Source organism: Equus quagga, chromosome 13, assembly GCF_021613505.1.
Source record: "Equus quagga isolate Etosha38 chromosome 13, UCLA_HA_Equagga_1.0, whole genome shotgun sequence".
Lineage (NCBI taxonomy): Eukaryota > Metazoa > Chordata > Mammalia > Perissodactyla > Equidae > Equus > Equus quagga.
Genome location: NC_060279.1, coordinates 89068666 through 89133176, shown reverse-complemented (window position 1 = coordinate 89133176; position 64511 = coordinate 89068666). Strand labels below are relative to the sequence as shown.

Genomic DNA, 64511 nt, shown 5'->3' with positions numbered 1-64511 from the left:
ATGGAATGTGAGTCTGGTTTTAGAATTTTGGGATTGAATGTTAGCCTGGCACTGGGGAATCTGCATTTTAGGCTGACGCTTAGAATTTTGAGTAGGATGTTAGGGTGGCTCTGAGAATTCTGGGTAGAATATTAGGTGTCTCTGAGAATCCTGGGCTGGGCCACAAAGCACATCATGAGGGTCACCAGACAGGCCTAGGCTCCTCTGTCCTTTGTGGAGACCTAGACTCCTGAGTGTCTCTCCTGAGCTGCAGCCTGGGGGACACTGAGGCATCTGATGACTCAGGATATCTGAGACCTGGGTGGTGGGTTGGAGGTGTGTGGGTCCAGGGAGGTGTCTTACTGACCGGTCGGCTCCCCACAGGACGCCCTGCACACCTTCCCCCAGCTGCAGGTGGAGCAGAGTGGGGAGGGCTCCCCGGAGGAGGGGGCCGTGCGGCTGCGGCCAGCTGGGGAGCCCTACAACCGCAAGACGCTCAGCAAGCTCAAGAGGAGCGTGGTCCGAGCCCAGGTGGGGCCGGGGCTGGGAGGGGCGGTGGTGTTGGGGGGTGCAGAGAGGGGCTCCCCGGTGCCGGGCAGCAGGGCTGAGGCTTCTCCACTCCGGCTGCCCAGGAGTTCAAGGTTGAGCTGGACAAGTCGGGATACTACACGCTCTACCACTCGCTCCACCACTATAAGTACCACACCTTCCTGCGCTGCCGGGACCAGGTGAGCACCCCACCACAGCGTCCGCCTGGGATTCCGCCCTCAGGAGTGCTTCCCTGGACCCAGGAGGCCAGCCCCCAGCCCTCCTCCCTCAGACCCCGGAGTCCACCCCCAGCCCTCCTCCCTCAGACCCCGGAGTCCACCCCCAGCCCCTCCTCCCTCAGACCCGGGAGTCCATCCCCCAGCCCCTCCTCCCTCGGACCCAGGAGTCCAGGCCCCAGTCCCCTCCCACCCCAGCCCTGGTAGCCGCCTGGCCCAGCTCCACGTTTAACCCCCTGCAGACCCTGGCCATTGAGGGCGGTGCTGAGGACCTGGGCCAGGAGGAGGTGGTCCAGCAGTGCATGCGGAACCAACCATGGCTGGAACAGCTCTTCGACTCCTTCAGCGACCTGCTGGCCCAAGCACAGGCCCACAGCCGCTGCGGGTGACCCCACCCCAGCCTGGGGGGGTGTGGGGCACCTCCTCCATGAACCGAGAAATGGGACAGAACTGTGTCCTCAGGAGCTAACCCCTGGGTCCCATCACCGGGGAAGGGGGGGTGGTCATTGGTCAGGGTGTGTCCATGCTGCCCCCCCTCCCAGGGCAGGGTTCAAAGTTCGACTCCCCCCCGTCCCAAGCCCTCTCCACTCCTTCCCTGTTTCCCCCACTGTCCGGTGTACAGAGAAATTATTTATATATATGTATAAATGTCTATTTAGTAACGGTTTCCCTCCCCCCCTTGCCCCAATCCCCCCTCCACGGCCATGGCCCCCGCCCCCTCCACCTTGTACATAATGTATAGGAAAAGTCTATGTATGGTTGAGGGGGTGGGGCGGCTTCAGAGAGCTGGGGGACCCCCTCCCCCCCAAACCCCCCCTTATAGGCCAAGATCTTTGCTAAAGGCCATTTCCTCCCCAAAGCATTCGGCGTGGGGTGGGAGGGGAAACGCATCTTGTTAATTATTTTTAATCTTATTTATTGTACATACCTGGGGCGGGGGGCCGGGGAGGTGGAGGGGGAGAAGGGTCCCCTCCTTTGGCCCCTCCCATTCCTTTTCTACTGCGATTTGTCTGTGTCTGCCCCCCCCACCCACTCCCCCACTGCACCCATCCCATTGTCGTCTGGATGTGGTTCTATTTTTTATGGGTTTCCTCTCCCCTCCTCCCTCTCTTTAACCCCTCTGCTCCCACCTCCCCGCCACCCTTCGTCTCTTGCTCTTTCTTGGGCTTCTGTACAACTCAACTTGTATACACTGTGTACACACAACCAGCCAAACGAAAACCCAACGGCAAACACTTTATCAGCCGGCTGGAGTGCCTCTGTCCTGCGGCGTTCAGGTGGGTCTGGGTGGGGGCGCAGGCAGAGGGTCTGGAAGTGAATGTGGCTTTTCTGGAGCCCTGGGAGGTGGTTGGGCTGGGGTCATTGTATCCGTGATGTGTCGCGGTGTAACAAATTGGTCTACCCCAAAATGGAGTGACTTAAGACAGGAGACATCATCATGGGGTCTGAGGATCCTGGGAGCAGCTTAGCTGGGTGATACTGGCCTGGGGGCTGCCGTGAGGGTACAGTCAAGTCAAGTCGTCAGCCAGAGTGGCGATCATCAAGGGATAGATGTGGGTTACAGAACCTCCTTTTAAGGTCGTGCACTCATGTTGCTGGAGGCTGGAGGCCTCGGTTCCTTGCCACGTGGACCTTGCCATTGGGCGACTGGCAGCTGGCTTCCCCCAGAGCGAGTGATCCAGGGGACAGAGCAAGGAGGAAGCCGCGAGATTTTTATGTCCTAATCTCAGACATCATACAGCATTGCCTCTGCCATGCTGTTCTTAGAGGAGCGTCATTAAGGCCACACACTCAAGGAGAGGGGAATTAAGCTCTGCTTCGTCGAGGGAAGAGTATGTGAGTTTGGGGATGTACTTTCAAACCAGTACAGGCAGTGATGGGTGTCGGAAGTTGACCCACTTTCTCCTGGCTCCCTGTGTAGACTTGAGGGTGGCTCTCTCTTCTGGAACCCTGAAACTACAAGGTCGCCATGTGGATGGGCAGCACACAGGCCGGCTGCAGAGTTGATGAATTTCTCATGCCTGTTGCTGGTCAAGGTGTCGTCTGGGACCGCCTCCCTTGGGAGTCCCCCAAGAGCTTGTGGAAATATAGACTCGGGCTGTTTCTCAGAGCTACTGGATCAGAACCCACTTCTTAATAAAACCCTGGGAGGATTCCAAATACATTCAAGTTTGAGGAGCATGTTCTAGAAACAAGAGTGTTAAAAATGGAGGTCAGCTGGCAGTATTCTAGAACCAGCCTTTGAAGTAGTGAGTAAGCCGTTGTCATTCTAGAACCTGGACACTTATGATCAAAGGTGGACTATTGGTATCCAGAAGCTGGAGTCAGCACTGAGAATGGCTGGTCAGTGGGTAGAGATGCAGTGTGAGATTGAACGGTGGATCATCAGTGTTCTAGATTCCTTTCCAGGGGAAATTGAAGAGCCCACATTGTTCTAGAACCTTCGATATCGTCTAGACCACCACCACTGTTACTGATTCTAGAGCCCTGTTTGTACAGAACACAGGTTGGATTGTACCATTTGAGAACCATATGGGAGAGTCAGTGATGGACCATGGACCCTCCAGAATCATGGGGTTAAGTGAGTGTCCATTAGTGTCCTTGAACCACGCATGGCCTGTAGTATGTTGGGGGCGCAGCCTCTGAGAGGTGGTAGCACATTCAAGGTTCTAGACTGGGATGTCAAGTTAGGGCCAAAGGTTCCAGGATCAGCATTGTCCCAGCTCAGAGCTCCAGGATAGAAAGTGGGTGGAGTGTTTGGAAGGTGGACGATGGGGGCAGTAGTGTCTCTAGGGTCAGAATAACTTTGTGGTTGGTCTTTGGAATTCAACTGTCCAGACTTGAATCCCAGCGCCACCACCAACCAGGCGAGTTGGATAATAGCTCCCGTCCTCAGCTTTCTCATCTGTAAAATGGGGTTTTTTTCAAGATGAAGGAAAACAATTCATTTGAATCACTCAGCCCTGTCCGGCCCTTAGCTCCTGTCACCCAGACCAGGAGACCCCAAGAGGCTTGATGGAAGTCCAAGAGATAGTGAGAAGGAAAGAGAAACAGGACAACAAGGTGGGTAAAGAGGAACATCAAAACCAGAGTGACTTGGGGCTGGCCCAGTGGTGCAGTGGTTAAGTTCGCACATTCCGCTTCTCGGCGGCCCGGGGTTCACTGGTTCGGATCCCGGGTGCGGACATGGCACTGCTTGGCAGCCATGCTGTGGTAGGCGTCCCACGTATAAACTAGAGGAAGATGGGCACGGATGTTAGCTCAGAGCCAGGCTTCCTCAGCAAAAAGAGGAGGACTGGCAGTAGTTAGCTGAGGGCTAATCTTCCTCAAAAAAAAAAAAAGAAAGAAACACCAGAGTGACTTTGGGGCTGGCCTGGTGGCGCAGCGGTTAAGTGTGCACGTTCCGCTTCGTCGGCCCGGGTTTGCTGGTTCGGATCCCGGGTGTGGACATGGCACTGCTTGGCAAGCCATGCTGTGGTAGGTGTCCCACATATAAAGTAGAGGAAGATGGGCACGGATGTTAGCTCAGGGTCAGTCTTCCTCAGCAAAAAGGAGGATTGGCAGCAGATGTTAGCTCAGGGCTAACCTTCCTCAAACAAAAAAACAAAACCAGAGTGACTTAGAATCATTGACAGGGCCCGCCACGCCCAGGGGAGGACAGGAACCAGAGAGGCTCAGGGACACCCACGGGCCTTGGGAGAGGCCAAGTAGGCCGTCCCAGCCTCTTCGCTCTTGCCTGGTGAGCTTTGGAATGGTGGTGGCTGCAAACCTTCCAAAAATGGCCTGCCAGTTGTCACGGGAGTTTGTACATGTGCCTTTTTCTGGGGGCAGGCAGTAGCTTTCGTCTCCTCAAAGTGAATCTTGGGCCTCCAAGAAGCAGGGTGTCCCAGCCAAGAACTTGGCCCTGTTAGACAATGCAGAGAAGACTGAGAGCCGCTGGGCAGGGTTGGCGGCGGGCCCCGGGGAGAGAAGTTGGCACATGACTCCCCGGGTTCCTCTTGGGGGCTCCTCAGCCCTGGCTGGGGCTTAGGTGGTGTCAGATCTGGTCTGGAAAGTCCCCCCACCCCCCCATCCCACAGGGGTGGGCCCCCGAGCAGAGGTTCTGGGAGCACGGGGAGTGGACTCGTGGCACAATACATCTGAGGCCACGCTTATTCCCAGAGCGGAAGGTTGAACGCAGGCCAAGGATTCTGTGATAATGAAACCCGGAAAGGGATATTTAGCTAATCATTGTTCTAATCTGGAGTACAGAGGGACATTCATAGTTCTGGGGCAGGACAACCGCAGGGCCCCGGTACTGACACTGAGACTTAATCTGTCCCCTGCACTCTTCTCATTCTTCGTGTGCACGTTGGCTCCTAAAGGGCTCGGGCCCTAGGTGGGAGCTCTGTGAGTGCCCCTATTTTACAGCTGAGAAGCAGTGGCCCAGAGGCACTCAACTGAGAGGTGGCAGCGCTGAATGGGGACCCGGGCAGCCTACTGCCAAGGGCCATGCAGGGCCATAACCTACCCTGGAACCAGGAGGCAGGTTCTGGGGCAGGAGGGAAAGGAGCATTTCAGGATCAGGGGCTCAGAGAGATTCTGTTGGAACTTAGCAGATGTGGGGGTGATGGAGCAGATGGAGACCCAAGTTCCAGAGCATGGGGCCATCTTGGCTGAGGTTGAGCAGATGTTGCAGTTCACAGACCCCCTATCTGATGGGCTTGGGAGATGGGTGAGTGGTGGTCTCCACTTCTGGTTCCCGCCTTGCAGGTTAGCAAATAGCTTGGAGGATTGGGGCTCCTGGGTTGAATGTAGGGGGTGGGTCTAATGTTTCCCTGAAGTATGTGGTCAGCTCATCTGCGGTGGCCTTAAGATGCCAGCTGCTCGGACACCATTCTACCCACCTGTCCGTTCTCCGTCCTCCAGTCAAAAGGACTTTCTCAATATACATTGCAAGTGAGAGGGGGGCGGGCAGGGTTTGTAGCGGTTGCTGCCCATCTCCAAGGTCACGGAACCTTCTAGAGCACTACTGTCCAGTAGACCGGTTTGCAATGATGGGGATGTTGTGTATTTGTCCTGTCCATTAGGGTAGCCCCTGGCTCCATGTGAATATTGAGCTCTTGAAATGTGGCTCGTGTGACTGAGGAACCAAATTTTTAGTTTTATTTAAATTAAATAGCTACATGTAGTTTCTGGCTACCATACGAAACAGTGTAGTTCTAGAACTTTCCAGAATTTTTTTTTCCAGACATTGAGATCCCAACAAAATGTCCACTGAAACAGAAAAGAGTAGAATCGCCCTGTTGAAGGGGAAGTGGGGGGTCCAGACGCCTGGCTGGGCTTGTTCTCTGTGGCTCCTGCCCCCCCAACAAGCAAAGGGTTCTAGATCCGACGGTTCTAGGTGGGGTGAGGCTTTAGCATGTGTGTGTGTGTGTGTGTGCGCGTGTGTGCGCGTGTGTGCGCGTGCGAGTGCCCTGAGTTCACCCCCCTCCCCTGAGCCCTTCTCCCTTTTGAAAAAGCACCTCTTGACATTGGCAGTGACGTTTATTTCTCTGGGGGAGGGGAGTTATATACAGCAGTGACCCGGATGTCCGGGAGCCCCTCACCCCCACCAGGGTTTTGGGTGGGGAAGGAGGCATTGGCAGAAGGCACACAGTGACGATGGCCCGGAGGAGGCCAGGAATTATGAGTGGGGGAGTAGTGTATCCTGGGAGACCCAGATGGGGAAACTGAGGCTCGGCGAGGGCAGCTGGTCCCGAGAGCTCGCGTTGGTTCTCCTTTATGCCCCGGCTACAGGAGGACGCAGGGGCAGCCCCCGTCCTTCTTCCTGGGGGCACTGGGTGGGCTGGGTGGGAGCTCTTGCTCCTGATACTTCCTGTGGGGAGAGGCTGGTGAGTTTGGGCTGGGCGGGTGGGGTGGGGACAAGGACGACGGGAAGGGGGCTGCACTCACCGGACCGCGCGCACCAGCTGCTCGAAAGCTTCGTCCACGTTGAGACGCAATTTGGCGGAGGCCTCGAAGTAGGCCACGTGGTGGGAGGCGCTGAAGGCGGAGGCTTCAGATCGGGGGACCTTGGGGTGGGAGGGGACATGGGCAGGAGTCAGGTCTCTGCATTCAGGGTGGGTCCCAGCCCGGGCAGAGGCAGAAAGACACACTGCCACACGCCTTTGGTGGGGGTTACATACTGCTGGGGCTCAAGTGAAGAGGAAAAGCTCCAGGGAGATTCGGGGTGCGGGGGGGAGGGGGGGCGGGCGGGAGATGCCGAAGGGGCTCGGTGCCATCTAAGTAAGGAGTGAGGGAAAGTTCCATAGCTAACTGTGACTTCGTGTGGCAGAGAAGGCAGGGTGTTCCCAGCAGAAGCCTGAGCAAAGCTCCCAGGGCTGGAAATCCCCAAAGGCTTAATCTAAAAGATGAGTTCTGGGTGGAAATCAGGCAGTGTGTGTATATAGGGAAGCGGTGAGAGGAGAGAAAGGAAGGGACAAGACCACAGTGGGCATCAAGCGCCTGGTGGGGGAGCTGGAGTTGTCTCCCTGGGGTGCTAGGGAGCCATGGGAGGGCAGTGAGCTGGGGAGGAGCAGGGGGGCAGGGGGGCGAGTGGGAGGTAGACTGGAGAGAAGGAATGGGAGGCAGAGGCTAGGGTCCAGGTGGGAACAAGAGGTGGGGACAGGGCAGAGAGTTGGGGCTCGTCGACCTGGGGAGGTGGGGAAGTGCCTTTCCTTCCATCCAGCCACCTCTCCTGGGAACTCCCGTGTACCATGCTGGGGACCGAGAAGGTCCCACTTGGGGGCAACACATCTAGTGAGGTGCATGACAATGGAGGGAGCAGGACCGGGGAGCCCCAATCAAGATGGGGTCCCGGGGAGTTCCCAGACCTGGCGCTGTGTCTCCAGATCTGCCTTGTTCCCGACCAACACGATGGGGAAGTCATCGCGGTCCTTGACTCGGAGGATCTGCGTAAAGAGCTTGCTCACCTCGTTAAAGCTGTGGATGAAGCGGGAGGCGTGAGGTCCAGCCGGCCTCTCGGACCCAGTCCCCACCCCGCCCCCCCACCCCGACCCCCTCGCTCCGCCACGGCAACCCCTCTCACCTCTGCCGGTCATTAATAGCAAACACCAGCAGGAAGCCGTGGCCGGCACGCATGTACTGTTCCCGCATGGCACCGAACTCCTCCTGGCCCGCGGTGTCCAGGACTGCAGAGAGGGGGAGAGGGGCCGTCGTGGGGACGAGGCTCCCCCTAACCACCTCGGAGAGAGCCCTCAGCCCCGCCACCATCCCCCCATCCACTCCCTGCCGCCCTCACTGTCCAGCCGAGCTGGGATGCCATCCACCGTGCAGATCTTCGTGTAGGAGTCTTCAATGGTGGGGTCGTAGTCAGACACGAAGTAGGACTGGTGGGGTGGGGAGAGGACACTGTTACTGCAGCACCTCAGCAGAGACATGTAGCCCTGTCGCTGGGCCCCACCTTTCTCTGCCCTCATCTTTCTGGATCTCTGTGCCCCCCTATCTAGGTCTCTGTCCCTCCCCAGTCTCCTTTCTCTGAGTCCCTCCTGGTCCTCTCTCTCTTTCTGGTACAAAGGACATCTCCCACATTGTGATTACGTCCTGGCTGAGTGGCACTGAACAAATCACTTTCCCTCTCTGAACCTCAATTTCCTCATTTGGAAAATGAGGACAAAAATAGCACTACGCTTAATTCAGGGTTTGTGAGATTCAGGGGAAATCCCTCTTAAGCATTTAACTATCATCTGGACATAATAGATGCTTAGTTATTGGGAGCAGTTGTTGTCCAGAATATCTGCCTGTCTTTCTCTCTCTCCCTTCTCCTCTCTCCCTCCCCTTTTTTTCTTCTTCTTCTTCCTCCTCTTCCTCCCTCTCCCCCTCCTTTTCCTCCGGCAGCTTTTCCAGTGTCTCCTCCCAGGGGAAGGTCTCGGTGCCAATCGGGCTGCGGAGAAGCTGCCCCGCCCGCAGGCCGGGCCCCTCCCTTCCTGCCTGGGTCCCGCCTGCCTCCTGCAAGGCGTTTGGCCAGCTTTGGGGCTGCCCCTGGGTGCAAAGGGCTGCGGCCTTTCTCTCCACATGCAGAGACTCCCATGCAGGCTCTGGCTGGGGTCTCTGGGGGGTGTTGGGCCCAGGGGCCTCTCCGGTAGCATCTTGGGAGCAGACGCCTATCCAGGGTTTCTCCGAGGTGGGAGGGTTTTCTTTGGGAATGGGGCAGAGGTTTCCTGGGTAGGGGTGGACTTTCAGGAGAGAAGGGGTGATCTGGCAGCTGAGGCTCCGAGGGCTGCATCCTGTCTCTTAGGCGGGTGTGTGGTGAGGGCTTGTCCCCGAGAGAGGGTGTAGGGACCAGGCCCTGGGGGGGTTAGGGGTGTGTCTTCAGAGCACATGGGGACAAACTCAGGGATGAGAACTGGGGGAGAGCCCCAAGGCAGCTTGGGTGCGTTTGGGCCGTTTGTCCTAGAATATAGGTGCATGTTTGGAGAGTCAGAGACCCTGAGATGCTATCGGGTCAGAGAAACTCCCAAGGAGCGAGTCTTTCTGGGGGTGCCAAGAATCTGGGGGCTAGCTAGGGTTTCTGAGAAGGGCTCAGAGAACCGCAGTGGAGGAAAACTCAAGATGGAGGAGGGTTGGTTTTCCTCGGGGGAGGATGGAGGTCTGGGTGTGCCGGGATGGGGGATCCCCAGGACTTGGGGTCTTAGAGTTCTCCCGAGTGGCCAAGGGGCAAGAGATGTTTGAAATCTCTTGGGTTTGAGAGTGCCTCTCTCGGGACTAGGTGGTCCCAGATAGGTCTCAGGAGCAAAGTCTGGAGGAGGTCCTGAAGAGGTTAAGTGCCCCGACTGGGGGAGTCTCAAGGGCATTGGGCACAGGCATTCTCCCAGTTAGGCTCTGAGTGGCTCAGAGGGGGAGCTGGGGTCTGGGATTTGGGGGAGATGGGGCTCAGGGTGAGGGGAGGTGGCGCCTAGGCGGGTGGGGGCCCATGAGAGTGCTTAGGGTCTGAATGGGGCCACTCCTCTAGGTTTAGGGTGCTCCCAGGAGGTGCCCAGGGTCAGGTCAGCCTGGCAGCTGCGTCTTGGGTACTGAGGGGAGAGATGGTGTGGGTCTCAGGATGCGAGTATAGGAGGATGGTCTCTCGTTTAGGGGGTGGAGGCCCTGGGAGGCTCAGGGTCACAATCCGAGGGGATCGTTTGATTAGAGGGCCTCATAGGAGGGTCTCAGTGATGGGTCAAGGGGAACTCGGGGTCTCAGGGATCCCCCAAAGGGCTCAGTTCTGGGTCCCGGGGGCACCCCCCCGGGTGAGGGCCCACTACCTGGATGAACTGGATGGTCAGCGCGCTCTTGCCCACGCCGCCGCCGCCCACGACCACCAGCTTGTGTGTCTCGCTGGGTGGGGGGTCCCCGGGTCCCGGCCCCCCGCCCCGGGGCCGCCCCCGCCCTGTCCCGGACGCCGCCCCGCTGCTCATGTCGCCACCGCTGCTGCCGCCGCTGCTACCGCCTGGGGGGAGCCGGGCGGGGCCTAGGGGCGGGCCACGCTAATAAGGCTACTGCATAATCATGAGCTCCAAAGAGGGGCTCGAGCCCTGGGACACTTAAGGAGGAGGCAAGGCCCGGGAAAGGGAGGAGCTATGCTAATAAGGGCAGGGGAGCGGCGCTCGCTGCGGAGGGGAATTCCGAATGGGGCGGGGATATGCTAATGAGAGGACTGTGCTCCCCGGGAGCGGAGCCACGCGCTCCGGCTGGCGGGCCGTCTGGGGGCGGGGATATGCTAATAAGAGCTCTCATCCTTTCCGCAGACGGGTCAGGAAGATCGTTCGGGGAGGGGCTATGCAAATGAAAGCCCGTGATGCAGCTTCTCAGGGCAACGTCCCGGAGGTCGGGTTGTAGGAGGCGGGGCTCGCCAACTCGCGCGCGGCCGTATATAGGCGCGCTCTGAGGAAGGAGCAGGTCCTGGGATCTTAGCCAAGCTCCCGACCTGGGTGTCTGGGCTGGAAGCTGGAGTCTCCGCCCGCTAAGGGACCCAGGCTTCCGTTTCCCGCTGTCCCAGCCAAGCGGAAGACAGACTGGGAGGGGAGATGGGGCCCTGGAGGGGGACAGCCGGGTAACGGGGCAGGGAGGGGCCGTGAGATCACTGCATTCCTAATTCGTGAGCCAGCTTGTCCAAGCCTGGACGCGTGGGTCATGGAGGGCCTAGGGCCAGGCTTTCTGGGTCTTGAAAGAGGAGGAAGCTGAGGGCCCAGACTCCTGGGTCCCTGGGAGAGACTGGGGATGGAGGCCTGGATTCCTGGGTCCTGGGAAGGAGGGCATTTGGGGGTTCTGTAAAGGAGGGAGCTGGGGGCCCAGAATCTTGGGTCCAGGGGTTGGAGGAGCAGGGGACCCAGGATTCTGGATCCGAGGGAGTTGGGGTGGGGAACCCGAACACTCGTGTTCGTGTAAGGTACGAGCTTGAGACCCCGAATGGTCTAAGGCAGGAAGGGCTTGAGGGTCCGACTCTTAGACCTAAGGAAAGAAGGCTCAGATGCCTGAGTCACAGGGAGGGGGGAATGGGAGTCCAGACTCCGCCACTCTCGGGAGAGGAATCGAAATTTGGATTTCTATCCTAATTTTCTATCCTAAATGAGGAGGAGGCTGTAGGGCTGGGCTCCTTGGTTCCAAATTTAGAGGGGACAGGGGCATCGGGATTCTGGGATCCCCAGAATGTGGGCGGGGCAACTCCCAGCCAGTCCAGCTTTTTTTTTTTTCTCCCGGCCACTCCGCTGAACTACAATTCCCTTGCATCTGTCCCACTGAGTGCTCTTTACGTCACTTCCTGTTCCGTAGCTCTTTCCGCGCGCGCGCAGGGCACTGTGGGGCCTCATCGCGGGCCACCACAACCCCGCCCACTTCACCTCTCACCCCCTTGCTGTCCCCGCGCGACGGAGGCGACGCGCGGACTACGCCTCCCGGCGTGCGTCGCGCGCACCTCTGCCCATATGCCCCAGTGACTGCTGGGAAACTGAGTCCGGAGGCTTCCCACCAGCCTTCACGGCACCGTGCTCGGTACTTGAAGTCCCGGCAAGCTCGGCGGCGTTTTAGCTCCGCCCCTCTCCTCCCTCTGCTCGCGAGCCCCCCCAGCCCGCCCCGCCCCGCGCCGGGGCCGGAGCCGCAGCCCGAGCGGCGGGGTAAGATGGCGGCGGAGGTCCGGGCCGCGGGGCTCGGGCCTATCGGGGTGGGCGGGGCGGAGTCGGGTCGCTAGTTGTCCCCGGGTCCTCCGCACACGCCGCGGGGCCTGGAGGGCTTAGCGGGGCGGCCTCGGGCCCGGCAGCTGCGGTGGAACCTGGCGCCGAGCGGGGGGCCTTCTCCAGGCCCCGGGAGGCGTCTGTGGGTGCCGGGGGGCATCTACGGGGCGTCCCCGTGAGGACCCGGGACCTCCACAGGGCCTGGACCGAGACTGGGGCCTGTCCTCCATCATATAGCTGGCCTGGGTCATTTCTCTAGGCACTGTTGATCGTCTTTATGGACTGACCGGAGGCTAGGGTCTGCTTAGAGGGTTCTGGGGCCATCTTGAGATCTTGAGATATGTCCCAGGGGTGGACGAGGTCTGCAAGAACTGAGGAGTATCTGCAGAGCCATCTATAGCGCCTGGGGTATGTCTGCTAGGGCTGGGAAGTACCTGCATGGGCTGACCTGAGGATGCAGCTCACCCATAAGGGTCTGGGGCCATTTAGCCGGCCTGGAGGAACCACCCAGGGCTAGAAAGTCTTTTAGGGCCACCCAGAGGGGTGGGATGTGCCCACCAAGGGAGGGAGGCAAATATTGAGATGTGCTGAGAGCCCTGCATGGGTCTCCAACGTCTGGGGAGTGTCTAATCTGGGTGACAGGAGGCTGGGGGCAGTTAGAAGGACCTGGAACCATCTAGGTGGCTTTGAGTGTGACTACAAGAATGCAATCTCTCTGCCTGGAGCAAATTCGAATGCCTTTCCGGGCCAGATAAGCGCGTGGAGAATAAGACAAAGGAGAATATCGGAAAATTTGCCCAGCTCAAATGGTCTTGCCCTTTGGAACATAATTCAAATGAAAAATGTTTGAAAATGCTGCGTTGCCCTCGGCCTGTAGAGAGTTAGAATTAGTCCACGTTAGTCTGGGAAAGTCTATAAGATCATGTAGTGCGATGCTTTTCAAATTCTTTTGACCTTGATCTACAATAAGAAATACATTTTCTCATTAAGACCCATTACATACCGATATATGTATTTAACTACTATCCAAGTCCCATTAATTAACATTTCCAATGACTACTTGTGATGTACTGTGAAGAATTTTCTCCTGTGCTCGATTTACCTTTTATAACAAGCTATTTGTCAAGCACTGTCCTGCCGTGAGACTCTATAGTTTGGGAAACACCGATCTGGGGGGCCCTAGCAATGTCTGCAGAACCTTCTGGTGGGGAAAAGATGTAAGGAGCCGTGGGTGTGTCTGCAAAGCCCTGGGCATGTCTCAGTGGGCGAGGGAGCATCTTCAAGTCCCGCAAAGGGTTTGGGATCTGTGTGTCTGTAGTCAGCAGATCTTGAAGCTTCTGTTATGTGACAGTCACTGTTCTACATTAGCATAGGCTTCCCCCTGGAGATGCTAGAGGGCAACTTCCGGGCTGAGAACTGTCCACAGGGCTTTATCAGGGCGGGCCATGTCAGTGGGAGTTAGGGAAGGAGTGAGGGCTCTTGAAGAGCTGGGAGGCTGCACGTGGGAGCTCTGGCATGACTTGAAAATCTGTAGTAGGAGGGAGCCCCGGGACGGAGGTCTTTCCTATGAAGGTATGCAGCTAGGGGCCTGGAGGAGACGGGCGTAGGGGAATCCTGGGCCTTAAAGGCTAGTAATGATAATTATTGTTCCTCCGTGTCAAGTTCTTGGGCTGTGCTAACTCTGTGGCGGAAGCCTGTCTCCTTGTAATTCTCACAGCCTTTCTCTGAGGTCGCTCCTCCTACTGAACCCGTTTACAACTCAGCACACTGAGTTGGGGGTTAGGGGTCTTGAAGGTTTCTAGGAGCTTTGAGGCTAGATATTGTCAGGGAAGCCTACAGCTGAAAGATTCTTATTTTCTGAAGCCCTAGTCAAGACAGCCGCCAGAAGGATGATCTTTTAGCTTTAGCAGAATCTAAGAATTTCTATGACCTCGCCAAGGCTTCAGCCCTGTTTCTGTACAATGGGCAGATACGCGATAGGTGGCTGCCCCCTCTGGGGTCTCACGGGACAGCATCGCTTTCTGAAATTAGTGTTTTCATTTTAAAAGGGGCGTACTGGTTTTGTAGATCACTCTGTCCTAGTTCCAGCTTATCTTATGTATGTAAATACATTTTTTTGGCCCCTCACCATCGAGGAAAATTGACGCTTTAGGAAGCTGTGTCGTGGTTAAGGCTCCCCCAGCACCCTGGCACACACCTCAGTTTGGGAAAGGTGGGGTTATGAGACTGAGGGACACACTATTTGAAACCACAACTCAGCAGAAACAAATCTTGGCGTTGGGTGGGCTCCCATGAGGGTGGGCAATGAGGTGTGAAAGTTTGGTTCTGGGGGAAGCTGTGAGAACTAGGGGGTCAGGTGTCACAGGAGGAGGCTGGGAAGGCCTCACTTCGACATGAATCCTGACAAGGGAAGAGACTCGCTCTCACCCCTCGGGTGTCTGCTCTGGGCCTGGTACTGGGCCAAGGACTGGGATGGGGAGAGGGAGAGCAGGGATGCTGAAGAGGCTGTTGATGGAGGCAGCGTGGGAGGCCCTTGAGGTCTCTCTCCAGCCTCTGCTTCACCTCCTTCTGCCACTACTCCCTCCCCCTCCCCCAGCCTCCACGCCAAACTGTCCCCCCTCAACCTCCAGGTGACCATGGAGGAAGAAGATGAGTCTCGAGGGAAGACAGAAGAGTCGGGCGAGGATCGGGGCGATGGTCCTCCAGACAGAGACCCCACGCTTTCCCCGTCTGCCTTCATCCTGGTGAGGCTGCCAGAGGCCTGGGGCTGAGGGAGGGTGGGGCTGGGAGTCTCGATTCCAGGGCCAGACTCCTGGGCCCTGGGGGGGAGGAGGGGCTTGGGGCCTGGCCTCTTGGCTCCTCCGAAGCGTGAGTTTGGTTGTAGGGGTTTCTGAAATGGCCGTCTCCCAGGAGCAGAGCTCGTGGCTGTTGCCAGAGTCCGCTGACAGCCCTTTCTTTTCACCCCCTTCGCCCTCCTTCTCCTCAGCGGGCTATTCAGCAGGCCATGGGAAGTTCCCTGCAGGGAGATCTGCCGAATGATAAAGGTAGGACGGGTCCTGGTCCTCTGAGCCCGCGGTCCTATCTCTGCATTCTTTCTCCGGATTTCACTCATGTACTCTTTTCTGAGGCCTCCTGGGTGCCACCCTTGTGCAGGCACAGAGAACCAAAGATGGCTCGGCCCCCGTGGCTGCCTTGGAGGGGTTCATGGTCTGGTGGGAGGGAGACACGGTCACAGCACAGAGGTAGCCCGAGGTGCTGTGGGAGGGCAGGAGGCCCAGCCAAGCTAGCATGGAGGGGGACGGGGTCCTGGAAGGCTTCTGAGAGGGGGCAAGAGGCAACTGGGTTTCAAAGGATGTATTGGAGTTGTCTGGTAAAGAAGAAAGCCCGATAGGCAGAGGCAGCAGCAGGCGCACAGCACAGGGGTGTGTCACAGGCCTCAGTTGTAGATTTTAGCAGCTAGTGGGCAAGGGGGCACGAGCAGGAGGGAGGCAGGGGAGGTCCGTGGGGACCTGGTCACGGCAAGGCTCAGATGCCGAGCTGACCTGTCTGGACTGCATCCTATGGGTGGCTAGGAGGACAAATGGGTGAGAGAGTTGGGGCCTCAGAAGGCTGCTGGGGAGGTCTTTCTGGGACCCAGGTTGGGAGGCGGTGGATGGAAGCCTGCAGAATGGGCAGGAGCTTGGAGCCCTGTGGCGAGCCAGGGCAGGCTCCTCTTCCTCTGCCCCACAAGGTCTCTGCATCTAGTGCCCTGTCTCCAGTTCCCCCATGCCAATCTCTCTCCAGATGGCTCTCGGTGTCACGGCCTTCGATGGAGGCGCTGCCGGAGCCCACGGTCAGAGCCCCGTTCCCAGGAATCAGGGGGGACTGACACGGCTACTGTGAGTAAGAAGAGGGTGCTGGGGACTCGGACTCCTGGGCCTGGATGCCTGAGATGGGAGACGGGTGGGGACCCAGACTCCTGGGGCTGGGGTGCTGATCAGAGGCAGTGTTGTAGGTCTGGGGGCCCTGGAGGCAGTCAGGATGAGGGAATTGGTTGGATCCCCACATTTCCTTGGGGTCTCAGATGGCTGGATTCTTGGGAGGTCAGGGGCTGGGGAAGTGGGATTTGCGGTCCTCACGTGAGCACGGACAGGATGGGACCCCTCCTGGCCTCTTCCAGGTGTTGGACATGGCCGCGGACAGCTTCCTCGCGGGGCTGGTGAGTGTCCTGGATCCCCCGGATACCTGGGTCCCCAGCCACCTGGACCTGCGGCCTGGCGAGTGAGTAGTTGGGCAGCCAGAGTGGGCGAGGCCCCGATGGTGGGAGCTAGAGGCACCCCAAGGCTCACTCTCCCCTTCTGCCTTGCAGGAGCGAGGACATGCTGGAGCTGGTGGCCGAGGTCCGAATTGGGGACAGGGATCCGATGCCCCTGCCCGTGCCCAGCCTGCTACCCCGTCTCAGGGCCTGGAGGACGGGCAAAACGGGTATGTGGTGCCAGGGCGGAGCTGGGCGGGAGCCAGCCACTGTTAGTAGGAATAGTAGTGACGATCGTATCCTTTAGACAAGATCTTTATTTTACCGTTTTTCTCCTGTTAGACTTTGATTAGGCTGTATGGATGTACATAAAGTGAAAACTGATGACTGATACCAAGCACATGGGAGCCGGTAGCCAGTGTGTGGTGCTCGGTCTGACTGCATTGGGATTTCATCTCCCCAGGAGGGAGGGCTCTTAGCGTCTCCATCTTTCAGAGGAGAAAAGTCTGAAAGAGGGAAGTCACTTGCTCAGGGTGGCACAGCCGGGGGCTTCATGGTGGTCCTGGGCCCTGAGCCCCAAGCCTGGGGCCGTCTGAGTGTAAAACCCAAGTGTTTGACGTCTGCGATGTGCGCCTGCCCAAGTGAGTCGGTCCCCCAGCCCCGCTCGCAGCAGTCGAGCTGTGAGCAGGGCAGAGCAGAGCTTCTCGAAGTGGAGCCAGTTCCCAGGAGGACTTGTTCATCCACAGGTCCCAGGTCCCACCCCCAGGGTTTCTGACACAGCAGGTCTGGGTGGGGCCTGGGAATTTGCATTTCTAACCAGTTTCCTGGTGGTGCTGCTGCTGCTGGCCCCCCGGGACCCCGATGAACACCCTGGGTTTAGACTTCCCTTCTGCGTGTACGGACAGATTTGGGGAGGGGCGGAGGGGAGAGGAAGGTGCTGGAGAACGCGGCTCGCACACCTTCCGAGCCAGTTCACGTTGCCCTTGTCCTTTTTCTAGAGCTGCGGCTTGACTTACGCATTAGGTGCAAGGGCCATGGTGCCTGGGGCCCACCACACTCTTAGGGTGGGAGTATTTTCATTTCTTTTAAAATCAGAAGCCATAGAGGATAAATAAAGAAATGGGCAGGACAGTGTTCCAATAAAACTTTATTTACACAGACAGGGGGTGTGCTGTCAGTGATAGCGATGTATCTGGAACCTAAGAGTTGTCTTCAGGGCGACTGCTTTATCTTCTTATTCCCAGTAGTTTTTTGGTCTTCATTGGGCAAATGATGAAAACTTAGGAAAAAGAAAAGAAAATGCCCCTAATCCTATCCCACGTGAGAATTAAGTAAAGAAGTGGATGTCTGTCTTTCCAGAGCACTCCAGTCTGTGGGGATGTTTCAGGTGGCGGTGATGACGGCCAGGGGGGTAGGAGCTCGTGCTCAGAGTCTGCGGGGCCGGGCGCAGTCTGGTTCTTTCTGTGCCACCGCCGCTCACCTAGTGCTCTCATCTGGTGAGGTCTGAACGCTGTCGTTGTCATCGTGAGCTCCTCCTCCCTTTTTTTTTTTTTTTTTTTAAAGATTTAATTTTTTCCTTTTTCTCCCCAAAGCCCCCCGGTACATAGTTGTATATTCTTCGTTGTGGGTTCTTCTAGTTGTGGCATGTGGGACGCTGCCTCAGCGTGGTCTGACGAGCAGTGCCATGTCCGCACCCAGGATTCGAACCAACGAAACACTGGGCCGCCTGCAGCGGAGCGCGTGAACTTAACCACTCGGCCACGGGGCCAGCCCCCCCCTTTTTTTTTTTTTTGAGGAAGATTAGCCCTGAGCTAACTACTGCCTCTCCTCCTCTTTTTGCTGAGGAAGACTGGCCCTGAGTTAACATCCATGCTCATCTTCCTCTACTGTATACATGGGACACCTACCACAGCATGGCTTTTGTCAAGCCGTGTCATGTCTGCACCCGGGTTCCGAACCAGTGAACCCCGGGCTGCTGAGAAGCGGAACGTGCAAACTTGACCACTGCGCCACTGGGCTGGCCCCGTACGCCCTGCTTTCTTTTCCTCCTGTGTCCTCAGCCCGGCTCTGCTTGGCTTGTTGACATTTGTCTTTCCTCACTCTAGTGTGCACTCCTTGAAGGCAGGGATTTTTCACTATTTATTCACCATCCTACTCCTAGCACCCTGGACAGCGCCTGGCACAAAATAGGTGGTGGATGAAAATGCCTTGGCTGAATGAGCAAAGCCCCATTTTATAGACGGGGAAGTTGAGGCAGGCAGAGGTTGAGTTCCTGGCTGACGGTCATGTCACAGGTGAGGGCTGGAGCCTGGGGTCCAGATCAGGAGGTGTCTCCCGAGCTACCCTCTCAATGCCCTGCTTCCCTGGCACTGTCCCCACGGCTGTGCTGGCATCCTTGCCGGGCAGGGTCCTTGCAGTTACGTGTGGGCGAGAGAGTGGCCTCTGGACTCTGAGCATGTGTCTGAGTCCTGGCCTGGCCGCCCGCCCCAGGTTCAGCCGCGGTCAGTTGTCTCCATGTGTGTGACTTGTGGCCCTGAGTGCTTAGGTCTCAGGAGGGTGGAGGAGGTGGCGTCAGAAAGCATGATGCCTGGCCTGTAGGAGGGAGTGGACGCTGGTTGTGGCTGTCACCGGTCAATGATGGCTCTGAGTCCTGAGCAGAGGTAGCCCCTTGGCGAGGGCTCGTCACAGAGTACAGAGTGCAGGGTGGGGACTCGGGCGCTCAGAGGCCCCAGCTCTGCCCCTTCCTGGCTCCGGAAGGGCAATCCACCTTTTCACGCTCACCTTGCTCCTCTGTGACACGGGATAGGTTCCTGCAAAGGCAGCTGGCGCAGCAGCCAGAGCTCGCCTTGCAGGCCGCCTCGGGTGTGAGCCCAGACTCTCCGGTCTCAGCTGTGCTTTCTGTGGTCACATCGCCGCTGCCATTGGTCAGGGTGGTCTTGGGCTGCAGGCCAGCGGGATATGGGAGTGCAGGTTCAGAGGCCGCTTTGACTGAGTTTGCACTCCGACTTTTCTCTGTTGACTGTGTGCCCTTGGGGAAGATACTGCAGCTCTCTGTGCCTCAGTTTCCTCCCGGGCCCCGTGGGTAGCAGTACCTACAGTGGGGACTTGTTGGGAGCCTCCTACAAGAGCTCACACAGTAAAGTGCTGGGATTGCCTGCAGGTGCAGCCGGTGCTGGGGGTGGGGGGTGCTGTCCTGCCTGTGGCCCCTCTGCTGGGGGACAGGGAGGAGGGATGTGCACCTGACCCTGGCTCTCTGTGTCCTCTGTTCCTTTGCAGTTTCTCCACAGTCTCACTCTTCTCGACCCCCCTGTGCCCGCCACCTCCTCACCTTGGGCACCGGAGACGGGGGCCCTGCCCCACCCCCTGCCCCCTCCTCTGCGTCCTCCTCGCCTTCCCCTTCCCCCTCATCATCCTCCCCTTCCCCTCCTCCCCCTCCACCACCTCCAGCACCCCCGGCCCCACCTGCCCCCCGGTTTGACATCTACGACCCCTTCCACCCCACCGACGAGGCCTATTCCCCACCACCCGCTCCGGAGCAGAAGTACGACCCCTTCGAGCCCACTGGTTCCAACCCCAGTTCATCAGCGGGGACCCCCTCCCCTGAGGAGGAAGAGGAGGAGGAGGAGGAGGAAGAGGAAGAGGAAGAAGAGGAAGAGGAGGAAGAAGGCCTGTCCCAGAGCATCAGCCGCATCTCGGAGACCCTGGCGGGCATCTACGATGACAACAGCCTGAGCCAGGACTTCCCAGGTGACGAGAGCCCCCGCCCGGACCCCCAGCCCCCGCAGCCGACTCCAGCCCCTGGAACGCCACCCCAGGCGGACTCCACCCGGGCCGAAGGAGCCACCCGCCGGCGCGTCTTTGTGGTGGGGACCGAGGCGGAGGCCTGTCGGGAAGGCAAGGTCTCGGTGGAGGTGGTGACGGCCGGCGGGGCCGCGCTCCCGCCCCCGCTGCTGCCGCCCGGCGACTCAGAGATCGAGGAGGGCGAGATCGTGCAGCCCGAGGAGGAGCCGCGGGTGGCGCTCTCCCTCTTCCGCACCCGGGCCGCCCGCCCTCCTCCCGCAGCCTCCGCGCCCCCTGCCGCCCAGCCCCCGCCCCCGCCGCCCGCGCCCCGTGCCCCCGAGGGCGACGACTTCTTGTCCCTGCACGCCGAGTCAGACGGCGAGGGCGCCCTGCAGGTGGACCTCGGGGAGCCGGCCCCGGCGCCGCCGGCGGCCGACACACGCTGGGGCGGCCTGGACCTGCGCCGCAAGATCCTGACCCAGCGGCGGGAGCGCTACCGCCAGCGCTCGCCGTCCCCGGCTGCCGCCGCGCCCGCCGGGCCACCCACCCGCAAGAAATCGAGGCGGGAGCGCAAGCGCAGCGGCGGGGAGCCCAAGGAGGCGGCCGCGGCCTCGGCTGGCGTGCAGCCCGCCCCGCCGGCGCCCGCCTCGCCCTGGGACTCCAAGAAGCACCGCTCCCGGGACCGCAAGCCCGGCTCCCACGCCTCGTCCGCCCGCCGCCGCTCCCGCTCCCGCTCCCGCTCCGCCCGCCGCCGCTCGCGCAGCCCCGAGCGCCGCCGCGGGGGCAGCCGCCGATCGCGCTCCCGGGAGAAGCGGCGGCGGCGGCGGCGCTCGGCCTCCCCGCCCCCGGCAACGTCTTCGTCGTCGTCGTCGAGGCGCGAACGGCACCGCGGCAAGCACCGGGACGGCGGCGGCAGCAAGAAGAAGAAGAAGCGGTCGCGGTCCCGGGGCGAGAAGCGGTCCGGGGACAGCGACAAGGCCCCGGCGCCCGCGCAGCCGCCCTCGGGCTCTGCCTCCCTGGGCGCGGAGAGGGACAGCCGCCGCCGCGGGGCCGTGCCGCCCTCCATCCAGGACCTCACGGACCACGATCTCTTCGCTATCAAGCGGACCATCACGGTGGGCCGGCCGGACAAGTCCGACCCGCGAGGCCCCTCCCCGGCCCCGGCCTCGTCGCCCAAGCGCGAGGTCCTGTATGACTCGGAGGGACTGAGCGCCGAGGAGCGGGGCGGCAAGAGCAGTGAGAAGGACCGGCGCCGCTCTGGGGCCGCCTCCTCCTCCTCCTCTTCCCGGGAGAAGGGATCGCGGCGGAAGGCCCTGGATGGAGGGGACCGGGACAGGGACAGGGACAGAGATAGGGACAGGGACAGGTCATCCAAGAAGGCCCGGCCCCCCAAGGAGTCGGCACCCTCCTCAGGGCCCCCGCCCAAGCCCCCGGTCAGCAGCGGCTCGGGCTCCTCGTCCTCATCGTCGTCCTCGTCCTCGCGGAAGGTGAAGCTGCAGTCCAAGGTGGCGGTGCTGATCCGCGAGGGCGTCAGCAGCACCACGCCGGCCAAGGAGGCCGCGTCCGCCGGCCTGGGCTCCATCGGAGTCAAGTTCAGCCGCGACCGCGAGAGCCGCTCCCCCTTCCTCAAGCCGGATGAGCGGGCCCCTGCCGAAGTGGCCAAAGCAGCTCCGGGCAGCACCAAGCCCAAAAAGACCAAGGTCAAGGCCAAGGCCGGGGCCAAGAAAGCCAAGGGGACCAAGGGAAAGACCAAGCCATCCAAGACCAGGAAAAAGATCCGCAGCGGGGGCAGCAGCGGGGGCAGCGGGGGCCCCGGGACACTGAAGAAGTCCAAGGCGGATAGCTGCAGCCAGGCGGCCGGAGCCAAGGGGGCCGAGGAGACTTCCTGGTCCGGGGAGGAGCGGCCGGCCAAGGCCCCCAGCACCCCGCCCCCCAAGGTAGTCCCTCCGCCCCCTGCGCTCACGCCCGACTCCCAGACTGTGGACAGCAGCTGCAAGACACCCGAGGTCTCTTTCCTGCCCGAAGAGGCCACCGAGGAGGCTGGGGTCCGCGGTGGGGCAGAGGAGGAGGAGGAGGAGGAAGAGGAGGAGGAGGAGGAAGAGGAGGAGGAGGAGGAGCAGCAGCCTGCCACCACCACGGCCACCAGCACGGCCGCTGCCGCCCCCAGCACCGCTCCCAGTGCAGGGTCCACAGCCGGCGACTCAGGGGCGGAGGATGGGCCAGCCCCCCGGGTCTCCCAGCTGCCCACGCTGCCCCCGCCCATGCCCTGGAACCTGCCCGCTGGGGTGGACTGCACCACCAGCGGTGTTCTGGCCTGTGAGTGTCCCCTGGGGGGGCCAGGGCAGGTTGTGGCAGACAGGGTGGGGGAGGGCAAGGTCCCATGGAGACAGACTTGGAGGCCGTGGGGATGCCGACCCGGGCTGGGAGGGCTGCGGGTGGATGAGGGTCCGTCAGGGTCTGTCTGCGGGGTTCTGGATGTTGGGGGCAGTGGGAGAGAGCAGGGCAGGTGGGAGCAGGGGTGGCTGCTCAGCACAGATGAGGAGTGGCATGTGGCCTGGGGGTCCTCCTAGAGGTGGGCTAGGATACGCTTGGTGGAGGGACTGGAAAGGATGGGGTGAGCAGGGAGTGGGGTCCCTTGGGGGATGGCAGTAAGCTCTGCCAGGCCCCAGAGGTGGGGAGAGGTAGGACTGGTTGTGGGGGGCTGGGGAGACGGAGTCTACTTCGGCCACCACCTCATCACTGAGTGCCCTGGCTATGTCCCCCCGGCCTCTTGAGTTCTGAGAAGATGAGGAGTGTGGGTGGTCCTCAGTGGCCAAGGCCCCCTTTGCCTGGCTCTGAACCTGGGCCCGTGTGGCCCACCCAGGGGCCCGAGGCGGGAGCTGGCAGCAGGGCACTAGCTCACTGTCTTCTCTCATGTCCGCTGCCCGTCCCCCTGTCGTCCCCCTCCGCCTCCTGCAGTGACTGCACTTCTCTTCAAGATGGAGGAGGCCAACCTGGCGAGCCGAGCAAAGGCCCAGGAGCTGATCCAGGCCACCAACCAGGTGGGCTCCCCTGGGGCAGGGTCCCCTCAGCCCCTTTGCTTGTCCCCTGCCCCAGGTTAGGAGAGGAAGCCTGACTCCCGGCAGGCTTTGGGGTGAGGTGTTGGCCCGAAGAGGAGCTGTGGCCCCTGGGACTGTTGGGAACTCAGGGTGGGACAAGAGCGGTACGCGTTCCCTCCTCCCCTCCACCTCCCTGTGTTCATCCTCCAACCTCTTCCCACAGATCCTCAGCCACCGGAAGCCCCCCTCCAGTCTGGGGGTGACCCCAGCTCCTGTGCCCACCTCTCTGGGTCTGCCCCCTGGTCCCTCCAGCTACCTGCTCCCTGGCAGCCTCCCCCTGGCGGGCTGCGGCTCCACGCCTCCCACCCCCACTGGGCTGGCTGCAGCGTCCGACAAGAGAGAGGGCAGCAGCAGCTCCGAGGGACGTGGGGACACAGACAAGGTGAGCCAGGCTTGCGAGAGGTGGGTTGATGGTGACAGTTTTGCAGAGAACGGGAACAGACACTAAGATGCGGGGCCCGAGGAGACTGGCAGAGGCCGGCGCCAGCAGGTGGGAACCTAGATAAAGCCAAAGTCGTTAAGTTGTGTGGAGACCTGAACTGCAGGCGCAGGATGAATGGGGCACTGGTGCTGGGCAGACTTCCAAACAGTCACGCGTGTGTGTGTGTGTGTGTGTGTGTGTTTGTGTGTGCATGCGCGTGCGTGCGTGTGTGTGTGTGTGTGTGTGTATCTCTACAGAGAGATGCCGACATGGATGGAAACGCCCTCACGTACTTACACACGTACCCACTGCAGTCTGCCCCTGGGTTGCCCATATCTATCTATCTCTCCCCCCCGCCCCCCGCCATGTTTTTGTGTAAGGGGGAGGGTGGTTTGCATGAGAAAACTCGAGCGTCTGTGCATAGGCGAAAGGAGGAAGCCTGGTGCTGGGCAGATATGAACAGGTTTTCATCCAGCCACATCTGCTGCTCCTCGTTGGCCTCGGGGCTGTTTTCCTCTTGGTCGAGTCTGGACGCTTTTCCTTACGGTCCATCAGGCTCTCGCCAGCTGATGGCGTTGCCCGCCCCGTAGACATCTCGTGTGTGGTGCCAGGGGGCAGGCAGAAGAAAGCCCCTGCAGAGTCCCAGACGGGGAGCGGAGGCAGCGCCCAGCTTGGAGGGCCACTCATCCATGGCTTGTGCCGTGGGCTGCAGGACAGGGCCAGGACAGACCCTGTGAGCAGCAGCGGGTCCCTTGCTCTGCCAGGGAGGCTGTGCTGGTCCCTTCTCTGCTGGCATTCTCATTTGTCACATCTGAGATGGGCATGGGGAACAACTCCTTTCTCTCGGCCACCTCTCTTCAGAAACCCACTTCCTGTCAGGCAGGGAGGCCTGAGGCTTCCCTCCAGGTGGCCTGTGGCTCTCCCAGCAGCTCCGTTGGCATGTTCGTCGTCATGTCGTCCGAGGTGTTGGCCCTGAAGTCTGGGGTGCCAGGCCTCAGTTTACCATTCCCATCTTCCCCCAGCCCTGGGCTGTAGGGAGCAGTCACCTGGCTTGTGAGGGCAACCTCCCCAAGATTGGTTCCCGCGGCGACTGTTGTCTCCTGTGCTCGGGCGAGTCGAGGACAGAAGGCCCGGCTCTGGCTGGGTTTTTTCTCCCGCTGGAGGCTTCCTAGGGGTCCAGTTTCAGGAAGACCTGACCTGATCGAGGGGTGCGGCTCTTCCACCCCAGCAGGCTTAGGGGTCTCCCTGCCACCCCTCGCGGCCATCACTCTCAGAACAGCCGTAGCTCCCCTTGATTGGCTCCTTGCTGTCGCCTCCACATGTGTCGCCACAGTTCCCCCCCATTTTACCAGTGAGCCACTAAAGGGTTCAGCCCGTCATCCCAGCCTCAGACTGGTAGGACCAGGACTCCGACACGGGCGTGCCACCTCCACAACCTGCACTCTGAACCTGCCGGCCCCCCCGCGGCTCAACTCCCACCCCGTCTCCGCTGCTCCTAGCCGGTCCCAGCCCCCCAGTGTCCCTCGGCCCGCTGTCCACTCAGGAGCCAGGGCGGTGCCGTGAGAGCCCTCTCTGAGTCTTCGTCCCCCTGAAAAGCTTGCCATGCTTTCCTGCTGCCATCAGAACAAGCCCTTAGAGTCGGATTAAAACAGTCATAACTGTTGGGCTAATGTCTGTCTTCCTGCTGGACTGTGACCTTTGTCAGGGAAGGGACCACGTGTCCTTGTCCTGGCCACCTCGGACAGCCCAGGGTCCAGCCTAGAAGAGATCCTCAGTGACATTCAGAGGCCCAGGCCTGGCCTGCGGTCCAGGGTGACTGTAGCAAGGGAGCACAGGGCGGTCCCTAAGCAGGACTTGAGCCCCAGGCGCAGCCGGCGGTCAGGGAGGCCGCGGGTCCTGCAGGGGCTCATCTGCCCTTCGCCGTCTCTCCCACCAGTATCTGAAGAAGCTGCACACACAGGAGCGGGCGGTGGAGGAGGTGAAGCTGGCCATCAAGCCGTACTATCAGAAGAAGGACATCACCAAGGAGGAGTACAAGGACATCCTGAGGAAGGCTGTCCACAAGGTGGGGCCCCGGGGGCAGATACACGGGGGGCAGGGGGACGAGACGGAGAGATGGACGTGTGCAGACAGACGTCCACAGATGGGGAGACAGGCATGGCGGGTCAGCCTGGAAGGTGAGGAGGGTGACAGGATTTCCTTGAGCCCACCTGGGCCTGTTCTGCTGGCATCAGGGGCACAAGTAGGGACACTGGGGTAGCAGCTCCCGTCCCAGTCCCCGCTGTGCTCAGCAGTTCCAGTGGAGGGGCCCCTGGGGGCCGCCAGTGACTGCAGCTGCCCCTCGTCCCCCAGATCTGCCACAGCAAAAGCGGGGAGATCAACCCGGTGAAGGTGAGCAACCTGGTGCGGGCCTACGTCCAGCGCTACCGCTACTTCCGCAAGCACGGCCGCAAGCCGGGGGACCCCCCGGGGCCCCCCAGGCCGCCCAAGGAGCCGGGGCCCCCGGACAAGGGTGGCCCAGGCCTGCCCCTGCCCCCCCCCTGAGACCCCCCGCCACCCCTGTCCTCCTGCGCTGCCTCGGAATTCTGGACGTATTTATGGCTCCGCCTCCCCACCGCCCTCCCCTGTCAGTGGGATGATGGGGGAGCGCTGCTGCGGGGAAGAGGAGAGCCCCCTGCCCCGCCCGCCCCTGCCCAGGTCCTCACCCTGGAGCCTGTCCCCATCGCCCCTCCTCTCTGTTTGTGCCCCTCCCCAGTTTCATTAAAGATTTCATGAAATGTTACCCCCAAGCCCCCCTGATTTTAGCCCTTTCTTTTCAGAGATGGACTTGGGAAAGGGTTGGGGAGGGCCAGCGCTGGGGGCTTGGCCCAAGTCTGAGGGTAGTCAGCAGGAGACCAACTGTGTGACCCGGGGCCAGCGCATTCCCTTCTCTGGGCCTCGGTTGGGTTCCCTGTGTCTGGAGTGGGCCTGGTGAGGATTCACACAGCCCCAGGCAGGGGAGGCGCTGAGACCCACACCGGGCGTGTAGTGAGCCGTTGCTGCTGACTGGCCGGAGGTGGTGGTGAGGGCAGGCCGGGGTCCCAGGCCCACCTGGTCAGTGGCTTCTGAGCCGGAGCTCAGGGCGCCTGGCTGCTGTCTGTCTGCCTCGCAGTCGCCCTGGAAACTGGGTCTTTGTCTCCTGTTGAGTTAGAGCCTCTTCTTCCCAGTCCTCTGAGACTGAGAGGGAAACCGAGGCACAGAGCAGCAAGGGCCACCTGGTGAGCCAGGGCCACGCTGGCCTGTCAGTCCCATCACCCAGACCCAGGCACAGGCAGGAACGGTGGTGGTACCTGGGCCGCTGGGCCGGCTGGGCGCCAGGCTCCTTTCCAACTGCCCATTCCGGCCCAGGAAGGAGGACCTGCCTGAGGCGCCCCCGCAGGAGTCAGGAGGGGCCCCAAGGTCATGGACAAACAGGATGGGCCAGGCAAAGGCTCTCTGCTTACTGGACACTGGCCCGAACAGTTTACAGGCAACATGTGGGTTCCAGATTCAGCCCTGGGCCTCCCTCGGAGAGCGGCCACCCTGGGGTCCGACCTGGATTCTGACCTGTCTTATTTCCAACTTGGTGACCTTTGCTCCTCTCCAAGCCTCAGTATCTTGGTTTGTAAAATGGGGGTGACTGTCACCTCCTCACCAGGTCCCCATGAAGAGGCAAGGTGTCGGCTGCCCCCTGCTCAGTGCCTGGCCCTCATGCACTGAGCACTTGGGTTGTGAGTGGCCTGCATAGATGGGTAAACTGAGGCCCTAAGGAGGAATAATGCCCACCTTGGGTCAGGGCTGGCCTGGGGACACTGAACACCAGACACACAAGTGGTGACCAGGGCAAGAACCAGTTTATTGGCTGAGGTCGGGGGTGGGGGGCCTGCACCCATGAGGACAAGGCCAGGCCTCTCCAGGGACCTAGATATCCATGTCCTCCACCAGGTCCTCGAGGTAGGCCTTGTACTGGTCTGAGGTGAGGGAGAGGGGGTGGCTGTTGGAAATGTGCAGGTCCACAGTGGTCTCCATTGAGGAGGCACCCTGTATCCGCGCCATCTCTAGCAGGGCCTTGAGGCATGTGGGAACAACCTGCAGCAGGTGGGGGAGAAATGCGAGTCGGGGAGACACCCAACACTGCTGGTGGTGGTGGGGGAATGGACTACAACTCCCAGCAGGCCCCACTGTACCCCAGGATGAACCATTAGGCCCAAGACTGCTGCGAGTTGTAGTTTCCCCCATAGTCACAAACATGGGAGATCAGAGAAGGTTCCCAGGGCTGAGGCTGTTAGTGGGGTTCCCAGAAGGTAGAGCTGAGCAGTTTGGGGTCAGGATTCCTGGGAGCTGTAGTTCCTCACAGAGGCTGTTAGGACTTGTAGTCCCCCAACTTCCACATAGTTTCAAGAGCTCAAAACAGGATCTGGGGGTTAGGTCATGGGAGGGACACCCAGAAGCTCCCGGGGGTAAGGAACTGGTGGTTACAAAGACTCTTGGAAGTTGTAGTTTCCACGTGGGCTTCTGGGAATTGTAGTCCCTGGGAACAACCTCCTCCCCATGGTAAGATCCACCCCTCAGCTCCTGGAGCCCAGGGCTGCTGCACCTTGACCATCACGAGCCTCTTGGTCCATGGCTGGTCCTGGGGCCACGACTCCCCCAAGCAGAACCAGAGGGTGTAGTGTGGCGAGCGTCTGCTTCCTCCAAGGAAGGCAATCAGATCTGGGGGCCCAGGAGCGTAGTCAAGGATGGGAGGGAGACCCTCTACCTGCCCCTCCCTCCACACCTGAGTAACATCCTGACCTAACACCCCACATACGTCTACCACCGCGACCAAGGGGCTGCGGACTTTGGGAAAGTGCCAGCAGTTCTGGCACAAAGTTGAATGTTCCTCCTCCCTCCCTTCCGTCAGGGTGGGGCTGGAAGCTCTGCCCCCCCAACCCCAGAGCCTCAGTATGTGAGATGGGGAAGCAGGCCCGGGAGGGGACTCCACTCCCCCAGGGATGCCCAGTGACTCCGGAGTACAAGGTGGTCGGTGGTGACTGCTCCTGAACCCCCTGAGGCCACACTGTCGCTATGAAGCCATGAGCCACTGTGGCTGTTTAAATTAACCAAGTGAAATCAAATAAGACTTAAAACTCACTTCCTCAGGCGCACTCACCTCACCCAAGTACTCAACAGCCACCTGTGACTATGGACACCGTACCGGACAGTGCAAAGCCAGAGCCTGGCCATCACTGCAGAAAGGTCTGCTGGACGGCACAGCCCTGTAGGATGCTCTCCTGTGCCTGTCCCCCCACCGTAATGACTGGTAATAACGACGACTCAGGCAGCTCGTTCCCTGCACACCTTCTGCACCCCGAGCCCTGTGCCTCCTACTGGGTCCGAGCATGTCGGGGGAGAGAGGAGACCGTCGTCAGACCTGACAGGCTCAGAGCGGTCCGGAACTTTGCCCCAGGTTCCACCGCAAGCAGAGCAGCAGAGTCTGAATCCGATCCCCAACTCCCTGACCCCAGAGTCCTGAACCACCGTGGCCCGCTCCTTCCACAGCACAGCAAAGGCCTTGAGTCACTCACCTGCCACGAAGGGCCCCAGGTCAAACACACCTCCTTCCTTGTCCTTGGGGACCTCACCACTGGGCCCGTGACTGTCGGGGAGCAGCTCCTCGCCCATGGCCCAGTACACGTGGCTGTGCCCCAGCCTCTGGGCCCAGAGCTGCTGCCCTGCCCTCCAGAGGGCAAGTCCCCCGCCCAGGTTGCTCAGTACGCGCTTCACAAGGCTCATCACGTCCCCGTCTGTCAGGTACACCCCGGGGTCTGGCAGTCTTATTGGCTGCCCAGGCAGTGTCCCATCGGCTGCTTCGGGCTCCACCAGTCGCAGGCCATCTGGGCAGAAGACCATCTGCTGGAACACTTGTCGGCCCCGGTAGAAGGCGGTCACCTCGAACTCCCACGCTGAGCGGTGGCAGCAGCGAGCGGCAGGGATGGGGAGGGGAAGAGAGATTGAGAGAGCGTAAGGGGGACGCTGCCCCGGCCCCTCCCACCCCACAGCTGGCACGCACCATCCTCGGGCACCAACAGCTGCCTCAGTGGGTTTTCAGCGGGTTCCACATTCGGGCAGGGGCCAGGAATGTCTAGGTTGGGGCTCAGCAAGAGCTGAGGGGGGTGCTCAGGAGCCAGAGCCAGGCTCAGGGGCCCCCCATCGAGGAATGGGTCTAAAGTCATGTCACTCAGTAACTCCTCCACAGTAGCTTTCTGGAGAGGAAAAAAAAAGGATCTGGGCCTTTCTGCAGCCTCTTCTGGAGATTTCATGTGGACCAGGCCTTGTGCTCAGTAATGTGAGGACCCAGGGAGGAGACAGACTTGGCTTTGCCCTTGGCAGGAGAGACAGCCATGGGCACAGGCAGCAAAGTAGATGCCCGGATATACGCTGGGTGCTGTGATGGCCTGAGGTGAGCAGCCCATGCCAGCCCAAGGACCTGGCTCTATGCACCACCACCTGGGCAGAGGACGCTGGGCACAATCTCAGAGGGGACCGCCCTGGCACAGACAGCAGCAAGATCACGGCTAGGGACGTAAGCTCCTGGAGACCCTGCACAGTGAAGGAAGCTATGACATCCTGGAAAGGTGTGCTAGGGCCGTGAATGCCTGGTGAAAACTCCGAATTTTCTCCTGAAGACGCCAGGAAGCCATGGGAGGGCTGTGAGCTGGGGAGGGCCAGTGTCAGCTCTGGGTCGGGTGGGGGACAGACTGCAGGGGAGAGAATGCAGGCTCGGGTGACGGTCCAGGGGCAGAAGAGGAGGCCTGAGCAGGCGGATAGGGACGCAGAGAGGGGATGGCGCAGAGAGTGGGGGCAGGAGGGTTGGGGCGCATTCTTACGGGGGTGTCACAGGTACTCCATCTGCCACCGGTGTCTGGAGAGGTGTCGGGCTGAGCCAAGTCCCTAAACGCTGTCGAGAAAGGTAGTGCTAGGACTAGGGGTGCTGGAGACTCCGGAAATCCCATCCCTCCTTGCGAAGCCCCGCTTCCAGCACACCTGGGGTCAGAAACTCATAGACTTTGTGCGGGTCCTGGGGGTCCTTGCTCCGGTCGTCGACTAAACGCAACACTTCCTTCCGGTTCAGGGCGGACCGGAAATTCCTCTTCCAGGTCGGCAGGTCGGGCTTATCTTTCCCTGGAGTGTAGGCACCGCTGGCCTCGGCCCAGGCCTGGGGGACCAGAGGGACCGGGAGGGTGGGGAGGATGACTTAGACCCCGCCCAGGGGCCCTGACCCTGCCTCCTCTCAGCCCGACACCTTCCTCTCCCCTGGCACGTTCTAACCGGGCCAGATTCCATCCGCAGACTCGGATTCTCTGTGCCCCAAGTCCTCCGACCTCCACCTTCCTTTGCTTTCTAAGCCAGGCTTCCAGGGCCTCCTGGGTGTCTAACTCTGCCACCAACCTGCCCCAGGACATCCTCAGTAATAACTCCGCCCCCTCGCGCTGTAACTCGGTTTACCACTGCTGGCGTCTCCTAATTTGGCGGTAAGGAACCTCGGCTTCGGGGCCGGGTGTGGCCTCGAATGTTCCAAGACCCGCCCCCCGGCATTCTACCACCCAGAGCCCCGCCCCCGGCGAGCCCCGAACCCCCGGGATGCGCTTCCCTCGCGTTCTGACCGCGCTTTCTCGGTTCTGTTCCGGGAACCTGACCGCCCCAGTCCGCCGCCCCTCCGAGCCCCGCCCCTCCCGCCCTAACCCCGCCCACCTGCGCTGCCGGTCGCGCGCGGGCCCGCCCCCTCGGAGTCCCCCCGCCTCCGGCGGCCGCTCCCGGCTTCCTGTGTCCCCGCGCGCGCGCACCTGGAAGATGCCGAAGTCCTTCTGCTGGGCATCTTGCCGCAGGCCGTGCTTCCAAGGGATGCGGAAGCGCGTGCGGCCCTTGTCCAGCCAGGCCACGCCCTCCAGCCTGCCCTGGTCCAGCTGCGACACCAGCCAGGGCAGGATCAGCGGCTTGTGGGTTCCCATGGTCCGGCCTGCGCGCAGAGGGCAGCTCTTGGGCGCGGGCGGCCTCGCAGGCCCACCCGGCCCGAGGGTCCCGCACCCGCACCTCCCTCTCACGGGGCCGCGGCGCAGTCCCGCGCCTGTATTTTCCTGGGGTACAAACAGGAGACTTCCTCCTCCCATCCTCCAGAGAGGCTCCCCAGTTCAGCGAGGACTCCCTTCCAAATCCATTTTAGATCCCCTCCTTTCCCCAAGCTACCCCCTCAATTCGGCCAGTGCAGACCCTTCTTCGTTCTTACATTGTAAACCCCTCCCTCTCCCACATCACCCAATGCAGGACCCCCACTTCCAAGTTAGAGCCTCCCCTCCAGTTATTTCAGGGCAGGCGCTACTCCCGTGTAGACCTCTACCTCCTGCCCTCAGTCCAGTGCAGACCCCCTTCCCCAGCACCCCTCACCCATTTCCACCGTAGACCCCTCCATCCACAGTTCCCCCCAACTAGTCAAGCCTCCCTCCTCCGGGGTACGCCCCTACTTTCTAGAGTGGACTGCCTCCGGTTTGCAGACTCCACCCTTCTCTCCCCTCGATCCCCCAGTGTAGACGCCTCCTCTCCCCGGCTCCCCGCTACTTTTTCTAAGTTTTTTTCATAGCCGACCTGCCGCGCCGGCCATGGCTTCACTTTTTGCTTCCCTTTCCACTATCAGCGCGCACACAGCCCCCTCTCCACTATCCGGGCAGACCCACCCTTCCTCGCGCTCCTCACCCCCGGCGGCCACCAACTGCCCGGCTTTTCCGTGTCACCGATGGAGAGGGGCGGGCGCGCGGGGCGCCGGGACCTACCCCCGTCTTTGGGCTCCGGGAGCTCTCGAACTCGCAGCTGCACACTCTCCTTTCCGTCAGCTGAGCTCTAGAGCCGTGGGGCTTTCTTTTCTCTCGATTTCTTGAAATAAAAACAACTTTATTGTCAGTCGGGCGACACACCAGAGACAAAGGGGCGGGACCAGGAACCTGGATGTAACCCGTCCCATGCCCTTTTTAGGCCTTCCGGCCACGGGCATGCTGGGAACGTCACATGCAAATTAGGCAGTCCTAGCGCTCCGCCCCTTCCGTGTGCGGGCCGTCACCGATCCGGGCCAGTGCGCAGGCGCGGGAAGGTTGACGTCATAAAGAAAAGTTTACACAAGCCGTGGAAGAGACGGGGACGGCGGGGCCCGGGACCAAGTAAGCGGGACGTTAGCGAGGGCTGGGATGAGGAGGGAGGAGCAAGGGGCCGGGACCCAGGAGCGGGCACCCCAGTCCCGCTTCTCCAACATCCAAGTGTCCTGGGTCCCCAGAGTTCCAGCCGGAGTCAGATAGTGGAACTACGTCTCCCAGCAGGCTGCGCGGCGAACTAGTGCGGACCGAGGGGAATGTTTGCCATGAAGCCTGCTGGGATTGGTAGTTCCCGATCCTCTAAGGTCTTGAGTAGCTTGGCTATATGGCTTCAGAATGCAAAAGTTGGAGCCCCAAGCCCCGTTCTCCCTCGGGGACCCAGGGCTCTGAGGCTCCAGTCCCCTTCTCTCTCAGATACAGGAGTTCAGACCCCCAGCCCTCTTCTCCGAAAACTCAAGAGTCCAGGTCCCCAGCCCGCTCCTCCCTTAGTCCCAAGAATCGAGATCCCCAGCCTCCTCCTATCCCAGGATCAAGGAGTCTTCTTCCTCATCCATCTTCTCCCTCTGAGGACTCAAGAGTCTAGGCCCCCATACCCCAACTACCCTAAGGGACCTAGCAGTCTAGACCCTCAGCCCCTTCGTCTCTGGGGACTCACGAGTCCTGGCCCCCTCCTCATTTAGGGACTAGGAATTTGGGCTCCGAGCTTCCACTTCCCGCTGAAGCCTGGAGTTCATTCCCCAGCCCCCTCTCTCACAGGTGCCCCCATGGCAGGCTCGGAAGAGCTGGGGCTCCGGGAGGACACGCTGAGGGTCCTAGCTGCCTTCCTTAGGCGAGGTGAGGCTGCCGGGTCCCTCGTTCCAACCCCAGCCAGGTAAGAGGAGTTGCCCTCCTCCCTCGGGGGCCTGCATTTGAGGTGGGACCTTCTCTAACTCTTGCTCCTGGTCTCAGTCTGCCTCTTTCCCCTCTCCTTATATCTGGCTGTATTCCTTGTTTCTGGGGTTGCAGGGAGAGGCCCTCAGTGGGAGGAAAATGAGACTGCTTGCAAGGGACCTCTGGGTCATTCTCTGAGGTCCCCTTCCCCAGGAGCCCTGCCCAGGAGGAGCCAACAGACTTCTTGAGCCGCCTTCGAAGATGTCTTCCTTGCTCCCTGGGGCGAGGAGCAGTTCAGCCTGAATCCCCTCGGCCTTGCTCCTTGCCCCTCCACCCCTGCTATGGTTCAGAGCCTGGTAAGAGATTCCCTAGGTCGCTCATGAGCTAGCTTTGACTCTTAAAGCATAGACAGGATAAGGAACTAGTTCAAGAGCACTCAGCCAGGAGGGTAGCTGTGTGGGGTCTCCAGCACCTACCGTCACCATTCTGTGCTCCCCCCGCCCCCGGTAACTCGCGATCTGTCAGTTCTGTGAGCTGGCTCACAGCATCAATTCTGCATCCCTGCCCTTAGGGTTTTTGCAGCCACCAGTACCCCCAATAGGAAGGCAGGAGACCTAGTTTTCAACCACAACTCCTTGGCTGGTTACAGGACTTTGGGAAAATCGTTTTCTTCCCGGCTCTGTGTTCCTCCACTACCAAATAGGAATAGAGGCTCAGTGGACTTGATAAGAGTGCCCAACAGGTTTCCTCTCTTATGCGAGCCTGGATAGACTAGTAATGGCTACTGGAAGTGGTAGCTTGAAAAGGATTTCCCAACTGGGAAGAAGAGGTCTGTGATCGATTGATGATGCCTGAAACAGGCGGGGCTATAGTGATAATAGCTGGACCGCCATGTTGTTTGCCTTCCTTGGATGGGGTCATCTTCAAGGTTCGGTTCAGCTATGATATTCCAAGTCCAGTTTAGGGGATATGATAAAGTGGAAAGGACAGGGTCTGTTGCCAGGTTTGCTCACTTAGCCTCAATTTACCTCATTATGAAATGGAAATCATTGCTACTTGGCAAGTGAATGGGAGAAGGAGAGAATCCATAACTTCCTGATGTCGTGAGGACCCATCATTGGCTCTTTTTGCCCCAGGCCCAGCTACTCCAGACTTCTATGCCCTGGTGGCCCAGCGGCTGGAACAACTGGTCCAAGAGCAACTGAGATCCCCACCTAGCCCAGGTGAGGCCCAGGGGAGCCCTGGAGAAGGATGAAGGTAGAAGGGTTGCCAGGGTTCTGCCCTCAGCCGAATTCTCTTCTGCCCCCCAGAGTTACAGGGTCCCCCGCCCACAGAGAAGGAAGCCCTGCTGCGGAGGCTGGTGGCCTTGCTGGAGGAGGAGGCAGAAGTCATGAACCAGAAGGTGATGAGCAGTCTTTTCCATCCCTTAGCTGGGATGGGAATTCCGGGATGGTTGGGCACTGGGATCAGAAGCTGGATCTGCATTCTGATCGGATGGTCGTGTGGAGAGAGGGTGGGACAAGGCTTCACTGAAGGGTTGAGTGACAGAGGGATGGCCAGAGCAGTACCTTAAATTAGTGGCTTTCATTGATCGTTAGAGGGGCGTGGCCTAAAGACGGGGGTGTGGCCATCAGAAACAGGATCTAGCAAAGAAACAGGAACCCGCTGAGGAAGTAAGGAAATGTATGGTGGTGGGGAGGTGGTTTTGGAGAGGGCTGGCTAAAATCTGAAGCCCTGATTGACTATATCAGTCATGGGCATGGCTTAGAATGTGGGGGAAATGGACTCTGTTCTGGAATTTGATGAGCTCAGGATTCGGGCAGTGTATGGTTCTATATTAATTATACGGTGGAAGGCAAGGTTGCAGACACCAGCCTGGCCTCCGGGGCTCTCAAGGAAGCCCACCGGCAGCTTCTTCTAGAAGCCATCTGGAAGATTAGCGTTCTAGAACTCAGCTAATATAGAGCTTGGCCCTCATTGGCTGTTGAGGCCTCGGCAGGGGCGTGGCTTAGCTTCCGGGTTCTAGGCCACCTTTCTGGGAGGAGTTTGGCAGAGAGTATAGAGTCTGGCTTATGATTGGTTGATGTGATGGGTAGGGGCGTGGCTTAGAGCGTTAGCGCGTATCCAGAGCACGCTTGCGCCAGGAGGCCACGCCTTCATGCTCCTATTGGCTGGCCACGTGGGCGTGACTGCCTCTTCCCCGCCTCCCCACAGCTGGCCTCGGACCCGGCCCTGCGCGGCAAGCTGGCCCGCCTCTCCGCCGGCTCCTTCGCCCGCCTGGTGGAGCTGTTCTCCAGCCGCGAGGGCGCCCCGTGCCCCGCCCGCGCACGCCCCTTGTCGCCGTGCCCCGGGCCCCCGCCGCCTTCCCCGGAGCCCCTGGCCCGCCTGGCCCTGGCGATGGAGCTGAGCCGCCGCGTGGCCGGCTTGGGGGGCACCCTGGCTGGACTCAGCGTGGAGCACGTGCACAGCTTCGCGCCCTGGATCCAGGCCCACGGGGGCTGGGTGAGACGCACAAGCCTGTGTGGACCCCCTTTACCCAGTTGTCTTGCGTGCGTGTGTGTGTGTTTGTGTGTGCGTGCGTGCGTGCATGTGTGTCATGGGGGGGTGGCTTTTGTTCTCCCAGCCCTACCAGTCATCCCTTCTGTGTTTATTGAGCACCTACTGTATACCAGGCACTGCGGTAATGAGCGCAGACGCACATGGCTTCACGCACTGTGGTGTACACTGACAGCTATGAGTTGGAAATGGGGGAGGCCCTGCCCTGGGCCTCAGTTTCCTCACCTGTAAAGCGGAGAGAGTAGTAGTACCCACCGCGAAGGGTTATGGTGTCGGTTAAAATGGTATCATCCTCGTAAGTACTTGGCACTCCGTGGGCGTTTGTGTATATGATTATCTGGAGACTGTCGGCCCCTCCAACACCGCCTGCCGAATGCTCTTGCCCGGGTGTCCCCCTCCCTCGGCTCCTCGGCTCCGCCCAGTTATCACCCCCAGGGAGGACTTCCCTGGTCCCCATTTAAAACCGCAGCCGCCTCCACACCCTCCCACCCACTCTCCTTCCCTCTTTGCTGCTTCACTTTCTTCCATAACGCTCGGCACCTTCTGACACACGGCAGAAATGACTTGTTTTACTTGTCATTACTTTTTGTGTGTTGCCTTCTCCCGCCTCTGACACACCAGCTTCCAAAGAGTCTTACCTTGCGTGCTCACGGCTTTAAATCCAGTGCCGGGCTCGGAGCTGTGTACTTGGCTGTGCAACCTTGGCAACCGTCCCCATCTCCCTGAGCACGGGTCTCCTCCCCGCCGAATGGTCACCGTCTCACTTACCTGCCTGGTTGCCGTGGGGATTCAGTGAGAGAAAGACGCATGTCACACTCTCAGACATTGCTTTGCAGACCTGGCAGAAGCTGGCTCGGGGGTGGAGTGGGGGTGAGGAACAGAGAGGAGGGGACCAGGAGGGCCGGAGCGAGGTGAGCGAGGAGGAGAGGGCAGGAGAGATGAGAGCAGGAGGGCAGCCAGATGTGCGGTCGCAGCGAGAAGGTGAACTTTGACTCTGAGCGAGTCAGGCGTCCCGGGAGGGCTCGCAGCACAGAAGGGACTGAGCTGACTTGGGTGTTGACGGGCGCCCTCTGGCGGGCGCGTGGAGACCACCGCAGAGGGAGCCAGAGGAGGTGACTGCGCTGGTCCTGGAGGAGAGGAGGGTGTGTCAGACCAGGGTAGGGGCAGTGGGTGGTTCTGGATTTAACGTGGAGGTGGAGCTGACAAATTTTGCTAGTGAAGCAAAGGTGGGGACTGAGTGGAAGTTAGGGATGAGGCCAAGGATGCTGCCTGAGCAGCTGGGGGGCTCCATCCCATGTGCCCTGAGTGGGGGAAGAGCAGGGAGGAGGGGGAGCGGGGAGCAGCTTGGGGCGGAGGCAGAGATGATTGGAGGTGGTCCAGTTCAGGGAGAGATGCCCTTCAGCCCTCAAAGCAAGACAGTGAGGCCGCGGTGTCTGGAGCTCAGCCAGAAGCTTGTTTGTTTGTGAAATCATTTTATTTATTAAGGTGCGATTGGCCAGGTGCTCGGCCGAGGACTCCCGTGGGATGATCCCATTTAAACCCCACGACAGCCTAATGGGCTTCAGTGGTTATTCCCGGCTCGTGGAGGCTGCGAGGAGAGGCCCTCGTGCAGGGGACTGGGACGAGCACAGGGACACAGAGCCGGGCACGTGGTCATCCAACCCGGGACTCCATCGCCCTCTCTGTGCCCTGTCTCTGTCCCCCCCCCCCCCCCCCCCCCCCCCCCCCCCCGGGGCCCCGCTCTCCCCCCCCCCAGGCCTCTGTCCCCGCCCACCCCTGGGTCCCTGTCCCCTCTCTGGGTCCCCGTCCCCCTCCCTCTCTGGGTCCCTGTCCCCCTCTCTCTGGGTCCCTGTCCCCCTCTCTCTGGGTCCCTGTTCCCCTCTCTCTCTGGGTCCCTGTCCCCCTCTCTCTGGGTCTCTGTCCCCCTCTCTGGGTCCCTGTCCCCCTCTCTCTGGGTCCCTGTCCCCCTCTCTCTCTGGGTCTCTGTCCCCCTCTCTCCCTGGGTCTCTGTCCCCCTCTCTCCCTGGGTCTCTGTCCCCCTCTCTCTCTGGGTCTCTGTCCCCCTCTCTCTGGGTCTCTGTCCCCCTCTCTCTGGGTCTGTCCCTTTCCCTCCCTCGTTCTTCCTTTCCCTGTCTCTGCTCTCTGGGCTGCTGTGGATCCCGCTGTGAGTGGAGGGCGCCTCTCTGCTCACACGGCTCTGCCACTCTTCCCTCCAGGAGGGTATCCTGGCCGTGTCACCCGTGGACTTGAACTTACCCCTGGACTGAGGTCTTCCTGAGAAGCTGCTACGAGACACGTCCCTGCTCTCTCTGTGCCTTTTCCAAGCCTTCCTAGTCCACTCAGGGCTGTGGGGTGGTGGCTGCCCTCCGTTTTTGCCAAAAAGAAATTGTTTACCATTTTTTCATATTAAAAACATTTTCAAGTATTTAATAGTTTATCCTTTTACTGAAGAAGTAAATTCTAAGTAGAAGAGATTTGGTTCAGAGATCTCTCTGGTTTATCAGTTGAGGAAAGAGCCAATTCATTTATTCTAGAAATATTTATTTGGAGCACCTGTGAGAGCACCTGTCACCTGGATAAACAGCATATTAGAGGATATCTGTAAAGATGATTCCAGCTAATTACATTTTTCCCTATTGCATGATTGATTGATTCCAGCTAATCCTGTGTTGATGGGCTGGAGTCTTTCCAGCTAGTTCCAGAAGAAAGCTACAGTCTTCCTTCACGGGGCGTCCTGAATGCCACTCTCTTCTCATTTCTCTCCTCCCACGGCTCCTTCCGAGCCTTTTTGGCTGGTTTCTCCTCATCCACCTGCAGACCTCGAGTTTGTCACCTTTTTAGGGCTCCAGCTCCCTTCACAGAACTATGTTTGTAAATGCATAAAAGGAAACATACAGGACTACAAAAGAAACCAATTACAGTCGATCCTCCTTATTCGCGGATTCCGTCTTTGCGAATTGACCTACTCGCGAAAATTTGTTCATAATCCCCAAGTGAACACTCCCGGTGCTTTAGTGGTCACTGGCGGGCATTCGTACGGGCAGAGCCACAGAAGGATTGATGCCTGATGGGCACGTTCTCCGCTGAGGTCCAGCAAGGCGACACATGCCTTCTTGTTTCAGCTTTCCTACTATAAACACGTGTCCTTTTTACAATCTTTTTAGTGCCACATTTTTCACATTTTTGTGCTTTCTGTGGTGATTTCACTGTTTACAACAGCCCGAAGCATAGTGCTGAAGTGCTGGCTAGCGATCTTAAGCGCAAGAAGGCCGTCACGTGCCTTATGGAGAAAATACATGTTAGCCAGCTTCATTGAGGCACGAGTTACAGGGCTGTTGGCTGTGAGTTCACTGGGAACGAATCCACAATATATATTAAATAAGACGTCTTTAAACAGAAAACACATCAAATAAGGTTGTGTGTTGATGGGTTGACAGTGTTGTGACCAGAAGCTCGCAGGAACCTGACTCTGAATTTCCCTTAGGAACGATGGCCCACTGTTCACGGTGACTTTATAGAACATATGCCACAAATGATAAGAATCAACTGTATATGGAAATAAAGTTTTCAATACTAATATAAAAATGAGTGTATATAATAATAGCCATGCTTCTTCATTAACATTAATTAAGGTTAATTAATTAAGGTTAATGTGAATTGATTGATGTTAACTGATTAATGTTACTTAATTAATGTAGGGCAGGAATGACATTTTGAGGTGTGTTAGTTACTGCCATGTAACAAATCCTACAATTTAGCGGCTTACGGTAACACATTTATTCCTCACAGTTTCTGTGGGGCAGGGACGTGGGTGCAGCTTAGCCGGGTGCTCTGCTCAGCATGTCACCACACTGCAATCACGGTCTCAGCTTCGGTCTCATCTGAGGCTCGGGGTCCTCTTCCCAGTCCACATGGTTGTTGGCAGAATTCATTTCTTTGGTGGACCAGCAGGAGGATCAATGTGGCTTCAGAGAAGGCCTAAACCCCCTTTTATTTATTTGTTTGTTTGTTTGTTTTTCCTGAGGAAGATTGGCCCTGAGCTAACATCCATGCCAGTCTTCTTCTATTTTGTATTCGGGTCTCTACCACAGCATGGCTGATGAGTGGTGTAGCTCCGCACCTGGGATCCAAACCCATGATGCCAGGCCACTGAAACAGAGCATGCCGAACTTAATCACTACACCACCAGGCTGGTCCCCTCAGCCCCAGTGTAAAAGGCTTCATCTGATTAAGTCAGGCCCACCTTAGATAACCTCCCTTTTGATCAGTTTAAAGATAACTGATTTGGGGCCTTAATTACATGTGCAAAGTCTCTTCACTCTTGCCATATAAGGCCACCTAATCAAGAGAGTGACATCCATCTCCTTTGTCATACAGCCCAGCCTACTTCTTGGTATATAACACCAGGGGGCAGAGATCATGCGGGCCATCTTAGAATTCTGCCCACAGGAGTCTCTGCAGCAACTGTCATGTAACATGCAAGCATCTGTGATTTTTACTGGGGTCCAGGCCATCGGAGCAAATTCTACTTTGAGATGTTGCCCAAATTCTTACTTGAAGGAAGGACCAAGTTCCAGTTTAGTGAGAGATCTAAGATTCTACCATCGCAGCTCAAGGATGCCTGAATTTTCAGTTTTGACCAAGGTCAAGAACACCTGCTAGATGTCTGTGTACCTTTTTCTCACCACACTTTTTTCATTTCTTTTCTTTTTTTTTTTTTTTTGGTGAGGAAGATTGGCCCTGAGCTAACATCTGCGCCAATCTTCCTCTGTTTTATATATGGGATGCTGCCTCAGTATGGCTTGATGAGTGGTGCCAGGTCTGTGCCCAAGATCTGAACCCATGAACCCTGGGCCGCCGAAGCCGAGTGCACAAACTCAACCACGACACCACTGGGCCAAAATACACAACCTCCCCAGTGATCTTGTCCATTTGGTGGTCTGACCTAGTGCAGGACTGGCCAATAGAAATATAATATGAGCCACATATGTTATTTAGAATGCACTAAGAACCCGTTAAAGCAAAATGAAAAGTAACAGGGAAATGAATTTTAACAATTTTTGTTTACCCCATTTATCCAAAATAGAATCATTTCAACATGTAATCAAGATAAAAAATATTCAGCTATTACAGTTTCTTTTTTTCTATGAAATCTTCAGAATCCAGTGTGTGTCTTACACCCACAACACATCTCAGTTCAGACTTCCCACAGTCCACTGCTCACCGCCCTATGGGGCGAGTGGCTGCCATATTGGAAAAGGCAGAATTTGATGCTGATGACGCCCACATTTCTGATTCCAACAGGCTCTCTCCCCTGAACTCTACCCAGGCAGCCCCCTGCCCCATGCCGTCTCCTTTCCAATGACATTAGGCTATTCCGTAGTGTTGAAGAGAGAGTTTGTTACAATTTTTTGCTCTGCAGCAGCACAGAGCAGAAGTAATTGATTGGATCAACATACTTGGAAATCAGAAAAAAAAAAGGTTAAAAAAATCTGAAACATTTGGAAAAATAGCAAAAAAAAAAAATGCAGTATAGTAGGGGTCAAGATGTGGGCTGTTGTAGTTAATTGGACTTCATAAAAATTTAAAATCTGGGCCAGCCCCCTTGCCGAGTGGTTAAGTTCATGCACTCCACTTTGGTGGCCCTGGGGTTTGAGAGTTTGGATCCTGGGCGCCAACCTACACACGGCTCCTCAAGCCATGCTGTGTCGGCGTCTCACAGAGAAGAACTAGAAGGACTTACAATTAGGAGATACAACTATGTCCTGGGGCTTTGGGGAGAAAAAAAAAATTAAAATCTCTGCTCTTCCAAAGACAACATTAAGAAAATTTAAGGCAGATGACAGATTGGAAGAAAATATTCAAAGTAGATACTATCTGACAGAAACCTGTCTCCAGAATCTATAAAGAACGTTTACAATTTGTGAACAAGAAAACAGCACGGTCTGTAAAAGTGGGCAAAAGACTTGAACAGACACTTGATAAAAGAAGATGCACAAATGGGCAATAAGCACATGAAAAGATGCTCAACATTAGGGTCAGGGGAATGCAAATGAGAACCACGAGATAGCGCTTCATACCACCCAGAATGGTTAAAATTAAAGACCCATCTTAGGAAGAGCTGGAGAGGATGTGGAGCGACTGGAACGCTCATGCATCACTGATGGGAATGCAAAATGGTCGAACACACTGGAAAACTTTTTGGCAGTTTCTCAGAAAGTTAAACATACACCTAGCATACGACCCAGCCATGTGCTCCTAGGTTTAGCCCAGAGAAATGAAAGTGTGTGTCCACAGAAAGACTTGTCCACGAACGTTCACAGCCACTTTCTTCGTAACAGCCCCAATCTGGAAACCACCCAGCTGCCCATCAACAGCAAAATGGATAAGGAAATTGTGATACAGCCATACAGTGGAATCCTTCTCGGCAAGAAAAAGGATCCACAACGTGGATCTCAAAAGCATTACGCTGAATGAAAGAAGACAGACATAAAAGAGCACATACGGTATAATTCCATTCCTATGAAATTTTAGAAAAGGAAAGCTACACTATAGTGACAAAAAATAGTGATTCCTTCTGGGATTGGGTGGGGAAAGTATTGACTGGAAAGGGTCATAAAGGAACGATCTGGGGGGATGGATATATTCCACAAGTTGCATTCATCTTCGTCCAACTATTAACTTCCTGCAGGTCGAGGAACCCTTCCTGGAGGAGGTGGCGTCTAAACTGGGCCCCGACTGACGTATAGGAGTTGGCCGAAGCAAGGGGCGTGTCCCCGGCAATGGGAGGGACTTGGCAAAGGCCAAGTGGCTTGAGTGGGTTCTCTGGGTTTATAAAACTTGGAACAATTAAGTAGAGGGCAAGAGGTTAAATACCTCGACGCCTGAGTCCTAGTCCTGACTTATTTCGGGACCCCGGACAAGCCCTCCCTCTCTCTGCCCTCACCCTACTTCAGTTTTTCTCTCGGATAAATGGGCACAAGCTCCCTTGTTCCTCCTGGAGCACCCCCTCCGGCTGGGAGAATCCACCGAATGGGCGATGAGTGACAGTTCTTTCGAGCCAATCGGTGGAGCCTAAAGCCCTGCCTCCCTCCTCCACATGGGCCAATCGTCGTGTTCTCCTCGAGGCCAACAGCTCGGCGAGAGCTGGCCAAAGGCCTCGTGACGTCACACTCGGATAAGCCTATAGCAGCTATTAAGAGGCGGATCGTTTTGGTGATGGACAGCTCTATTTCAAGATGTCCGCTTAGCGCGGGGCCCGCCGGGAAGTTATGAGGCGGTGCTGGTGGGGGAAGGGGCGGGAACTCCTGGTTGACTTTGCCCAATCACCAGTCGCGCTGCTTGCGATAGACGGGCCGTCTTTCCCATCCCGGTCGACTTAAGGGGGCGGGGCTCTGCACGCCAGACTGGGCGGGCCCCCGAACTTTGATGGGCTTCTCTCTTGCCCAATTGATAAATGGTATTCCCAGACGGGCCGCCTCTATGGCCAATGAGAACTCCTGGCGGGGTCGCGGTGGGCGGGCCGTGGACCCTCCGGTATAAGACGGTCCCGGGGGAGTGCGGAGAAAGGGGGGGGTCTCGGCGGCCGGAGGAGGAGTAGGTGCGGGTGAAGATGGCGGCAGCCGAGGCCGCGAACTGCATCATGGAGGTGAGTGCCTGGAGCGCCGGCGGGGGCGGGGGCGGTTTGGAGGTCGGTGTTTTATGCCTCCGTCGTGGAGAAGGGGCTCCGAATAGGCGGATGGGGGCTCAAGGCCGCCAGCTGTAGGGAGGGGGCGCCACATGCTCCGGATCCGGGGGCACCCTTTGGGGTGCGGGCTCCCTAGCTCTCGGGGGCCTGCGGCAGCCGGCCGAACCGTGGGTCTCGTGCCCCCCCCCCACGTCGGGGAGGGCTGGGGGCGCTTCCGGCCTGGCCCCCACGTGGCCGCGGCGCGGTGGGTGGGGAGGGGGTGTGCCGTGCCCGGTGGCCCGGCGGGCTCCACGTGTGGGACAAAGGCCCCGCCCCCGGCCGGGGGAGGGGCGCCCCGGGGGGGCGGGAAGGAGGCTCCGACCCTTCCCTGGACGCCCCCAACCCGCCTCCCCGGCGATCGTGATAGACGCCTCGGGGTGGGACTTACTTGGGGCCCTCCGCGAAGTAAAGAGTCTCTTAGGAGGGGCAGTGTATCGAGCCTCTGCAGCCCCCTTCCCGGGGCCGGGGCATCTGCTTGGGCGTCGGTCCAGATTTCGTGGACTTTTGGGTTGGGGTTGGAGGAAGACGAAGAATTGGTTCCCTTCGAGCCCTCCCGTTTCCTGTCCCTGGATTCTCCCCAGCCCCGGGCTCTGGGAGCTGGGGGGATGGGGCATGCCCCTGTGACCTCCCTCTGGGGGGGCACGTAGCTGAAGGAGATCCTTCTCGATAAGGCTCTGTGCACCCCCTTGTGGCCATTTCTGGGTGTGTGGGAGGGACGTCTTTTTCATGGGGCGTGTCCCAAAGCCCCCCTCCCGGGCGAGGGGAGGGAGCGGAGCGTCTGTCTGCTGGGGGGGAGGATCTTATGGAATATAGGCTGCCAGCTTTACGCCTTCCTGGACCCCTTTCTCTCCCCGGGGCATTTGTGAGAGATGGCCTCCCCCTTCCTGAAGTCCTATTTGGGGGTCCTGAGCCTGGATCCCTGAAACGGTTTCCCGTGGGGTTTGGTTCTTGTGCAGCCATGTGGGGCTGGTTTCGGTGCTGGCTTTCAAGCCGTCTTGATGCTTGTCTGGCGGTGGTGTCAGTGGTATTGAGAAATGGGCCGCAGTGGGAAATCCCCTCCCCAGGCCTCCTCGCTGGCTTGGGAGGATGGGGGTGGGGCTTGGAGCTCAGTGGGTCGTGTCTGTGACTTCACGCTTGGAGGGTGGTCACATTTGGAAGAGATGTAATCTGATGGGGCCTCTGTACTTGCCGCTTGCCTTGAAGCATTCTCTGAAGTGGGCGGTCAGAATCCAAGATGCATGCCATTAGGGGGCCGCTCCCAAGGGTCACTCCAATGTGACCATCACCCTTGGCTCTCTCCTGGACCAGGGCCTCTAGGGGTGAAGGAAATATCTTCCCCAGAGGTTGTCCCAGGACTTGGCCCCACACCTGGGAGCCGTCTGAATGGGGGAGGGATGGGCTCAAAGATCCAGAAGCTGGCCATGGTCCCTGGGACTGTCTTCCTGGGTAGAGGGTAACGAAAGGAGACTGGCTCCGGCTGGTTTTGTTGGGGGCTTCCTGAGCCCGAGGCAGGAGCTAGGGGCAGGGGTGCCAGCTCTGATAGGGGTGCCATACCTCCTTTCTGGAATCCTCTCATAAGAGACTGGTTGGCAGATGTGGCAGATGCCCATTGCGTGCCCCCTGCCAGCCCCTCTCCCCCGGCTACTCATGGCACCCCAGGATGGGGGTGTATGTCAGGAAGTGTCACCTAATCTGGGGGGATTAGATGATCGGGGGGAGTGACAGCTGGCGGTGCCTGTGTGCCCGGCGGGTGCCAGTTCCTCTGGCGGGCATGGGGGAGGTGTATGGTCAGGTGCCTGGCCAGAGAGGGGCAGCGTGGGGGCCGGCCACCATCTCTCCAGCCACAGCTGAGCCAGAACCCCGCTCTTCTCCCCCGACTTCTCTCTCTTTTAAAAACAGCCCTGCCTCTTTCCTTGCTCCCTCTGTCACCCCTCCCCAGCAAGGAGAAGGAAAATTGCAAGAAACACCCCCCTCCCCAAGAGCCTGGGTCCTCTGGCCTGGCCTTCCCCTAGCCGCTCCCAGTAGCTAATCCTTTCTCCGTGTTACTCTCTCCTAGAAATTTGTAGCCACCTTGGCTAATGGGATGAGCCTGCAGCCGCCTCTTGAAGAAGTAAATATCCTTTTGTGAGACCCTTCCCCACATAAACATATCCTGCCACACATCAGGCCCCTGCTAGCAGTCTAAGCGTGATCCCTCTTGCTTCAAACCAATTTACCCCGAGCCCCGGAAACACTTAGGACAAACTCCCTCTAGGTCTGTGGCCCCCATCTGGCCTCCCCCAATACCGTGGCTACTTCCTTAACTCCATTCCCAGCCCCCCTTGCCCCTCCCTGTGTCGGCCCCAGTTCTGCTGCCCCTCCCCTCCCCAGCTGTGGGCTGAGCTAGAGACGGGGGCAGAGAGACTGGAGAGATGGTAGGCGTGGCTGAGGTATCGGGGGTCCTCCCGTGGATCGTGCTCTGGGGGGGTCCTGGAGGAGGAGAATGGGGTCATTAGGTTTTGGGGTTCTGGGGGAGGAAAGATGGCAGGGGGGTCTGTAGGGTTGCCGTGGTGCGGTTTGGGAGGGGCGGTTCTGTACTCTCCAGGAGTAGGGACCTGGAGGTTCAGGAGGCGGTGGGGAGCCCCCCGATTTGACGCACGCCCCCATCCACCCTCTCCCAGGTCTCCTGTGGCCAGGCTGAGAGCAGCGAGAAGCCCAATGCTGAGGACATGACGTCCAAAGATTACTACTTCGACTCCTATGCCCACTTCGGCATCCATGAGGTGAGTGGGGACACCTCCTGAGGATGCTCCACCCTGGGGGAGGGGGGGGGGTCCCTGTTTGGCAGGGCTCGAACTTAATTTCCACGCATGTGCACTGCCTCCCCTGGCCGCCCCTCTGCGCATGCGGGGCACACCCCGGGGGTCCCGGCTCCCAGCCGTTGCCGTGGCGACCGAGGGGAACCCGGCCTCCGCGGGGCCGCTCCTGGGAGGCTGGGGTGGGAGCGCGCATGCGTGCCAAGACTGCAGCCAGAGGCCTGGCTGCCGGTCTCTGGCGCCCTCTGGTGACCGGCGGTGGGACTGTCCCCCAGCTGCTACGCCCGGGCGCGGACGGGCCTCTTGCCCACGGTGGAGGCTGAGGTCCCAGCAAGCAGCTGGGATGGGATGCTGAGCTTTTTTTTCTTTTTTTTTTTATTTTTTTTGCTGAGGCCTTTTTGTAATTGTGGTGAAATATACATAAAATTTACCAGTTTCAAGTGTGCAATTCGGTGGCATTCTTACTGACGACATTCAAAAGGCCAGGATCGCTGGGCTGAGGCGGCGGTGGTGGAATCTGGCTGAGATGGGAGTTTAGCCCATCCGGTCGGGTTTTACATATAGGGAAACTGAGGCACGTGGAAGGGAAATGGCTTGTTCCAAGGGGACGAAGGTGGTGGGAGGCTGGGCTCCAGCTCTCCAAATGATCAGCATGTCAGAGGCCAGGGTGCCCCATTCTTCAGCTGGGGATTCGGGCCCCTCACAGTATCCTTGTGCCCCCTACTCCCCCAGGAGATGCTGAAAGATGAGGTGCGCACCCTCACGTACCGAAACTCCATGTTTCACAACCGGCACCTCTTCAAGGACAAGGTGGTGCTGGACGTGGGCTCGGGCACCGGGATCCTCTGCATGTTCGCTGCCAAGGCTGGGGCCCGCAAGGTCATCGGGGTGAGTGTCCTGGTGGCTGGTCAGGCCTGGGCCTGGGGGGAAGAGGATGGGGGTTGAGGCTGGGACTCAGGGCGTCTCACCCTCCCTTCTTCCTGGGCCCCCAGATCGAGTGTTCCAGTATCTCTGATTATGCGGTGAAGATCGTCAAAGCCAACAAGTTAGACCACGGTGAGCCCAGGAGAGAATGAGTTGGGGGGGGTGTGGCGTGGGTGAGCCCAGCTTCTCCGGGGCCCTTGGCACAAGGGTGGGGCCACTGGACACAGATTCAGCCCTTCCTCCCAGGTGGCCTGTGGGCCGCCGACAGCCCGAGGATGCAGCCTTCTCAGAACCCACGACCTGTGAGCGTGTCCTGCCCTCTGAGAACTTGAGTGTGGAAATCACACGCTTAGCGCTTCAGTCTTTAAACCTCAGGGCAAAAGGCAGCCTTCAGTTTCTTCATTGAGTAACAGAGCCACGTGGCTGACACCTGCTGGCCCAGAGAGAGGTCTGCTTCCCCCCTCCTCTGAGTCCAGCCAATGTTCCCTTCCAGAGAAGTCGGCACGGACAAGCAGACGTATCTGACAATGTTTTTACAGTCACGTGCATATTTTTTACACAAATAGCATTTCATACAAGTGTTTGGCCCTTTGCTTTTTTCATTTGTTTGTCATGGGGTTTAATGCGTTTCAGCTGTTAAGAGGGTCTTGCTCTTTCTGGTGATGCCCTCACACGCACGCACCCAGCGTCCTTATCCAGGCTCCCGGTGATGCGAGTGTGAGCCGCTGCTGAGATTTTCATCCCCCCGCACACAGTGTCTTTCCATACACAAACTAGCATATCTGTGAGGCCAACTTACACAGGCGGGGTTGCTTGGGTCGAAAATATAAGTTAGGTAGATGGTGCCAAACTGCCTTTGAGTTCCACCACTGAGGCCGAGGGGCAGGGAGTGTGGGGAGACAGTGGGTTTTCCAGAGGGGAGAGCTCCTGGCATTCTAGAAACAGAAGTGATTTAAAAAAAAAAAAGAGGTTGGGGGGCTGGCCCTGTGGCGTAGTGGTCAGTTAAGTTCATGTGCTCCACTTTGGCGGCCCAGGCTTCACGGGTTCGGATCCTGGGTGCAGGCCTAGCACAATGCTCCTCAAGCCAGGCTGTGGCCGCGTCCCACATAGAAGGATTCACAACTAGGAGATACAACTACGTACTGGGGCTTTGCGGAGGGAAAAAAAGGAAGACTGGCAACAGATGTTAGCTCAGGGCCAATCTTCCTCACCAAAAAAAAAAAAAACTGGCCTTGGTTCTCTGATAGACTAAGTACTGACTAAGAAAAGAGGCTAGTATCAGGAACCCTCAAGTACCCATTGCTCAGCTTTAAATATCTCCATTTGAAGCAACTTCCAACATTGGTACCATTTTCTCTGTAAATCCTGCTTGTGTGTCTCTAATAGATAAGGCCATTTAAAGACGTGATCGTGCTGTTACTTATACATTGAACCCAATTAGCAACAAAATCTTCATATCCCCTAATATCTAGTCCACATAAAATTTCTGCTTCTGCCTCAGAAACATCAAGAGCGATGAGTTTTAGCACTGAGTTAACAGGCTGTGGCCTTGGCTCGCCGAGTTCTTTGCAGGTCCCCAGATGCAGCCCCCAGCCCTTCCTTGAGAAGACAAGGGCCGCCCCAGTGGGGTCTCCAGGCTCTGGCCCCCACCCCGGGGTCTCCTCAGGGGTGGTGATACGTGCCCCCGTGTGTCCCCACAGTGGTGACCATCATCAAGGGGAAGGTGGAGGAGGTGGAGCTCCCGGTGGAGAAGGTGGACATCATCATCAGCGAGTGGATGGGCTACTGCCTCTTCTACGAGTCCATGCTCAACACCGTGCTCTACGCCCGAGACAAGTGGCTGGTGAGGCCCTGGAGGGGTGGGAGCGGCTCATGCGGCTGGGGTCCTCCGGCCGTCATTGAGGGCGTATCAGTCAGAGTCAGGCAGAAAACAAAAGCCATGCTAGGTATTTCCCACGCAAGGGGCTTAATACAGGGCATTGACCACATGGACGTTGGAAGGCCCACAGCCAGCACGGGGTGTAACAGGCACCAGAAGCTAGACAGCCACAAGGAGATGGTGCCGTGTCAGGAGGGAGTTAGTGCCGGGAAGAAAGCCATAGCAGGGCAGAGGGATAGGGAGGGACTGGGGGGTCGTGGACCCAGGTGCTCAGATCAGAGCAGGCCTCCCAGGGGAGGTGACTGAGACCTAAAAGGAGGGGAAGTAGCTGCATGGGATCTAAGGGGAAGAGCGTGTTGGGCAGAGGATGTCGGCCAGTGCAAAAGTCCTGGGGCAGGCGTGCGCTTGCTGCGTGTTGAGAGCAGTGGGGAAGCTGGAGTGGTCTGAGGGTCTGGAGGAACAGGAGGAGGTGAGGGGTGGAAGGGCCTGTGCAGATCTCACAGGGCCTTGTGGACCCCATGAGAGTCTGGTTTACCTCTCAGAGGAGCCAGGGAGGGTTCGGAGGATCCCTGAAGGAGAGGGTCTGACATAGGTGCTCCTGGGCGGCCATGGGCAATAGACGAGGGCAGAGGCCACTGCCGGAGTCCAGGCGGCGACTGTGACTGGAGGCTCAGCCCAGGCCAGGGGCCGCGGGGAGATGAAGAGACCAAACCAGCAAGATGTGGGCATGGTGCTGCCAAGGCCCTGCCACCCTTGACATCCTCGCCCCTACTCCTCCCTCTCCGTAGGCACCCGACGGCCTCATCTTCCCAGACCGAGCCACGCTGTACGTGACGGCCATCGAGGACCGGCAGTATAAAGACTACAAGATCCACTGTGAGCAGGGGCCGGGGGGCGGGGGGCGGGGGCGGGGGCAGGCCTGGCCCGGGCACCCATGGGCTCACGCTCCCGCCTGCCTGCCCAGGGTGGGAGAACGTGTACGGCTTCGACATGTCCTGCATCAAGGATGTGGCCATCAAGGAGCCCCTGGTGGACGTGGTGGACCCCAAGCAGCTGGTCACCAACGCCTGCCTCATCAAGGTGAGGGGGTGGCCGGTGTTCCCCAGGGTAGGAAGCAAAGAAGGACCAGCACCTGGCCCTTGTGCAAGACATGAGGCTCCAGAGTTTGCCTGAGGTCTTAGGGGCCTGACCTGTCAGTCAGAGGTGGCTTTAGAGGCTCGGAGAAGCTACTTCATTTATTAAAAAGCTTTGTAGTAGGGCCAGCCCCATGGTGTAGTGGGTAAGTTTGCACATTCCACTCCGGCAGCCTGGATTCACGGGTTCAGATCCTGGGTGTGGACCTACACCACTCACCAGCCATGCTGTGGCAGCGTCCCACATACAAAGTAGAGGCAGACTGACATGGATGTTCGCTCAGGGCCAGTCTTCCGCAAGCAAAAAAAGAAAGAAAAAAAAAAGGAGGATTGGCCATGGATCTTAGCTCAGGGCAAATGTTTCACAGCAAAAATGAAAACAAATAAATAAATAAAATAAAAAGCTTTGTGAGCCAAGCAGGCCCTTGGGGCCCAGGATCCTGAGCAGGCGGGCTGGCCCCGCCCCGGGGCACACGTTCCCCCGGGCACCCCTGAGGCAGGTGGCTGAGAGCCCAGGCCACGAGCGAGTTTATACACGCATGGGTCAGCCATAAAGAGTGCTGCAACCATGATCGTTTTTTTGAGCCCCCCCGTGTCTGGGTTGGGACCGTGTGGTGAACTCACGGGCTGAGTCCCAGAACTGAGGAGGGCAGAGCTGGGGGAGCGGGGAGAAGTTTGTGGCCCCGATGGGACTGGCCTCCATGTCCTGGGTCAGAGCCCTGGTTTGGTTCTGAGCGCACTGGGGAGCTGTTGAGGATCCTAGGCGGCGGTGTGACGTGGTTTCATTGACTGTTTGATAGTTGTCACCTTGGCTGACAGGTCAAGTAAGGGGTCTGGGGGAGAGGGCGGGAGCAGGGGCCTGTTAAGAGGCCACCACGGGGCTGGCCCTGTGGCCGAGTGGCTATGTTTGCGCGCTCTGCTTTGGTGGCCCAGGGTTTCGCCGGTTCGGATCCTGGGCGCGGACATGGCACCGCTCATCAGGCCACGCTGAGGTGGCGTCCCACATGCCACAACTAGAAGGACCCACAACTAAAAATACACCACTATGTACCAGGGGGCTTTGGGAAAAAAAGGAAAAATAAAATCTTTAGGAGAAAAAAAGCCACCGCAGTAGAGAGGCGATGGGGACCTGGGCAGGGTGGAGGCGGTGGAGGGGGCAGCAGGTGACTCCCCGAGTGGAAGTAGTTGTTTGAGGAGGTAGACGTGTCAGGTTTGAGGTGTGGATGTGAGAGGGAAACAGGAAATCCAGCGTGGCCCCCCCCCCCCGCCCGCCCTGGGAGCAGGGAGCCAGTGTGGCCCCTGGGGGTCTCGCTTGAACACTGGGCTGCACGTCGGGGAGCGGGGCTCACGGGGCGTGTCCCGCAGGAGGTGGACATCTACACCGTCAAGGTGGAAGACCTGACCTTCACGTCCCCCTTCTGCCTGCAAGTGAAGCGGAACGACTACGTGCACGCGCTGGTGGCCTACTTCAACATCGAGTTCACCCGCTGCCACAAGAGGACCGGCTTCTCCACCAGTGAGGCGCGGGCCGCGGGGCGGGTGGGGCGTGCACCAGGGAAGGGAGCCCCGGGGACACTGAGAACCCTTGTTTTGGTGCCAGCTCTGCCAGCTAACCCGAGCGTGCGGTGCCTCAGTTTCCCCACCCGCGAAACCGCACTCCCTGTCTCTGGGGCTTCACGAGGACGGAGGGGTTCGGGGATTGTGACCACAGTCAGTGCTGAGTGAACGGTCACTGGGGGAAGTGCCAGGCAGAGGGAAGGGCAAGGCCCAGGCCTGGGGGACAGGGCAGGGCAGGAGGCCTGGCTGAGCCGCCCCCGCCCCCAGGCCCGGAGTCCCCGTACACACACTGGAAGCAGACGGTGTTCTACATGGAGGATTACCTGACGGTGAAGACGGGCGAGGAGATATTCGGCACCATCGGCATGCGGCCCAACGCCAAGAACAACGTGAGGCTCGGGGGCAGGGAGGGGCCACCTCTGCCTGTGGTGGGGCCCCTGCACCCCTCAGCCCCAAGCCAGCCAGCCTGGCTACACCCTGCTCCGGCCTCCGCCTGCCCGGGGCCCTCACGGTCTGCTAGGGAACACGATTTTATTGAGAACCTACTGGAAGCTGGGGCTTGTTCCCCAGCCCTCCTGACAGTCCCACGGTAACGGCTGGGCGAGTGGGAATGGGCGGAGGGAGAGCTGAGCCCCCGGCAGGACGGAGCTGCCATCAGCTGAGACGAGGGCAGCAGGTCTGGGCCAAAGTTGGGAGCTCCAGCAGCCAGCTCGGTGGGCGGACGTGGGGTCTGGACCCGGAGTCGGGGGAGTGGGCCGCGCTGGCAGTGTTGCCTGGGGCCCCGCTGGGACTGGGCGTGAGGCTGGAGGATGCTCAGAGCAGCCGGATGGAGGGCAGTGCGCCAGGCTCTCGCCCGCCGTCTAGATCTAGAAACGTTTTGGGGTGTCACCACTGAAGACGGGGTACTACTGGCCTCTAGGGGGTAGAGCCTGGAGGTGCACAGAGCAACGAGGAGTCCCCCAACTGAAAAGTGGTACTGCCCAGCCTTGGGGGTGCCGGGGGTGGGAAGCCACAGACTAGAGACAGACACCCGGAGAGGGAGGTGGAAGCCTGGAGCCCAGGTGAGGGTCAGTGAGGACCGAGGGCAGAGGTCGCTGGTGACTGGGCCCCAGCCTTTCCAGAGTGCGAAGGGCACGGGGGGCACAGGAGTGCTGGCTTCCTGGCTGCTTGGGAGCGGGGACGGGGGGCCATTGAAGTTTGCTGTCAAGTTTTTCGGGAGGAGGAAGTGTCCCGGAGAGGGGTTTCCTTATAAAAGAAGGAAGAAATGACTTTTGCTGATGCAAATAGTCTCGATGGGGGAAAATCTCCTGATGCAAGAGACAGACCAGCTGAGCTCTGGCCCTCAGGGACAGTTTGAGGATGTCACGTGGCGCTGTCACTGGGAGTCAGATTAAGGGCAGATGCTGGGTGGGACCAGCAACATGGATTCTGCAGTCTGGACATGAGCTAAAAGCAGGACCCCGGGGTCTCTGGGGAGGGGTGTGGACAGCTGGGCCCCCCTCCGCTGCCTCCCCACAGTTGTGCATCTCCGCCCGCCCAGCACGGTCCCCCTCACGCCCGCCCTCTCCCCACAGCGCGACCTGGACTTCACCATTGACCTGGACTTCAAGGGCCAGCTGTGTGAGCTGTCCTGCTCCACCGACTACCGGATGCGCTGAGGGGCGCGCTTCTCCCCGGGCCGGCCGGCCCTGCGCGCACCCAGGGGCTGCGGCATTCTTAGCTGGTTTCGGGGGTCCCCCTTCCTCTCCCTCCCTCCCACAGAAGGGGGTTTTAGGGGCCTGGGCCGGGGGGCGGGGCACATCGTGACTGTGTTTTTCATAACTTATGTTTTTATATGGTTGCATTTACGCCAATAAATCCTCAGCTGGGCCGGCTCCGCTTCCTGGGGGCAGGGCGGGGGCGGGTCCGTCTGCAGGGGCTGCGGTGGCCACCGCGAGTGCCGGGACATCGGGACACCGTTCCCACTTGTGTCTCTGGGTCTGGTTCCCTTTCACGCCTTGGAGGGTCTCTGCGCCCTGCAGCCCTCCTTCTCAGGGTCTTGGCCCAGCTCACTGCTCACCTCTCTCCCAGGGTCTCTTCCCCGATCCCTCTCTCGGGGTCTGTGTCCCCCTTCCCCTGAGGCCCTGTTCTGCCCTGTTCCCTCCTGTCCCTGAGGCTTCTGCTCTGGGCTGCCCTGCTGGGCTGGGGGAGGGTGGGGGTGGGGGTTCCCAGCACAGCTGGGCCCTTGTTTCCCAGAAGGCCGGCTCCCCACCTCCCCCCCAACACACACATTGTTCCTCTCTGGCTGTTTTTTCCTGTCTGGGACCCTCCAAGGCCAGGCCAGGGCTGACTGGCAGTGACTACTGCCCTGCCCTCTGCAGCTGGGGAAACTGAGTCTGGGGGGGGGCTTATAACTTGGGGGTGGGGGTCCATGGGGGAGCCCACCTTAGGGCAGCAGGGCCTCCCCACTTTACAGAGATGGACACCAAGGCCCCGGTCCCCTCCCTCACAGCTCCCCAGGGGCTGCCTACACATGTCCTTTCCCATGGCCTTGTCCACAGAGCCCCCTTGTCCCCCAGGGTGCTGGCCACACTGCCTGGATGACCCGAGACAACATGCAGGTCTTTCCATGGCCCTGACTACACCGGCTTCAACACAGATGGGGCACTGGCCCGGCACACCTGTCTACACCTCCTCTTCCGGGATGGTGTCCGTGCCAGCTATGCTGGGGCCCAGTCTCTGTCCCCAACCCCAGGCGGCTCCGACGGCACATGTCCCACGTTGCCCGGCCCCCTCTGGAAGTCGCCTGGCCCCTGAGAGGCTGGTCAGGGTCAGGGGTGAGGGTGAGGTCACATCTACACTGGAGCCCAGCGTTTCCCTGCCCCCATCCCTTTCCTGGAAGCCAGCTGCCTTGTCACCACTTGCAGGTGTCAGCTGCCCCGCCCCTCTACCCTCGGCCTTAAAGGGTCGCGTCTCCCAAGGCCTCCCAGGGGCACAGACAGCGCCGCGGCGGGACAGCATGCCCACGAGGGCCTCGTGGGCGCGGGTTCTCATCCTGCCCTTCTGGCGTGGTGCAGGCTCCTAGACTCGGCTTCAGTTTACCCCGCCTGGGAAGTGGGGACGGTCCTGAGTGCCAGCTACAGCGGGCGCTCAGAGGGCATCATCCGGACGCGGGGAGGGGGCGGGGCCGCACCCCGAGGGGCTGCTTCGCCCACCGCTCTCCCCGCCCCACCCCGCGATGGCCGCCCACATCCTCCTGCTGTGGCTCCTCGCTTCCTCAGTCCTGGGGGACCCGGACTCCGCGGGCAGGTGAGAAGGGCCGGTGGCAGCGGGCACAGGGCGGGAAGGAGCCGGCGGGGCGCGTGCGCCCTTGTCGGGGGATGGGACGGTGATGTGCCAGCGCGAACCCGCTCTCCCCCGCTCCCTCCGCAGGCGGCCCGGGCCCCAGGCCCCCCAGCCCCGCGGGCGCCCCTGTTCCCTGGGCACGTGCCAGGCCCACCGCCTGCCAGACATCCTACACTGGCTGCGCTCCGCCTCCACCAAGGAGCCCTCGGCGAAGGCCGGCCGCGAGCCCCAGGACCCCCGCAGCTACGGGCGCCGGCGGCGGCGCGGGGCCAGCGTCCCGCTGCGGCTCCAGGACCCCAGCCTGCGACAACGAAGCCAGCGCAGGGCCCAGCTCGCCGCGTGACGTCGGGCACGTCTCTGCTCCTCTCCTCGCCTCAGTTTACCCATCTGTAGATTGGGGCCAAGACCCCAAGTTTCTTTGCCCCTAACTCTACCTCCTGGGCTCACAGACCATCTTTCCCTCCCCCGTGCCCCGCCCCAGGCTGTGACTGGGCTGGACCCAGCATGGACAAAGAATATTCACGTTCAGAGCCGAATAAAACGAGAGCTCCATGTTTCAGTCTCTGCTTGTCTGTGCCCATTCCGGCTTCCCAATCCGAGCCCGGTCCCTAATATATTCTTCCCCTTTATCCATGCACCTGTTCCCTCACGGAAGTCCCTCTGGCTGTCTAACTTGAATCCAATCCTCCGTAGCGCCTCTTTCGCGCCAACTCAACTCATGCAGCTGCACCTCCCGTGGGGGGCTTTGGTGGGCCGACCTGACCCCAAAGCAGCCCTCCGCCCCCCGCAGAGTGGTAGGGCTGCCATCCGCTCCGGGTGGATACCTCACGCGCGTGACTCGACTGTACTCAGAGATGGGCTGTGCGTTCCAAGCTGAGCCCCGTTCCTCGAAGAGAAAGGAGAGCGAGAGAGACAAAGCGGCCTGGGGAGCCGAAGAGCCCCGTGCTCAGAGCGGAGATGCTGCCTGAAACCGGGGAGGCCGAACGCTGGAGAATCGGGCCGGGCAGCCGGAGACCGAGGACTGGGGATCGAACGGAGGGAGCGGATTGGACGCTGGGACCCGAAGGGGGCGGGGACAGGAGGCCGCGATTGCAAGGGGGCGGGGACAAAGCCAGGGGCTGGAATACCCGGCTAGGCGCACGCGAGACCGAAATCGGGGTTCCTGGATGTTGGACAATCGGGGGCGGGCAGGAGCTCCGGAGACCCGTTGACCAAGTCGTGGACTCGTCGCACTGAGATTGGACATATGCAAGTGGGAGACTTGGGTCCGGCGCTCTAAATCGGGGGTCGGGGTGGGGGGTGTACTCGGGCTTGGTGCCCAGGATCCGATCGGCGGCCCCCTGACTCAGCGAGGTAAGCACCGGAGCGGAGGAGGGGGCTGGGGGCCTGTGTCTTGGGTCGGGCGTGCCGGCCTCTCCATCACTTGTTCTCGACGCTCGCCTCAGCTCCCAGCCTCAGCATCCCTGGCTGCGAGGCATGCGCAGTAGGGCGCTCCCTCCCCCGTCCCCTCCAACACGGGGCGGGGGTGAGGGGACGCTGGGCCACCCCAGAGCGGATGAATTTATAGACATCCCCCCCTCGCCCTCTGCCTTGGAATGGGAAGCGGAAATGGGGTGGACAGTGCCAACGTCCGGCAGGTGTTCGCTTTAAATAGGTCTGGGACTTTCTCTCGAGATCTCGAAACTCACCCTGGACCGGTTTCCTGCCCCCACCCCCGAATCTTGAAAGACCTATATGGGGGGGGGCGCTGCCCCCGCACCACGTTCTCAGCAGAGCCGCAAAAGGGGTTAACGCGAGTTACCCCTCCCGCCTCTCTATGCGTTCACAGAGGTCCCCACTGACGTCCCCCAAAACACTGGGGTCTCGGGCTGGGACCCTCAAGACCCCTCAGGTGGTGAGAGAAGGATGAGCGGGCGTCCTATATGCCTGAGTGGGAGGGAGGAGGCGGCTGGGGGCCCGGACTCCCGGGTCTGCGGGAGGAGGGGACTGGGGACCTGGAGAATGACCCTCTGTCCCCCTCCCAGGGCTCTAGCGTGACATGGCTGAAGCGCACCAGGCCGTGGGCTTCCGACCCTCGCTGACTTCGGACGGGGGGGCAGCGGAGCTCAGCGCGCCCGTCTTGCAGGAGATCTACGTCTCCGGGCTGCGCTCCTGGAAAAGGCATCTCTCCCGATTCTGGGTGAGGAGGGCTGCGGCGTGGTCTCCTTCCTTCCGGGAAGGCGGCTGCCTGCTTCCGGGTTGCACTTCCGGCATGCTGGTGGTCCCGCTTCTGGGATTTCATCAACCCCTCCTGGGAATTCTGATGTCCGCTTCCAGGAGCCCTTAAAGCTATTTCTGGGTTCGCTGTGGCTCACTTCTGGGCTCGGTCACCTGACCTACTGCGAACCCCTATTCACCTACTGCACCCACTTCTCGGACAGCCCCCCCCCCCACTTTCCCCACACCCCCCCACACCTTCCACCCCAATTTCTAGAACTCAGTCCCCTTCTCTCATGGGGCACCTCTCGTCTTTCCCTTTCATCTCCAGGCTTTAAAGTGGGGGCTCCCCATTCCAGAACCCCATGACCTGATCAAGATCTTGGGCAGCCAGCACCCCAATCCTGAAGGCCCCTCCTTTCCCCTAGCCCTTGCCCCTGGGGTCAGAGGGCCCCTCCTTGCGCCTGCTCCTGAGCCCCCAGTTTCCCCGTCCAGTAGGCGGGGTGCCCTCCCCACGCTTCTGAGATGGGAACCCCAATGTCCAGACGCTCCACTTCTCCCTCGCCACTTCTGCCCCAGCTCTGAGGGACCAAAGGCCCCCTCCTCGCCTTTGTTCCCGAAGCCCGTGCCCAACATCTAACCAGAACCCATGTCTGCCCCAGGGGCCCCGGTTCTGGAGCTCGGGCACTGTGACCACACAGGGCCTCCCTGCGGGTCACACCCTCTGTGAACAGAGGTCTTGAGCACCTGTGGCGTCGCCTCAGCCTGAATTGGGTCCTGGCTCTGCCACTGACTAGCTGTGTGGCCTTGGGCCAGCGCGCCTCTCTGAGCCTCAGTTTCCCCACATGTAACGTGGGATGAGGAGAGCACCTCCCTCACAGGACAGTCTGCAGGATGAAATGAATTCTTACCTGTAAGCACTCAGCCAAGAGCCTGGCCCATGGCGCGTGCCAAGTGAGGGTTAGGCTTTGATAACATCGTTCATGACTCGTTCACCAAATATTGATGGCGCCTGGCTGGTTAAGGGGCCTGGCACTGTTTAGGGCACCGGGGACTCGGCAGGGAGCCAGCTAGCCAGACTCCTGTCCTCAAGGAGCTCTGGATTTATTTGGAGGAGGAGGCACTAAGAAAGATAAATAAACAGAACGTAGAGTATGTTAGATGGTGAGTGACGGGGCCTATGGAGACCAGTAAAGTGGGCAGGGAAGGGGGGGGGGCGGTGTGTTGTAATTAAATAAAGGGCAGCCCAGGAGGATGTCCCAAAGCAGAGACACTGATTGTTAAGATAGCGCTGTATCTTTTCCATGGGGCTGGCCCCATGGCCTAGTGGTTAAGTTCGGTGCACTCTGCTACTGTGGCCTGGGTTCAGATCCCAGATGTGGACCTACACCACTCGTCAGCCCTGTTGTGGCAGCGACCCACATACGAAATAGAGGAAGATGAGCACGGATGTCAGCTCAGGGCGAATCTTCCTCGAGCAAAAAGAGGAGGATTGGCAACAGATGTTAGCTCAGGGCCAATCTTCCTCAGCAAAAAAAAAAGAGAGAGAGAGATGTATCTGTTGCAGTGGGTAAATAGCCGCGACTACCCCAAACGCCCAAAGACTCCCCTTCAGCCCTGCCCGTGGGACCCCCTAGGCCTCTGCCCAATCCATCAACTAAAGCATTAACATGTGGCCATTAACCTGTGGTTAGATATATAAACACACATATACATACACATCCATGTATATATTTAAACTAAGATCTCTTTACATACAGAAAACTGCACAGATTTTTAAAGTATACAGTCCTTGCATTTTTAAAATACCTGTGTAGCCAACTTCCCATCAGGACAGCATTGCCACTATTCTAGAATGTTCCTTCAAGCCCCTTGCTAGGCAGCACCTCCCACTCGAGGCGACCACGGTTGTGATTTCTATGCTTATAGACAGATTTTGACCAGTATCGCATTGTCGAATATTTTGACTGTCACCTCTGCGTTCAAGTCAACCCCTAAGTCCTTTTCAGAGGCAAATGTCCCCTACGGCCAACGGCCCCACCAGACCCTTCCATTAGTATGAACTGATCATTGTAATAATGGTCACTTTTATCTTTCCATCACATAGCCACCTCTCCCCCGATGGTCACTTGGAGCTCTCATGTCCTTCCTCTTCCGGGGGACCCCAGGAGCCCCCCTGAAGCCACAGCCCTCAGCATCATCAGGGGGCAAATTCCATAGACTCATGGCCAAGCCTCAGTTTCTTCATTTACAAAGAGGGAACCCTGCCGGTCCCTGCCTCGAGGGATTGTTGTAAGCATTAGTTGCCTTGGCAGGAGGCCTGGCTCATAGAAGTGACCAGTCCAGCATCGCCATTCTTATCTTCTGCCCCACAGAGGTGCTGTGTGACCTCGGGCACGGCAGTAACTTCTCTGAGCTTCTGCTTCCTCATGTCTAAAATCATATTAGGTAGCGGCATGTCCCGGGCTCTATATTAACCAAGCCCTTTAAATCTATTACTCCTCCAGTCCTCATTAGGGCATCCTACAGTAGACCCATCGTTAATCCCGTTTTATAGATGAAGAAACAGACGCCCAGAGAGGTGCTTTCAGTTTCCCAAGGTCACACGGCAGCTAAGATGCAGCACTGGGGGCAGAGCTACAATTAGCAATCTGGCTCTGGAGCCCCTGCTGATGCCCACTATCCCGGGCGGCTTTTCTAGAATGCGGTTGGTCCCTGTACCTATGCCACAGGGCCGCTGTGAATTACATGCAGTGGGTCACTTAGCCAAGCACGTGGTACAGTATCCAGCACCCAGCGGCCGGCTCATCAGCAGGTGCTCAGAGTGTTCCCCAAAATGATTTCCAGATGAATATGAGATCCGGAGACACAGAGGACCCCAGAGTGCGGTCCCTTGCAGGGCGTTCCGTTGCATGAGAGTCACCAGGCATCCGGATGGTTTGAGCGGTGGATAGTGGATCCTGGAGCCGGAGAACCGGGTTCAGATCCCGACTCCACCAATGCCCAGCTGCGTGGCCTTGAACGAGGTCTTCAAACTTACCCCCCCCAGCTTCCTCTCCCGGGAACGGAGATAATAATAAGGACTCCCTTCCTGAACTACCGGAGACTGAAATGACTAACGATGCGCCGGCCTCGGGAAGCGCTTCCTGTTGTTAGGAAGCCCCTGTGCTGTTGCAGCTCAGAGCCCCAGACGCGAGGACGGGCTACTTTTAAAAAGAAAAGCCAGGGGCCGGCCCGGTGGCGCAGCGGTTAAGTGCGCATGTTCCGCTTTGGAGGCCTGGGGTTCCCCGGTTCGGATCCCGGGTGTGGACATGGCACCGCTTGGCAAGCCATGCTGTGGCAGGCGTCCCACGTATAAAGTAGAGGAAGATGGGCACGATGTCAACTCAGGGCCAGTCTTCCTCAGCAAAAAGAGGAGGATTGGCAGCAGTCAGCTCAGGGCTAATCGTCCTCAAAAAAAGAAAAGAAAAAGAAAAAGCAGAGCCAGCCCGGATGGCCTAGTGGTTGAAGTTCGGTATGCTCCCCTTTGGCGGCCGGGATTCGGTTCCCGGGCATGGAACCACACCACCCAGCTGTCAGCAGCTGTGCTATGGCAGTGGCTCACACAGAAGGACCTACAGCTAGGATATACAACCACGCATGGGGGCTTTGGGGGAGGGAGAAACAAAAGAAAAATTAAACAACAAAAATAACCACAGTGGTCACTAACCTTTTCCTGCCAAGTCAAAGGAAGATGTCAAGTAAATCAATCCGCAAGGAGAAGGAGGGTAGCAACAGAAAGGATCGTTGTAATAACTAACGTGGATTGAGCGCCTCCTGTGCGCCGGCTCTGGGCTACGCAATCTGCCCCCTCCCAGCCCTCTTCCCTGATTCATGTTTCTCTGCCATCTGACCCACAACACGAAAGCCTTTAAAATGTAGGTATTGTGACGGGCCAGCCCGTTGGCGTAGTGGTTAAGTTCACGTGCTCCGCTTCGGTGGCCTGGGGTTCCCAGGTTCGGATCCCCAGCATAGACCTAGCACCGCTTGTCAAGCCAGGCTGTGGCGGCATCCCATATACAAAATAGAGGAAGATGGACACAGATGTTAGCTCAGAGACAATCTTCCTCAAGCAAAAAGAGGAAGATTGGCAACCGATGTTTGCTCAGGGCCACTCTTCCTCACAAAAAAAAAAAAAAAAAAAAACAAGCAAAAACCCCACAAAACATAGGTATTGTCTCTACCTCTGCTGAGAGCAGGAGTCTTGCTGTCTTGTCACTGCCATAGGACTGCCATCAGCATTTGTGGATGATACTGTCTCACCCAATGCTTGTGACAGTCCTATGAGCCAAGTACTGAGACTGTTCCCATTCTACAGATGGGGACACTGAGGCACAGAGAGGTGAAGTCACTTGCTTGCGGTCACTCAGCTAGTTAGTGACAGAGCAGAGATGTGAGCCCAGAGGGTGGGGCTCCAGGCCCAAGTTCTCTGAGGAAGATTGGTCCTGAGCTAACATCGGTTGCCAATCTTCCACTTTTTTTTTTTTTCCCTTCCCAAAGCCCCAGTGCATAGTTGTGTATCCTAGTTGTATGTCCTTCTAGTTCCTCTGTGTGGGACGCCGCCACAGCATGGCTTGATGAGTGGTGTGTAGGTCCACACCCAGCATCCGAACTGACAAACCCCAGGCCACCGGAGCAGAGTGCACGAACTTAACCACTCAGCCACAGGGCCGGCCCCCCAGCAGTCTAATTTTTATCTGTCACCACACATATGTGCCCCTTCACCCCCTTGCCCTCGCCCTCCCCCTTCCCCTCTGGTAATCACTAATCTGTTCTGTTTGTCCATGTGCTTGTTTATCTTCCACATAGGAGTGAAATCATTCGGTATTTGTCTTTCTCTGTCTGACTTATTTCACTTAACATTGTACCCTCCAGGTCCATCCATGTTGTTGTGAATGGGATGATTTTTGCCTTTTTTATGGCTGAGTAGTATTCCATTGTTTATATACACCACATCTTCTTTATCCAATCATCCATTGATGGGCACTTGGGTTGCTCTCATGTCTTGGCTGTTGTGAATAATGCTGCGATGGACACAGGGCTGCATAAATCTTTTGGAATTGCTGACTTCAAGCTCTTTGGATAGATGCCCAGTAGTGGGATGGCTGGGTCATGTGGTATTTCTATTTTTAATTTTTTGAGGAATCTCCATACTGTTTTCCATGGTGGCTGCACCAGTTTGCATTCCCACCAGCAGTGGAAGAGGGTCCCCTTTTCTCCACATCCTCTCCAACGTTTGTTATTTTTTGTCTTGGTCATTATAGCATGGCCAGGCAATTCTTGAAGGCGTCCCATGCTCCAGACCCTGCTGTATACGGGGGACCATTTTGCCGAGGAAGATTTGCCCTGAGCTAACATCTGTGCCAATCTTCCTCCCTTTTTTTTTCAGTATGTGGGCTGCCAACACAGCATGGCTGCTAACAAAGTGGTGTGGGTCTGTGCCCGGGACCTGAACCCAGGCTGCTGAAGTGGAGCACGTTGAACGTAACCACCAGGCCACCGGGGCCTGGCCCAGTCACTTTGCCTTTTTGACAGTCTCGCCTTCGGGGTCCTGCCTGAGAGTTACCTCCTCCAGGGAGCCCTCCCTGACTCCCTTGAGCTGAGCAACTTGCCACCACAGACCTCCTGGGCCCTGTCCCATCGCCAGGAGCCCTTGCTCCATTCTGGCCTGACCTCCCTGAGGGCAGGACCTAGATGTGTCTGTTCCCTTCTGGGTCTTGAGCACCCAGCTCAGGGCCCAGCACACGCTCGGTGCCTGATGACTATCTCAGAAGGATGCTTAGAGGATGGGATGCCTGACTGAATGGATGCCCTTTCCTCCCCGCAGAACGACTTCCTCACTGGTGTCTTCCCCGCCAGCCCCCTCAGCTGGCTCTTCCTCTTCAGTGCAATCCAGCTTGCCTCGTTCCTCCAGCTGGATCCTTCCCTAGGACTCATGGAGAAGATCAAAGAGTTGCTGCCAGACTGGTGAGGTCCCCCATTTCAGCCCAATAACCTCCCTAATCCCTTTCCCTGCTCCCCATTCTCTATCAGTGTGCCGTGCCTGCTAAAGAAAAGTAACCTCTGAGACTTACTTTGGGACAGATTAACAAAGGTAGAGCATCAACAATAAGGAGGTGATTTCCTCTCTTCTCTCTGCACATTTTCCATCCTGGCTGCTTCTTACTAAGAGGGATGGTGACAACTAGAAAATGTCCAGATACGGTTATATATACTAACAAAAGTATGAGCTTGGCTAGTCTCCAGTGGTGTAGCCTCAGCCAAGAGACTTCACCATTCTTGGTGTCAGGGTCTTCATCTGTAAAATGGGGGTAAAAATAATTGCTTCTTAGACTAGTTGGAAGAATGTGGAATATTCAGTCCAGTGCCAGGAGGTTACTAAACGAGCGTGATTGAATTATTATAGTCGTTGCTCTCATCTTTGGGAAAGGTCTGGGAACCAGACGCAAGTGATGTGGCAGGTTCTTAGCTTTGGATTAGTCCTCCTGGGGAAGGACGTTCAGATTTTGTGCAGACGGCCCCAAAGAGAAGATCCAGGATCGGAGGTAGAAATTTCCAGGAAGGCCAGATTTGCTCAGTCTGCAGAGGGGACACGACTGGCCCCAGGTCCTCCAGGTGGGCTCTGCTCACGTCTGTCTGATGGCAACTTTGCAGATGTGTTGATTTACTGTGGCTTTAGGCCAGTGTGCCCTAGACTTGCGTTCGTATTGGAATCACCTGGAAGGCTTCTTAAAACACTGATTGCTGGGCTGCACCCGAAGAGAGCCCATCTTAGTAGGTCTCCGGGTGGGACCAGGAATCTGCGTTTCCAACAAGCTCCCAGCTGGTGCTGCTGCTGCTGGTCCAAGGGCCGCACTCCGAGATCCACCGCCTTAGAGTATCATTTGATAGCTGGGAGGGGAAAGTGACC

The 64511-nt window shown here is 58.7% G+C and overlaps 8 protein-coding genes across 18 annotated transcripts in view; 6 read left to right on the top strand and 2 right to left on the bottom strand.

Annotated features, from left to right (window-relative positions):
- Positions 1-1983, top strand: part of PRR12 (proline rich 12) — a 24403-nt gene extending 22420 nt beyond the window's left edge. Inside the window, exons 12-14 of the mRNA XM_046682146.1 lie at positions 364-510; positions 612-707; positions 986-1983. Of these exons, the coding sequence (XP_046538102.1) occupies positions 364-510; positions 612-707; positions 986-1132 (390 nt within the window). The 3' untranslated portion in view covers positions 1133-1983. The remainder of the gene's footprint in view (positions 1-363; positions 511-611; positions 708-985) is intronic.
- A 4267-nt stretch (positions 1984-6250) lies between these two features.
- RRAS (RAS related) lies at positions 6251-10213 on the bottom strand. Its single transcript, XM_046680414.1, has 6 exons — positions 10028-10213; positions 8026-8113; positions 7813-7915; positions 7598-7706; positions 6678-6796; positions 6251-6600 (listed from the first exon to the last, which is right to left on the bottom strand). Exons 1-6 carry the CDS (start codon positions 10178-10180, stop codon positions 6516-6518), a joined length of 657 nt encoding a protein of 218 aa, XP_046536370.1. The 5' UTR covers positions 10181-10213; the 3' UTR covers positions 6251-6515.
- Positions 10214-11747: 1534 nt separating this feature from the next.
- SCAF1 (SR-related CTD associated factor 1) lies at positions 11748-26244 on the top strand. 3 transcript variants are annotated; one of them, XM_046683810.1, is made up of 11 exons: positions 11748-11875; positions 14563-14676; positions 14919-14976; positions 15716-15810; positions 16092-16192; positions 16281-16396; positions 19443-22262; positions 22905-22987; positions 23208-23426; positions 25402-25530; positions 25818-26244. In XM_046683810.1, the coding sequence occupies exons 2-11, from the start codon at positions 14569-14571 to the stop codon at positions 26007-26009; spliced, it is 3921 nt and encodes a 1306-aa protein (XP_046539766.1). In that variant the 5' UTR covers positions 11748-11875; positions 14563-14568; the 3' UTR covers positions 26010-26244. The 3 variants fall into 3 exon arrangements, with proteins under 3 accessions (XP_046539766.1, XP_046539765.1, XP_046539767.1); XM_046683809.1 differs by lacking the exon at positions 11748-11875 and adding an exon at positions 11890-12340; XM_046683811.1 differs by lacking the exons at positions 11748-11875; positions 14563-14676; positions 14919-14976 and having other exon boundaries at positions 15716-15814.
- Positions 26245-27318: 1074 nt separating this feature from the next.
- Positions 27319-37754, bottom strand: IRF3 (interferon regulatory factor 3). Of its 4 annotated transcripts, none has more exons than XM_046682653.1 (8): positions 32291-32427; positions 31310-31482; positions 30510-30681; positions 30353-30423; positions 29536-29728; positions 29051-29428; positions 28049-28196; positions 27319-27572 (listed from the first exon to the last, which is right to left on the bottom strand). In XM_046682653.1, exons 2-8 carry the CDS (start codon positions 31472-31474, stop codon positions 27542-27544), a joined length of 1158 nt encoding a protein of 385 aa, XP_046538609.1. In that variant the 5' UTR covers positions 31475-31482; positions 32291-32427; the 3' UTR covers positions 27319-27541. The 4 variants fall into 4 exon arrangements, with proteins under 4 accessions (XP_046538609.1, XP_046538605.1, XP_046538607.1 ...); XM_046682649.1 differs by having other exon boundaries at positions 28081-28196; XM_046682651.1 differs by adding an exon at positions 36797-37754 and having other exon boundaries at positions 27430-28196; positions 32291-32390.
- BCL2L12 (BCL2 like 12) lies at positions 32564-38453 on the top strand. The gene is made up of 7 exons (XM_046682654.1): positions 32564-32671; positions 33344-33473; positions 33686-33828; positions 34609-34695; positions 34783-34874; positions 35687-35974; positions 38245-38453. The coding sequence occupies exons 2-7, from the start codon at positions 33367-33369 to the stop codon at positions 38293-38295; spliced, it is 768 nt and encodes a 255-aa protein (XP_046538610.1). The 5' UTR covers positions 32564-32671; positions 33344-33366; the 3' UTR covers positions 38296-38453.
- A 5086-nt stretch (positions 38454-43539) lies between these two features.
- Positions 43540-53912, top strand: PRMT1 (protein arginine methyltransferase 1). Of its 4 annotated transcripts, XM_046683296.1 has the most exons (11): positions 43569-43676; positions 45811-45864; positions 46415-46516; positions 47282-47437; positions 47542-47605; positions 49174-49316; positions 50141-50228; positions 50317-50432; positions 51851-52001; positions 52310-52431; positions 53617-53912. In XM_046683296.1, the coding sequence occupies exons 1-11, from the start codon at positions 43641-43643 to the stop codon at positions 53698-53700; spliced, it is 1116 nt and encodes a 371-aa protein (XP_046539252.1). In that variant the 5' UTR covers positions 43569-43640; the 3' UTR covers positions 53701-53912. The 4 variants fall into 4 exon arrangements, with proteins under 4 accessions (XP_046539253.1, XP_046539252.1, XP_046539254.1 ...); XM_046683297.1 differs by lacking the exon at positions 45811-45864 and having other exon boundaries at positions 43540-43676; XM_046683298.1 differs by lacking the exons at positions 43569-43676; positions 45811-45864 and adding an exon at positions 46070-46183.
- A 132-nt stretch (positions 53913-54044) lies between these two features.
- Positions 54045-55709, top strand: ADM5 (adrenomedullin 5 (putative)). The gene is made up of 2 exons (XM_046683301.1): positions 54045-55330; positions 55454-55709. The coding sequence occupies exons 1-2, from the start codon at positions 55260-55262 to the stop codon at positions 55707-55709; spliced, it is 327 nt and encodes a 108-aa protein (XP_046539257.1). The 5' UTR covers positions 54045-55259.
- A 772-nt stretch (positions 55710-56481) lies between these two features.
- Positions 56482-64511, top strand: part of CPT1C (carnitine palmitoyltransferase 1C) — a 22768-nt gene continuing 14738 nt past the window's right edge. For all 3 annotated transcript variants that reach the window (XM_046683293.1, XM_046683294.1, XM_046683292.1), the window contains exons 1-3: positions 56482-56719; positions 57391-57545; positions 63429-63568. In XM_046683293.1, coding sequence (XP_046539249.1) covers positions 57405-57545; positions 63429-63568 — 281 coding nt within the window. In that variant the 5' untranslated portion in view covers positions 56482-56719; positions 57391-57404. The remainder of the gene's footprint in view (positions 56720-57390; positions 57546-63428; positions 63569-64511) is intronic.

Excerpts from the sequence above, each read along its gene's own strand:
- BCL2L12 (XM_046682654.1), top strand. The coding sequence starts at position 33,367 with ATGGCAGGCTCGGAAGAGCTGGGGCTCCGGGAGGACACGCTGAGGGTC. Across the intron at positions 33,474-33,685 it reads CTCGTTCCAACCCCAGCCAG|GAGCCCTGCCCAGGAGGAGC; the intron begins GTAAGAGGAGTT and ends CCCCTTCCCCAG. Across the intron at positions 33,829-34,608 it reads CTGCTATGGTTCAGAGCCTG|GCCCAGCTACTCCAGACTTC; the intron begins GTAAGAGATTCC and ends TTTTTGCCCCAG.
- RRAS (XM_046680414.1), bottom strand. The coding sequence starts at position 10,180 with ATGAGCAGCGGGGCGGCGTCCGGGACAGGGCGGGGGCGGCCCCGGGGC. Across the intron at positions 7,707-7,812 it reads GCTATTAATGACCGGCAGAG|CTTTAACGAGGTGAGCAAGC; the intron begins GTGAGAGGGGTT and ends CTTCATCCACAG. Across the intron at positions 6,797-7,597 it reads ATCTGGAGACACAGCGCCAG|GTCCCCCGATCTGAAGCCTC; the intron begins GTCTGGGAACTC and ends TCCCACCCCAAG.
- ADM5 (XM_046683301.1), top strand. The coding sequence starts at position 55,260 with ATGGCCGCCCACATCCTCCTGCTGTGGCTCCTCGCTTCCTCAGTCCTG. Across the intron at positions 55,331-55,453 it reads GACCCGGACTCCGCGGGCAG|GCGGCCCGGGCCCCAGGCCC; the intron begins GTGAGAAGGGCC and ends CTCCCTCCGCAG.
- SCAF1 (XM_046683810.1), top strand. The coding sequence starts at position 14,569 with ATGGAGGAAGAAGATGAGTCTCGAGGGAAGACAGAAGAGTCGGGCGAG. Across the intron at positions 22,263-22,904 it reads CACCAGCGGTGTTCTGGCCT|TGACTGCACTTCTCTTCAAG; the intron begins GTGAGTGTCCCC and ends CGCCTCCTGCAG. Across the intron at positions 22,988-23,207 it reads TGATCCAGGCCACCAACCAG|ATCCTCAGCCACCGGAAGCC; the intron begins GTGGGCTCCCCT and ends CTCTTCCCACAG.
- PRMT1 (XM_046683296.1), top strand. The coding sequence starts at position 43,641 with ATGGCGGCAGCCGAGGCCGCGAACTGCATCATGGAG. Across the intron at positions 47,438-47,541 it reads GGGCCCGCAAGGTCATCGGG|ATCGAGTGTTCCAGTATCTC; the intron begins GTGAGTGTCCTG and ends CTGGGCCCCCAG. Across the intron at positions 47,606-49,173 it reads AGCCAACAAGTTAGACCACG|TGGTGACCATCATCAAGGGG; the intron begins GTGAGCCCAGGA and ends GTGTCCCCACAG.
- IRF3 (XM_046682651.1), bottom strand. The coding sequence starts at position 31,474 with ATGGGAACCCACAAGCCGCTGATCCTGCCCTGGCTGGTGTCGCAGCTG. Across the intron at positions 30,682-31,309 it reads AGGACTTCGGCATCTTCCAG|GCCTGGGCCGAGGCCAGCGG; the intron begins GTGCGCGCGCGC and ends CTGGTCCCCCAG. Across the intron at positions 29,729-30,352 it reads GGAGTACCTGTGACACCCCC|AAAGCTACTGTGGAGGAGTT; the intron begins GTAAGAATGCGC and ends TTTCCTCTCCAG.